The sequence below is a fragment of the Tachypleus tridentatus genome, chromosome 10 (genome assembly GCF_004210375.1).
Source record: "Tachypleus tridentatus isolate NWPU-2018 chromosome 10, ASM421037v1, whole genome shotgun sequence".
NCBI lineage: Eukaryota > Metazoa > Arthropoda > Merostomata > Xiphosura > Limulidae > Tachypleus > Tachypleus tridentatus.
Window position 1 is genome coordinate 84890663 of NC_134834.1, and position 72089 is coordinate 84962751.

General features: G+C 34.7%; 2 long non-coding RNA genes across 4 annotated transcripts; one reads left to right on the forward strand and one right to left on the reverse strand.

Moving 5' to 3' along the window:
• Positions 1–2480: 2480 nt before the first annotated feature.
• On the reverse strand, positions 2481–26739 carry LOC143229768 (uncharacterized). 3 transcript variants are annotated; one of them, XR_013016066.1, is made up of 4 exons: positions 26510–26739; positions 14765–14916; positions 13801–14035; positions 2481–3045 (listed from the first exon to the last, which is right to left on the reverse strand). It is a non-coding gene; the product is annotated as an uncharacterized LOC143229768 (long non-coding RNA). The 3 variants fall into 3 exon arrangements; XR_013016065.1 differs by lacking the exon at positions 2481–3045 and adding an exon at positions 6465–12142 and having other exon boundaries at positions 13801–13981; XR_013016064.1 differs by lacking the exon at positions 2481–3045 and adding an exon at positions 6465–12142.
• LOC143229769 (uncharacterized) lies at positions 12550–40250 on the forward strand. Its single transcript, XR_013016067.1, has 4 exons — positions 12550–12687; positions 18186–18327; positions 38649–38789; positions 39265–40250. It is a non-coding gene; the product is annotated as an uncharacterized LOC143229769 (long non-coding RNA).
• Positions 40251–72089: the final 31839 nt, after the last annotated feature.

Genomic DNA, 72089 nt, shown 5'->3' on the forward strand with positions numbered 1-72089 from the left:
ACAAGTTATTTGAAAAACTCAATAAGTTTTGTTGGACTGTTGACTGTGGTCAGCGGTTGGTTCAACAAATAAAAATTATTAAGTTCTATTGACATACCATATTCTTTAAGATCTATTTACTTTAAATATTGATGTTAGTGATTTTAAAGTGAGAGCAATGTTGTCCCAAGGAAAATAATTTGTGATTGTTTACTTGGCAAGGCAATGAATGCTGCAGAAAATACTACTCAAAAAGAGCTTCTAAGTGTTGTTCAAGCTCAAATCTTCGCATCATTATTAACAATAAAAGTTTGCACTGCAGTGAGATCGTGTAACATTTGAAGTATTTGGCAATATAGGGGCCAGATAGTAAAACAGCTCCAGAAGTTTTTGACTACAGCTTCAATAATGTATATAAACTGATATCTCAAAGAACATGCGCTATCGAATAATTTAAACACTGTGAAAGCAGAAGAACACACGGTAATAAAGATGACGAAAATAGTATAATCCCAGAAGCAACATCCACAAATAGTAACGGAAATTTGTTTTGGTTCAACACTCAGATGAAAGATGCTCAAACAAAAGATACGAGTTTGAAAGCAATTATTAAATGAATGATGAACACTGAAGAAATATTCTTATTGCAAATACTTGCTACACAGAACCATGAAGACAAAAAGTGTATTATACATAGCTGGATTCATTATGCTAACTAGAGAACTTGTTATGTCGAAAATTAAAAATATAAATGGGCCGAAACAACAACTACAGTTGATACTTTAAAGGCTCTTGATTCTAAAGCACTCCATCAGCTCCACAGTGAGACACTTAGGTGTTAAGAAGATGCTAGAGAGAGTAAGAGGATGCTTCTAAGGAGATGTTTGCCATAAACTTGTAAATAATAGATTTAAATAATATGCTATGTTGTTTTGGGAAAAAGTCCACAGAAGAAACAGAATAGTCTGCTACAGTAGTATTGAGATGGATCACCACTTTAGAGAGTTACTTTCAGTACCCTTGGTCTTCTGTGACATAGTTACATCATGTTTGTGGTGGACTATTTTGCCAACTGGCCTAAGCATCCCTGACTTCAGTGAAGTTCTATAGGCAAACCAAATTTTGAAATAAATTTTCTGTAGAAATCTCCTGTTAAAGGCTAGTACAACAGCCCCTCAGCCTTCTTTCAATACCACAGTAGAAAGCTATAACCATTCACTTTTGAATTAATTATAAGTTTATGTGGATGAACATCAGAAAACGTGGAATAAATATTCTTATTTGTTATTTATGTTCTATTGAATAGAAGCACAAGAAAATTCGAACAACACGTCATCATCATCACTCTTCTCTGTGAGAGAGCTTAAAGTGTAATTGAACTTTCTGTATTCGCAATCCAGAAGATAGTCACTCAGCAGAGTCTTACATAGAATATGTAGAGAAACTAAGGAATATATTTAATGTCATACATGTCTTTACTTAAGAAATATTCAAATCAGCTAGGTAGTGATAATGTGAATAATTACTCTGATGTTAATGTTGATAATACTAAACTTAACTGAGATGCCATGGTAAGATTGTAATTCCTGCCACAAGAGAGGACAAATTTTAAAGTTAATCAGTTGTTGAAAGTACATATCAGTACATATCATACTGCAAAGAACCATTGATTTGGCTCAGAGAATTTAAAAGTATAGGCAGCCAAAGCATTTGTTATTCACATTAACTTTTTTTGGAAGTACTTCTTCAAAGAAAAGTGAACTAGATAGCTTCAGAGAGCGATTTCCCAGTGGAAAGTAAACTATATGAAGATCCTAGGATTCTTGTCAACACCACTCTTGAGCATCATCAAAGACAAAACTGCTAGTGAATATGCTCAACCATCTACCTAGGGAGAAGTTTACAGTGACAGGTCATCAAGTGGCATTAAGAAACAGAAGGTCGTTTCATCTCTATGCCATAAACTTTGAAAAAATAAAACCACCACGCTGTATTTACGAATTGACAGTTCAGTGTTCTGTTGTACTTGTGTACTATGATTGTTCAAAAGTCTTCTCAATCCCCAAAGATGGCAGTGTTATAAACTATATTTTCCTTGCTAATTTGAGTTTCTTAGAGGAAGCTGCTGGTCGTGATAATGATGTACTTCTTAAAGGAATTTCCAAAATATCTAGAAACAATGATATTGATATAAATACATATGTGACATTTAGTTCAGTGCCAGTCAAAGCGAAGTGTTCATTTGAGTAAATAGCGAAAGAGTATTCAGTGAGAGTTAACACATTTGTTCTTTCATTCAGTTGTTTGTTAGATCTGGAAATAGGGCACTCGACTCGCAAACTGAGGGTTGAGGGTTCAAATCTCCGTCACTGAACATACACATTCTATACTGTTTCCGTCTGGACAGGCAATTCAGCTGTAAAAATACTTGGCTTGCAAAATTAATGGTTGACCCTAAAGTAATTGGGATTTAGGTCGTTAAAGAGAAGAAAATTCAATCTAATTATCAAGTTAAAGTGAAAACAATGGTTTTTACAAACACAACAACAACAAAAGTGTGAACTCCTATGTAGACAGGTGGACAATTACTTTTTTGAGTATATGACTAGGTATACAGCTTTTCTGTTCTCGATATAATCTTTGTAAAGCTTTTCAAAAGGAGGCTAGGTGGAAATCTTCCAGAAAATAAGGCTTCAAGCTTGAATGAGATAGCAGTTTCCTATCTCACTAAGAGGAAATTCCTTGTGACCACAGTCTCTCTCACAGCATTCGTCAACTGAAACATATCGATATTGAATATTCGGCAAGCTAAAAGACGTCAATGCAACTTTAGTGGCGGAGGGTTGATATTTGACATGAATGAGAGAAAAAGTCTGCAGTCTTTTGCCAGAAAATCATGCGATGCACTTTGGGGATGTGGATGTATTATAAGAGTGATACAGATGAGGACAACTCAAGAGTTAGCAACAGATGCTATTGATTAGCTAGTTGCCTTCCTTGGAGTCTATCAGTTCAAAATTCAGGATGGCTGTGCATAGATAGTCCTTGTAGAGTTCTGAGCGAAAACTAAAAAAATAATCAAACAGTTTATTGGTAGTAGAAATTGTATGTGCTTTCATATACTTTTTTGAGGAATCGATAATATGTTCAAGATTTCTTTTATTACTATTTTAATATTTTATTTAATACCAACCAACAAAACTGATATAGTAGAACACTATTTGTGACAATTAACTCTAAGAGCCCATGAGTGAAAGTAAAGGAGAATATTATAACAGGTAAACTACAATAAATCTTTCATGTCCAGTTAAGACAAAGTTTTCACCCAGTACCAGGGCTTTCAAAGCCAGTTGAGATACAACAAGCTAACAAGCAGTTTTGACACTATATGTATTATACATTAAGTTAATATTATGGTAAATACAAATAGTATAAGTTGTTAAAGAACATTAAAAGAGAAATTATTTTAACACCAAAGAAATATTGTTAAAATTTTTAAACACTTTGAAAAGCCTTGAATGAAAGATTTCTCGTCTAAGAAAACTGATACCACACCTCTATTCAGCTGATATCGTCATTCTAATTTGGCTGTTTTTTGTACATGTAAGTGTTTCGATTAGATTAAGAAAAGTTGTAATAACTGATAAGAGCTAAGAATCTCGTTTTGATCATGGAATTAGCAATGAATGTAAAGAAAATTGACGAGAACTAGTGATAAATCCCGAAAAAATCAAATAATGAACTGAACTCAGCCATGACTTAAAAAAATTTATGTTAATAATAACACTACGTAACATAAATTTTGTTCCTGGATAGTATGTTATATCTTAATTACTTATGTTGTAAAAGTACAGAAAATGGCCATTATTCCCTTCAAACTTTTCTTTTGCGACCTGGACAATGAAATTTAGAAATTAACCTATTTTCTATGTAATAACCGTCAAATTTGCACATTTTCATTTACATAAGGTTTGAATAAAACAACATGTGAATCAAGATTTACATGTATTTATACTACAGTTATACAAAAATGTTTAGAAGTGAGTAGTTTTTTCGAGATTTGCGACTGTGATGTAAATCACTTTTACGTATCAGTCCCCAAATATAGTCTCACATCATGTTTTGGTAACACGCTCCTTGGTAACGGTGTTCAAAGTCCAATATATCTGTGTGAAAGCGCTCGCCTTGCTCCTCTGAGTATGCTCCCATGTTCTCCTTGAATTTATCAAAATGAGCGTCAAGGATATGGACTTTTAGGAACATCCCGCAGCCCACTTTGCCGTATTTCTTCACCAGACCCTCAACCAGTTCCACACAATGATCGGCCTTGTGATTGCCCAACAAGCCCGAACCACAGCGATAAAGCTTTTTCCCTTTCTACTGAGCTTCTTGGGGAATTTTGTGCACTCCAGGATTTTGTTATTTGTGGTCCAACGAAGACACCAGCTTCGACCTTTGCCTCAGACAGCTTAGGGAACAAGTCTCAAAGGTACTTGAAGGTTGCAGACAATTTATCACAGCTCTTGATATAGTGTGTTTTGAAACATTATGTAGTGAGTTATGAAACATTATACCATGAGTTATGAAACATCTTTGATGAAGGACTAGAGCATTTCATTAAATGTGCAAACGTTCATAAAAATTTCAATATAACCAAGGAACTGATGGCTCTGAATACAGTCTCTATACTTATACATATTAGAGTTGTTAGGCAAATATCTAGCTGCCTAAGTAAACACATAGAACCAAACTGAAGTGGTGAGTGGAGAGCCCCTGTACATATATTACTATGGAAAGTCCTAGAAAATTCTCGTAAGTTCTACGACGTTCTAGAAAATTCTCTATCCGCTAATCAGCACTGAATCTACCTGGAATGTTCTGGAAAATGGGTAAATTTGAAAATTTCATTACCCAGGTCACAAAAGCAAAGTTTGAAGAGAAAAATAGGTCTTTTCCATTTACTTTAGGCATAAGCAATTAGGAAATAACACTTTCTACTCAGGAACAAGAAAAAGTAAAAATTTTGTCACATAGTGTTATTCAAAAAAATGCCTAGTCAGTGAAGTGGTGTATTTTAACTCGTTTTGAAGAATAATGCAGAGTATTGAGTAGATTATATTAAAAGTATTCTGAATATGCATTCAGCAAGTTACGTGACAACAACAACTGATATAAAATTGTGTTGGAACAAAACGTATTATATCAACATGTTTATATTGTTTGGCGTTACGTGATAGTCTAAGGCTATCGAAAAGGCCTGGCATGGTCAGTTAGGGCGCTTGACTTGTAATCTGAGGGCACTGGTTTTGAATCCCCATCACACCAAATATGCTTGCTCTTTCAGCCGTAGAGGCGTTATAATGTGACAGACAATTCCATTATTAGTTGATAAAAGAGTTGCCTAAAAGTTGGCAGTGGGTAATGATGATAGGTTGCCTTTCCCTCTAGTCTTTCACTGCTAAATTAGGGATGGCTAGCGCAAATAGTCCTCGTGTAGTTTTGCGCGAAGTTAAAAAACAAACAAACCATCGAAAATTGTTCGCTTTAGGATATTTGCCTAACAACTCTAATATGTATAAGTATAGAGACTGTATTCAGAGCCATCAGTTCCTTGGTTATATTGAAATTTTTATGAACGTTTGCACATTTAATGAAATGCTCTAGTCCTTCATCAAAGATGTTTCATAACTCATGGTATAATGTTTCATAACTCACTACATAATGTTTCAAAACACACTATACAATGTTTCAGAACTCACTACACAATGTTTTAGAATACACTATAAAATGTTTCAAAACACACTATACAATGTTTCAGAACTCATTACATAATGTTTCAAAACACACTATATAATGTTTCAGAACTCACTACACAATGTTTTAGAATACACTATAAAATGTTTCAAAACACACTATACAATGTTTCAGAACTCACTACACAATGTTTTAGAATACACTATAAAATGTTTCAAAACACACTATACAATGTTTCAGAACTCACTACACAATGTTTTAGAATACACTATAAAATGTTTCAAAACACACTATACAATGTTTCAGAACTCACTACACAATGTTTTAGAATACACTATAAAATGTTTCAGAACTCACTATACAATGTTTCAGAACACACTATACAATGTTTCAGAACACACTATATAACGTTTCAGAATTCACTATATAACGTTTCATTCACTACATAATGTTTCAAAACACACTATACAATGTTTCAGAACTCACTACACAATGTTTTAGAATACACTATAAAATGTTTCAAAACACACTATACAATGTTTCAGAACTCACTACACAATGTTTTAGAATACACTATAAAATGTTTCAGAACTCACTATACAATGTTTCAGAACACACTATACAATGTTTCAGAACACACTATATAACGTTTCAGAATTCACTATATAACGTTTCAGAATTCACTACATAATGTTTCAAAACACACTATACAATGTTTCAGAACTCACTACACAATGTTTTAGAATACACTATAAAATGTTTCAAAACACACTATACAATGTTTCAGAACTCACTACACAATGTTTTAGAATACACTATAAAATGTTTCAGAACTCACTATACAATGTTTCAGAACACACTATATAACGTTTCAGAATTCACTATATAACGTTTCAGAATTCACTATATAATGTTTCAGAACACACTATATAATAATTGTCTATCAAACTAAACTAGAAATTACAAAGATTTCACCTACTGTTCTTTAGTGTTCGAAGTTTACAAAATACACGTGTACAGCTAGTTGTTCCGTTTACGTAGGTATGTATATATATGTTCCACATTATAGTAAATCTTATGTGTACAGAAACAGATTGTACTAAGGAGGTCAGTCATATAAATAAGTGATGTTACGGGAAAAGAATCGAGCAACATAAAAGTGAAAAAAAAAGAGATAAATATGTAATATAAAAGTTGGTACGTTAAAGAAGAAGAAATAAAGGGGGAATAATTTTATCAAAATGTTATCGGTCTTTATTTTTAGCCATAAGCCTTCGAGTTTGGTACAACTGTAGCGTGAAAATTAAAAATGTGATATACACTCAATGGAACGATATATCATTGTAAGTTCCGTTTCAGTCTCTTTTATAACTCCATGAAGACTTATACTGCATACTAAATACCAACAGTAATTAATTTTTAAATTTAATTAAATATTTTTTGTAAGCAGACAGATGGTGACCTTGATTAGATAAAGATGATCATCCTAAAACAAGCCCATAACAACAATACCTAGACCTTGCTTCGTAACAAATAAAAAATAAATAACTTAGGATATCGTAGTTAAACGATATGAATTTTATTTTTAAAGATTAACGTTAGTAACTGTATTAAAGTTATAATTACTTTCTATTATTTTTGTGCTTATATAGATAAAACCCGATGTCAGCTAGTTTGCGACTGAAATATCTAAAGAAAAAAATGTTTGTAAAAATAGGGAAAGTAGCTAAGGTTTTGTTAATTTGTGATCACTCACAAAGTTACACACCAAGCTATATGTATTCTGCTCACCACGGGTATCGACATTTCGATTTGTAGTGTTGTAAGTCGGCAGACATGCTACTTGGGAGGATACACTATTATTACACACAATCACATAATTTTCCTATATTATAAATATATACATATATAACGTACTCCTTGTAATGTAAATGCTTTTCATTTTAACAGTTCTTAAGAAAGTAATTTAGAAAGAGTTATATCACTTACATTTCAGTACATTGTATGTGTAAAATTTTACCTACAAGTCACAGATGTTCATATCTCTGAAATAAGTAGAAAACACCATTCAAACTTGTAGACGTTATAACTGCAGGTTTAACATAAATATCATTTATGTGTTTGTTTGTTGAGCAGTAATAATAATAAATAAGGAAGAACCTTGAAACTTGTAAATAACGAAGACAGTACAATAATACATCACATTAATACATATCCTGTTCTAACACAGTCTGTGAATATGACGCATTCGAAATAGTTAAAGTCAAGCAGTAGTGAGCTCTTAAAGTTCAAATAAATATTTCAAAATTTTAGCACAATTCCAGACGTGAGTGTCGTTTTAACAATGGCGGGATGCTCAAAGAAGTTGGTTAATATCATTTAACTTTAGTTACCTGTTGTTCCAGGTCATTCCACCTTAGTGTTACACGCAATTTACCGCTTACAAGTGGACAATAAAATCTTTACAACTAATAGGGCAGGTGTTGACTGGAAGGTGTAACCTCTCTCGGTTATTTTATCACATTGATACTTGCAGAGGTTCTTCGGTAACCCGAAAGGAATTCTCAGACCTCTTATTTTGTTTAGTGTCTTTCAAATGTCAAGGGTTTGACAGCCATTTCAATTTCCCTCCTTGCCTTAAGCGCCAATTTTTTCAAACTCCGGACGTCATAAATCTGTCAGAGACTCTTAGTTATAAGTCAGATTTTCAGAGCAACTAGAAGTACAAACTCGATAACACACTGAAACAGATAGGGTAACATGAAAAGATTGGGCAGTAGGGTTGAATTTCTAGAAACTTCAGGCTAGTCTTTAGTTAAGATACTTTTTCTAAAAATATAATGAGAACCTGAACATCTCATACCTACTAACCGTTCTATAACCTAAACATGATTAGTTAAATTAAAGTTCGTATACAGTTTGGTCAGTAGCAAAATTAGGCTACTGCTTTTATTGAACATAATTTCAAATTCTTACATTTTTTACCTGAAATACTTTATACAATTAAATAGATAAACTTATGAGCAGTTAATAAAGCAAATACAAAATATTGAGGGGGTGAAAATGAAGTTTATTAATTAATATCTTTAGTTTTGAAGTAAAAAGTCTAGTACGTCAATTATTAAACAGTGGTTAATATGTTAATGTTCTTTGTTATAAACTAAACCTAACCATATTTTCGTTAAGAATTATAAAAAAGTTTTGAAACACAAATTAACACCAAATACATTAAGATCGTTATTTCTTAAAGTTTAAAGCGTTATCCTAAGTCTATAGTCTTCAGAAGAGAAATAAAACTTACAAGTGTTTAAAAGAAACCTGAATGCTTCAAAGTGTTATGTGACCAGTTCAGTAGCACATTAAATATTATGCTAAGAATGATTACTATAAAAGAAATTATGCACGAATTCATATTCACGAGGGCCCGGTATGGTCAGGTGGTTAAGGCACTCGACTCGTAATTCTAGAGTCGCGGGTTCGAATCTCCGTTACACCAAACATGCTCACCGTTTCAGCCGTGGAAGCATTATAATGTTACGGTCAATCCCATTATTCATTGGTAAAAGAGTAGCCCAAGAGTTGGCAGTGGGTGGTGATGACTGTCTTCCCTCTTGTCTTACACAACTAAATTAGGGACGGTTAGCGCAGATAGCCCTGTTGTAGCTTTTCTCGAAATTCAAAACAAACCAACGAGAAAAACAACCAACGATAATCAAAATAAGATAAGTTATAGGTTGTAGGATAAGCTATAATCCAGGAGTTAGGTAAGTATACCTAATTTATCAGACAGGAATATGTAAGGTTCTGTTGGTTAAACTGCTTTGTTATCAAAAAGAGTGTACACAAATTTCTGTTTTTGTTTAGCTGTGTAAAAATAACAGAAGTTTGAAATTAGAGCAAGTTAAACATTGATGTTTCAGTTTCAAAAAGAAGCTTTAAAAGACGGAAAACTTGCACTTTCTAAACCTCAGGTTAATATAACCCGGAGATTTAACTGAAGTTGTTAACCTAATGAAAAATTTTCGTTCATTATATCTATATTTCTGTGTTGTTGTTTGTAATTAAATAAAAAAGCAGTTTCCAGCAGTATAGCCCGAAGACAAAACACTGTGCCACTGGAGGGATTTTTGTGTTGAAATGTGTATATATATATATACACTAGAAGAAGAATCACACTCAGCTATAGAAAATAAATGCTAGCATCTATTAACTGCTTAGTACTGGTGTGATATGTTGCTTTGAGAAGTGCAAACTTTCTTGACGAAAAAATCTGCATTGTAATCACATCTGTAGCCTGTGATTAACTTGGCAAATAGTGCAGGTTACTTTCTATTGGTCTTGGAAAGAAACCTTATGCACAGGTGGATTAAAAGGTCAGTTCAGAAATCCCAAGTCTCAGATATAACTGTCCGAGAGTTTGAGCTACTGACCTGATAAAAGGTAGACACTCAGCAGAAACTACCCTCTTTGGATTAAGCCAAATGGCGGGATTGACTGCTACTTTTATAAAGCACCCACAGCTGCATATACGTAAATATTTAAACTGAATCTTAATTTTTTTAATCCGCAACCTGTAACATTAACCACTAGGCTACACCAAATCATAATTATCTTTGAACTGTAAATTTTAATACACCTCGAAATAATAATTATAAATATTTTGTATGAAATGTGCATGAGCGAGTGTGTGAGGTATACATATTGCATATGATATGTGTGGCGAACATGTGTGGTGCGACGGGAATTCGAACCCTACACACTCAGATTACGAGTCAAATGTCTTAAACCCACCTAGCCATGCCGGGCCATTTTAATAAGATCAGCGTGAGTTACAAAATTGGTTGTTTAAGTTATGAGTGTTTATTTTAACGATCAGATGAGACACAAATTTCCAAATCCGTGTTTACTGAAATGTAATTTATATTTGTTATTAAACTACATTGCACAGCAAAGTTTTTGCTTCTTGAACACTGTTGAATGTTTCTTATAGATTTTTAGCTGCTGATCACGAAAATCACATCCAAATTTGCCCATCACGTACCGTTTTATCAAAATCTTCAGTTTCACCAGGACATTGCAACAACGGAAAAACGATATCAGGGCAACTGGAATCCGTCAATGCTTGCTGACTACTGTTGGACACTGCAACGTGATGTACCGGACATTGAATATAAACGAAAATCAGGAGCAAAACACTTTTAATTATATTGAACTTAATAGAAATATAAACACAATTAAATAAGTTATTGCCGGTAAACAGTTAACTGTCTATTTCTCAGAGTTCCTACGTGATGAAACAAAACCAAAACTATATTTGTGCATACCCACCAGGTACCTGTCACAATCAGCAAAAACGTTTCAAGAAGCAAAACTTTTCAAAAAAATTGTTGTGCAGTGGAATCACTGATGTTAATAAAATAAATTAGAAATAACATAATTAAAAATGAAGTTAGGTGAATATGTTATAGCTGGAAAATTCAGAATAAACTAGCAGAATGTTTTATGCATCATGTAAAGAGGCTGAAGAGAATCAATATATGGACACAAATAAAACATACTCGTAACAACAATCTATGACGTTAGTTTACAAATTGTGAGATAAATGCGAAGTGTGCATGCTAGCTTGTTTTCTTCTTAGTGTATGAACACTAGTGTATTACAGTAATTTAAAAAGTGGTGTGTTAAACTCATATTGTATATTTAGTGCACCAAACAAATGAAAGATTTTAAGATTTTTCTAGTTAAGAAATTACTTTGGTGCAACTATCATTTCATGAAAAAATTCTCGTTTCTCAGTTATCTTTCATTTGGATACATAAGATCACGGGAATTATAATGGTTCACACAAGATGGAACATTATATTAACTTATTCAAAACGTAGTAACGATAGTGTTTCAACATCTATAATATTCTTCCTTATATTCACTAATTAAAAAAAAAAAATATATCATATTACTCACATAGAGGATACATAACTTAAAATTTAAAATATAATCGGTCTGTTGATTTTATAAAATGGAAAAAAACATGTAACAAATGCAACTTTAGAATTTCAATAATGGTAAATTCAGTAATGTTCCACAACTGTACTAACAGGCGAACAACATTCTAGTTCTATGTACGACACGTGAAACATATCGATTCCACATACACTTATTATACTAAGTCATCACTGTCTTTTAAATGCAAAAATAACTACCACCTGTATTATCAGGCCTATTCAGACACCATACGCTGATTGGATGCCTTAGGGGAATTGGAAGTGGTCGAGACGATAACAAAGTGACACCAGAGGACGCGTTGCAATGGCCATTAAATGACACCATAGAGCTTGTTGGTATGCTGAGCTAACCACCAGAGGGTGATGTAGATCAGCATGACATTAGCTTTATAGTAACAGTCAGAGTCCTGAAAATAATAATTTAATCTAATTTATATGATGTTGATTTAACAATTATCATAATTTTGATTTATAAGTAAAACATTAAATACGACATCAGAGAGACGCATAGTTTGTTTGTGGAATTTCGCACACAGCTACTCGAGGGCTATCTGTGCTAGCCGTCCCTAATTTAGCAGTGTAAGACTAGAGGGAAGGCAGCTAGTCATCACCACCCACCGCCAATTCTTGGGCTACTCTTTTACCAACGAAAAGTGGGATTGACCGTACACATCATAACGCCCCCACGGCTGGGAGGGCGAACATGTTTGGCGCGATTCGGGCGCGAACCCGCGACCTCTCAGATTACGAAGCGCACGCCTTAACGCGCTAGGCCATGCCAGGCCCCAGGGACGTATAGTTGTTATGCAATATCAGAGGAATAACTGTTACAGAACTTTGTGGAGTGACATCACAATGCTGCTGTTTTAGGGGTAGAGTTACTATTAAAAGTCGATACCAGAAGATCTGTTACTAAGGAGCATGTCTCTATTGATGGATTAACCTACTAAAGGTAGTGTTTATGTCGGCAGATGATCTTACTATGATTCCATACGGCTTTACATGGCATATTTTGTCTATGTTATTTGGATAAGTGGACGATCTTACTAATATGTTATAGACAGATGATCTTATTAGGCATATTGTATGTGTTTCTATAGGCGAATAGAGTTATTATGGTCTCTTATGGCTGCCTACAGGTTTCAACTTGTCTCAACTTTGTCACAATTTTTATTCATATATCTATTTGTATTACATCTGTTTTATCAAAGTCAGATGGTGCTACAAGGCGAGTTGAGTTACTAAGTTCCTATAGGCAGATGGATTTACTAAGGATAGGGTGAATGGTGTTTATATAAATGAATAGTTCAATCGAATGATAAGTTCATCATAGGGCGTCTGAAAGAGACGTAAGTCTATTATTTGTATTTTTTACTATCTTAACATAACGATAAAAGAGTTCTTGAGAAAATATTTTATTTTAAAATAGTTTTCATTTACAAAACTATTTGTTTTACAAAGGTGGATGTTGTTACTATATTTCTGTAGAATTGCATACAGATTTTAACTTTTCCCAACTTCTCTTTATAGCTTACATTTATATATTTAACTGTATTACATATGTTTCTGTAGCCATATAATGTTACTAACACATTTAACATACTACTGAAATGTTTTATCATGCTTCATAATTTATTTTATAAATACTGAATGAGACACCTGATTGTGTTTTTATGTTTTAGTATGTGTTTAACATGTATTTTAGTGTTTAACATGTATTAGTGGTTAACATGTATTTTAGTGTTTAACATGTATTAGTGTTTAACATGTATTGCAGTGTTGAACATGTATTACAGTTTCTGCTTCTATATTTAATTTTCATGACTTACTTTTTGCATTTTCTTAAATTTTATTAGCAAAATTCTATCCCTAAGCTATTTCTGTATTTAATATATAAGATATATAACTGCTCCAAAAGAATGCTTATTTATATCTATAAATATTATAAAATAATTTTCATTTTAAGCTTAATAAGTTGATTTGTTCTGCTGAAGTTTAAAGGATTTATATAAATAACTATGTTTTTTCATTACTATTGTAGAAGATTATAAATATATATATATACCTTTCTGAGGATATTTTCATTTCGACCATTAACTGAACTATAGCATATTCCATCCAATTTTATATGATATCATTAACATTGAACATAAATTGACAGAGAGGTCAACACAAAATTGCATGGACACTTCGTTCATATTGAATATTCAAGCTGATTTATCACAGCTGATGGCATGTTGATCTTTCTGTAAGAGAGGAAGCTCATAAAATTCAAAGTTCAATATGGCAGAAAATATTTTCTGAAAACAAAAGTTGAACAAGTCATTTATAATACACTGTATATGTTACTATTTATGATTACTCATTCATCAGAAGATGTAAAGCTCATACATATATTCCCATTATACCTAATATTGAATATAAATTGTTCAGTCTCTGCACAATCATATATTTTCTATATAACTTAAAAATCGGTATATTATAGCTTTACTGTTAACCATACTTGAACTTAACTCATGGTGACTAGCTTATTATTTTACTGAATTTAAAAGTCAATAAACATAATTTACTGGTTCTTTTACTTTACACACTAAGGCAAAATGCTAAATACGTATTCATGCTATTCTGTTTCTCAATATTTGATGGGGCGCTTACATTTAAATTACTGTGCAATTTTTACACACTTTCTGTTCTGGTATACTCCAAGAAAAGATTATTCACACTTCTAATAAATATGTTTAACTATCTAATACAAGTCTTTATATTTATAAATCATCATCAATGTATGTAAGCAAGATCATAAATTCTAAATAAGACTGGTGTCACACATACTCAAATATTTATTTATAAACCTAAGTAAATTCTCAGGCTTAATAACCACACTGGAACATTTATTTAAATAGCTCAAGATAAATTAATATACTAATTTAAGTATTTTGTTTTATAAAATCCTGATTTATAGCCCAATATAATAATACCCGAGGTACATAATTGTTCCAGCACGCTATTAGTCAATTATAATAACTTACCATAAACAAATCATAACTGATATTCCACAAAGTTTACAAAAGATACCGTGCAGTTTAAATCCACAAATAAATTTACGTTCTTCTGTCCTGCTGGAATTTCTTACATTAAACCCGTCCTCTACAGCTGACTTGTTTCACCATGGCCTAATATGCTGTCATCAGTATGTGTAAATAAAAAATAAAAGACTTATCAAGTACCACATGTAGTAAAACATTTATTCACCAAACTTCAAGTTAGAATAAGATAATTTCATCGAAAAGTTATCACAAATAAATTGATTACATTCTACTTTTGAAGCTTTTGAGAACAAATTCTGTGAGAGTTTTTGACAAAATATTTGAGTTTTCTTGCTTATAATAAAAGATATGGTATACAAGAATAGATGATTCATATTTTATATAACATCATTAGAGAATATATTTTAACATCCAAAATAAGTTGTATGTAAACCTTGCTTAATTAATTAATAATCTATTTTGTACGCCACTGAACTAATTCAGTAAAAATAAATTATTCTATTTTCAAAAAAAATTATATTGATACAGGAAACAAAATGTACATTCATAAAATTTTTAAGACTTGAAGGTGCATTGAAAAGTTAACTCCTGTTGTAAGTTATTATTTTATGTTTATGATATAGAACTCACATACTTGAAGTTTAAAACTACTATTACAATTTAAAACTATAACTTACCAGGGTCTATACAATTTGTTTGCTTGTTTTGAATTTCACACAAAGCTACTCGAGAGCTATCTGTGCTAGCCGTCCCTAATTTAGCAGTATAAGACTAGAGGGAAGGCAGCTAGGCATCACCACCCACCGCCAATCCTTGGGCTACTCTTTTATCAACGAATAGTGAAATTGACCGTCACATTATAACGCCCCCACGGCTAAAAGGGCAAGCATGTTTGGCACGACGGCGATGCGAACCCGCGACTCTCAGATTACGAGTCGAACGCCTTAACACGCTAGGCCATGCCAGGCCCCAGCATAGATTAAACAAAGAACATAGGCAGAAACATTTATTATGACTTTTTCTTTTATCTCTTATAACAATGATCTTTGCTAATTTTCCTATATATTTTATAACAAGTTCGTTGATGTTTAAGACGTAAAACCTAAAGCTCTATTACTGTTATACAGTAAGAATAATAATGGCATAATTATGTTAAGCACAGCGTTTGACCAGGAATCTCTGAGGTCAATATAATAATGTTTATGAATTTATAATACGGATTTTGTGTGAATTTATATGAATGCTCTTTATAAACAAATTTAATGTGATAATACTAGATAGGTCTTTGATTGTAGATCTTACCTGTGGTTGTGAGGTCACAGAAATTACAAGAATATTACTGTTTTGAAAATGCCCACTGTGGTATTCACAACACATTTTGCTCGCTCCAATGATAGAGTGATGTAACATCACAGTACTTGATAGATTCTCTGACTAGTTATCAATATTTAAGTTTGAGAAATATAACTTTTGTGTTATGTATCAGATGAAATATAATAGTTATTGTTTTCATTATATTCAAATATCACATGACAGTAGAACAGGCTTATTCTCAAGTTAAGGTTATTGACAGTTATACGATTAATGAAGTAATGTCAGTAACAGAGTAGAAAGTACAGAAGAATTGTACTTTCACTAACAGAAATATAAAAATTAATTTAATCTTTGTATTCCATTGTTTTATAATTCATACTTGTTTCACTTTGTCGTATTTTTAAACATAAAAATGGTGTCAAGATGGCAGCAGAATATTTCCATAAGATAAATTTGAAAAAGACACCTCAACTTGCAAAGTGAACAATGCTGATATTTCTTTATATGTTTAAACAAATGCATCTACAATTACACCTTAAAGTAAGGTATTGTATAGGCCGGCCCGGCATGGCCAAGCGTTTTAAGGCGTTCGACTCGTAATCCGAGGGTCGCGGGTTCGAATCCCGGTCGGACCGAACATGCTCGCCCTCCCAGCCGTGGGGGCGTTATAATGTTACGGTCAGTCCCATTATTCGTTGGTAAAAGAGTAGCCCAAGAGTTGGCGGTGTGAGATGATGACTAGCTGCCTTCCCTCTGGTCTTACACTGCTAAATTAGAGACGGCTAGCGCAGATAGCTCTCGAGTAGCTTTGCGCGAAATTAAAAAAACAAACAAAACAAACAGTCTATGCTGAACTTAAGACGACTATCTTCAGTTACGGAAATGTCCGAATGCGTAACAGCAAGACTAATCATATTTCTTTAATGACTCTTTACTATAGACTTTCAACAAGAAGAGACATAAAAGGATCCGAATTGCACACACTTTCCAACATGGCTGCTATCGACAAGGTCTTTCACCTCATATGAGAACTTACTGGGTTAGCTGAAAATGAAGTAACAAGTGTTAAATAACTTTCTTAATAAACAGGCCCGGCATGGCCAAGCGTGTTAAGGCGTGCGATTCGTAATCTGAGGGTCGCGGATTTGCATCCCCGTTGCGCCAAACATGCTTGCCCTCCCAGCCGCGAGGGCGTTATAAATCGACAGTCAATCCCACTATTCGTTTGTAAAAGAGTAGTCCAAGAGTTGGCGGTTGGTGATGCTGCTTTCCCTCTAGTCATACACTACTAAATTAGGGATGACTAGCACAGATAGCCCTCGAGTAGCTTTGTGCGAAATTAAAAAACAAACAAACTTCTTAATAAATGATGCAACATAGATGACTGCTATAATATTTTGACAAAGATTTTAATAAATTTCGAGCTGAACTTTGTTAGTTTTTGTAAATCTTATAACAATTTCATTGACGTTTAAGGTGTGAAAACTAAAGCCTTATTATTATGGAATAATACTGACTTAATCATGAGAAGCATGGTTTTAATCAGCAGTTTCTAGAGATTAATCTTTTCATGTCGGTGAACGTCTAATATGTTTCTTACAAGAAATATTATGAATAATCTTTATAAACTGATTTCATATAAAAGGATAGATATGTGCCATGAGATCACAAAACTTATAAATATATTATCCTATTGAAAGTGTCCATTTTGTTATTCACAGCACTTACTGTTCCAACAATAGAGTGAGGTAACATCGCAGAATCTGACACATTTTTCTAGAAATTCTCAATATCAGTATGGGAATAATATAATTTTTATTGTTACAATCAATGTTCTGTGTTGTTATATATCAGATGAGATATATTAGTTACTTATTTTATTATGTTCAAATATTGACTGACAACAGAACAGGTTGGTTCTCAATTTGAAGTCATTAACATCAGTAGGAGAGTCAAACAAATTAGAATGTAAACAAGTATTGTTCACTAACTGAAATGTACTAGACTTGCATGAAAGTTAATATAATCTTGGCAGTCCAGAGTTTTATAACTCGTACATATTTTTATTTGTGTTATTTTTAAATATCAGAGAGCATCAAATCGTCAGTGGAATTTTTACCTTGGATACATTTGAAGAATACAATGAAAAACTGCAAGATGTTCAATGCTGACATTTCTTTATATGTCTAAACAAATACAACCTGAAGAAGATGGACTTTGTATAGATCTTGGTAAGCTATATTTGTACACAATGATACTTTTAAACTAGAAATATCCATGTTTTAGATCGAACTCAGAAAATAGTAACTTCCTAATTTATCTCCAAATGTTACGAATGTAATGAATGTACATTCACATTTGTATATTGTGATGTAGACTAGAAGAATAAATCACTTCATTTTTACTGGCTACTAAGATTAATGATATACAAAATATGTTCTTCATTGTGAAACCTACGTACAACATATAAAAGTATATTCTGTAATGACAAACAGTAAACGTGATGTATTTATAAAATATAAACAAAATCGTTTGTTCTTGTAAACCACATATTTTTACTGTAAGAAACAGTAAAATTAGAATAAGAACTTTTACAGATTTCGTTCTTAAAAACTTCAAACATAGAAGACATGCACAATATTCGTAATATATTATAGACAAAGACGTCTTCTCTTTTTCTATTTTGAAGTATAGTTAATGATTTATGTTTCAGTATTTGTGGTACTTGACAAGTCGGTATTTACATATACTGATGATAGTATATTAGATTATGGTGAAACACGCCAGTTTTAAGTTGAAGGAGAGAGATAATCTGAGGGTCAACATCTAGTGATCAGCATGATGAGGACAGCCAGTTTAGTAAGAGATTCCAAGCGCACAATAAGTTTGTAGAGTTTCTTAAATGAAATTTTTGTTGATCATATTAGTTCGAATAACTTTGAGAATCTTCTTCATGTTTTGTTTAAGGTAATTTATTCTATTTGACTAATAACATGTTAGAATAGGTATATAGAGCATATATATATACATATATATTATTACATGGGGCTGTAGTTCATTATTGTTAATGAAGATGATTTTGTAAATAGTATATTAGTATATTTTTTAGTTTCGTTAATAAATGTTTTAGTATGCTTGTTAAGGGCGAGATTTTACTTATTAATGACAGTATTTTGGGCTATGACGAAGAATGAGTTTTACATGACAAACATAAATAGAGACTTGTATTAGTTGTTCAAACATACTCGTTAGAAACTTTATTCTCCTGAAAAAGGATAGTAAGTTATTCAAAACCACTTAAGTTTTATATAAGGTCATGTACACTAACTTCTTAATCAGAATTCGTTAGAAATTGATAGTTATTGCATTTAATTTATCATAAATGACTAAGCTAAACATACGTATAATTATCTAATCTTTCATCTTTAGTATGAATACTTATTTGTTATTGACGATTTGCATAGGATTTAATTGAAATGATAACACGTTACCAAAACATTGTTTCAAAACTATGTGAGAAAAATGTCTGTATTGAAAGAGTCGATAAGTGTGTTTTTCTGAGCCTAAAAACTGAAATTTTACGTGAATTTAACAGGCAGATGAAAGAATAATATCAATGGTGCTATTAAGTGATTATGTTTCACCATAATGCACATAAATGTGTCATATTTTTGTTTATTTATGTAAGGACATGGCTTTATTGCGACGTATCGTGATAAATTATGTGTTTGCTTTCACATAACGTTACACAAATGATAAATATAAATTCTAACTGATGTTTATGTTATATTAGTGTGTCTAAAAGCTTTGCTAATAAATGTTTCAGTATTCTTTACTGATCTGTTGTTTTACATTGTTGTTATTGTAATGATAAACAGTAAATATGATGGAATAATAAAACATGAAAGAGTAATCACTTAACTTATAATTAAATGTTTTTTTAAGATTATTATTGTCAACCCGTTTTCGGTTATAAACTGTGTACGTTTGTAAGAAATATATTTGCTGCTTTAGTGAACTATTAAGATTAAATATTACAGTGCAATAAAATCTCTGATTTATTAACAAATATTTATATTTGAAATTGACGTGACTTTTTGGCTCGTACATATCGTTACAAACTAAAAGTAATATATGTTACCCCAATGGTGCATATCTGCATGTTACAATTTTTTTCAAAATTCCAGTCCATTCAATGTTACTGATATTTTTTGTTTTGCCACTTTTAAGAGAAAAACTGGTTACTTAAGCCAATAATAACCTCTCCTGCCTTTCGTATTTCCTTAAATTGAAATTTATCAAGCCTGATAGCGGTTTTGAAATTGTAGTATTAGACAAATACGTCAAGTCGAATGTGTCAACAGTACAATCGAAAGAGTGACCTCTCTGTGTTGAATTGTTTTCTCGAAATGTTTATAATAATACATAACAAGCCGATACACATAAAGATTCAAACCATTAAGAAACGAGATTAATACAAAGATTTGTGAAAATATCTAGAGAAAGTTATCTGGTTAGAGAACGCTTCTGGTGCCTATTACGTAAGAGTTATGTTACTCTCAGACGACATCCACTCTCTTGACGACTCACAACTGACGCGCAATTCTTGGGCGCCGAACAATCGGGTTAACTACTTTCGTGACTTCCCAATGTTAATGTAATAAGCCAACTGTTTTAAAAGGAGTTAGTGGTAAAAATGTGCAACTATTACAGTATTTTTAACAGCTGAATTAACCATTAAATAGATGTATTCGTACTTAAGTCATGTAGTTTATAAAACATTGAAAAATGGTGTGTGTAAAACATCTTCAATGTCTAGAACAGTAATAAATGTGTACTGCTAGCTTACAATGTTAAAATCCGGTTTCAGTACTCATGGTGGGCGCAGCTGATAGCTAATTGTTTAGTTCCTTGCTTAACAACTAAACAAAGCCCACTGAAGACTCACGAGCCATTAGAGAGGCTGCGCCCTCTGATCGGCCAAGAGATCAATGAAAGTACTGATTTAGAAGGTTACAAGAGACGGTTAAAAGATCCGGATGGAAATGACATAGCTGTGAGGAACATAAAAGATATCACAAGGATGGATACGCATCTAAAATATTTCATTAATAACTAATACGTTATTGTGATATTTAGATTATATTGTTGAAAAAATAAAAGAATAAAGAAAAGAGGTAATAACAACTTCTAGCTTTTAGGTCAGTGGTTCTCAACCTTTTCTGACTTGTGACACACTACGACAATCTGAACATTTTCGCGACACACCTGGAAAGCCTTAACGATTTTTTTATGTACACGTTATACGGCAAGCGTTAAAAGCCTTAGAACAAAAATCACGGCCAAAGCAAGCGATAATAATGTCATTGTGCATCACGTTTAGATACACGTTTGGGCCCGGCATGGCCAAGTGTGTTAAGGCGTTCGACTCGTAATCCGAGGGTCGCGGGTTCGAATCCCCGTCGCACCAAACATGCTCGCCCTTTCAGCAGTGGGGCGCTATAATGTGACAGTCAATCCCACTATTCGTTGGTAAAAGAGCAGCCCAAGAGTTGGCGGTGGGTGGTGATGACTAGCTGCTTTCCTTCTAGCCTTATACTGCTAAATTATAGATAGCTAGCACAGATAGCCCTCGTGTAGCTTTGTGCGAAATTCAAATTCAAAACACGATACAAGTAACACAGAAGAGTTAACTGTGCCTGCTTCCGAGAGCAAATCAAATTAAAGCGAGTCTCTAACGTAAACAAACAAGCTCGCATTTTATCATCGACTTCGTGAAACCACGAAGATGCAAATGAAAGCAGAACTTCAACTGCTTTTGAACTGATTGCAGGATATGAATTTTTAATGGAGATCCAAAACTCTTCCAAGTTCTTTTCGGGAAACAATGACTGATAAAATTTGTCATTTTGTAAATCAATGAGCTGTTCTTCCTCCTCAATTGTAAGGTTTGTTGTCTTGTTGATTCCGAATGGATAGGTCACCCAGTTCGTCGACAGAAAGTGATGGGAAGTAATGTTTTAGTGCGGACTATAGGTCGTTTAATGTGTTCAAAATTTGAGGGACAATTTTCTTCTATGACAGACATTGGTTAACAGAAGGAAAACAATCAAGGACCCCTTTCGAGATCTTATTCTTCCACAGTGTCACCTTTTCATCGAAGGCCTTCAGTTTGGACGTTGCAGTAATAATGTTTTCGGATGGTCCTTGGAGACATAAGTTCAGAGAACTTAATTTGTCAAACAAGTCAGAGAGAAATTGAACCTTCAGCCACCAGATCTCATCATGAAAAGAAAATTCAAAACCTGCTTCCTCAACCTCCAAGAAAGAAATTACTTCAGTTTTTAGTTGGACAAGACGCTTTAACACCTTTCCTTTCGAAATCCATCGAACTTCAGTGTGATACAGTAGCTCTTTGTAGTCTGAATCCATCGCCTCACAGAGAAGAGAGAAAAGTTGAGATTAAAGTGGCCGAGACTCGATGAAATTCACCACTTGAATAACTTGATTCATAACAGACTGCAAATCTTTCGGCAAAGATTTGGAGGCGAGCGCCTCTTTGTGAATCATGCAGTGAACAATCCTGATGCTTGGATTTTGCTGGCGCACCAGAGTGACGAATCCCTTCTTTTTCCTTGTATTGAAGAACAGCCATCGGTACAAACGCTGACACAGTTATTTCAATGTAATTTGAAGAGCAAAATGTTTTCATTCACCAACTCGCAAATGTCTTGGCCTTTTGCTGTACTTTTTAAATCTTTGCAAAATAAGTATTCGTTTACGATTTTTCCATCTTTTATGAATCGAACAAAAGCCAGAACTTGAGCTTTTCCACTAACGTCAGTAGATTCATCAATTTGAAGAGAAAATTCATCTTCAGGTGCTTCAAAGTGTTCGTAAACTTGATCCTTCAAATCCGACGACAAGTCTACAATTCTGCACGAAATTGTGTCATTGGACAGTGGAACTTGCTTAGCCTTTTTGGAGGTATCCGTTCCAAGCATAGTTTCAACGATGATTGCTAACGCTGGCGCAATGACTGATTCGGCCTCCGTATGCGCTTTCTTGCGTTTTGCCAACAATTGAGCAACCTTATAATTTGCAATCAATCCTTTTTCCAGCAGCTTCATGTAGTTCACAAGTTTCCTTGATTATTCATGTTGTTGAGCCGCGAGATTCTCGAAATATTCCTGTGGTTTACCCTTCACAGCTGATTGTTTTGTTTCCAAGTGTATCTTCAGTTTGCTAGGAACAAGCGCCTCGTTTGATAAAGTTGCATTGCAGAGTAGGCAGAATGGTAATTGAGAATGTTCCGATTCCAAAGCGATAAAACCGTATTCGATGTATTCGTTTTTCTACTTTCGTTTGATTCCTTGCTTTTGATTCAACACATTCTCCTTTGCAGTACCAGACTTACTTAAATATTTTTCCATGAATAAATGATAAACCCAATTCATACACGATAAGCACGAAGTTCTGCAGTTGATATAAAATTCCTACCTACATCGTAGTAGCTGTAGCTTACCGCAGAATGAGAACGTGTTCCAGAAAGCAGTTTGATTGTTTGATGCATCATTTATGACGTACGAAGCGCTTGTTGCGCCATAATTAAACTAACAGTCAAACCGTTGCAGTCGAGAATGAAATTTAAGTATGAACTTCTCTGTGATCGAGTTCAATGAAAACCATCGAATGTTTTGGAAGGTTTCAGATTGTCTCTATAGTAGCTTTTATTGAGTGATGTGTTTAACTTGCATGTAAAATCCCAAGAAAGTTGAATGTGTTTCAAAAACACCGTTGCACACCTCACAATCTCTCGCGGCACACAGGTTGAGAATCACTGTTTTATGTAATATTATAGAGAAAAATCAAATTTTAAAATGTTCTTAGATATACTTAATATCATATGAAGTTTTTCTTATGAGATAAATTACATAAAATCGAAACCTGGTATCTTATACTTTATCATGGTAATTATATTTCAAGCTACGTGTGTGGATATGAATTAGTTCATAACATTATTTAAGATTCTTCTTCAAGAGATACGTTTAATAAAATTCAAAATAATTTCATAGAGCTAAAAAATGTACTTTGGTTTGTTTGTTTAGAATTTCGCGCAAAGCTACTCAAGGGCTATCTGCGCTAGCCGTCCCTAATTTTGCAATGTAAGACTAGAAGGAAGGCAGCTAGTCATCATCACCCACCGCCAACTCTTGGGCTACTCTTTCACCAACAAATAGTGGGATTGACCATCACTTTATAACGCCTCCACAGCTGTAAAGGCAAGCATGTTTGGTGCGTTGGGGATTCGAATCCGCGATCTTCGGATTACGAGTCGAATGCCTTAACATACTTGGCCATGCTGGGTTCATTTGCATACGATGCTTATACGTGAGTATCTCTCTCTCTGTATGTATATTTATTTGTGTGTGTGTGTCTTAGAGGAAACAGAAAATCGTGTATATTTTTGTATGATATTTAATTTCCCTCAAATTTGTTATACCATAAAATTTCGGATTATAATCACATTTTTGAAACTGACATGAAATGGTCATAAACAGTTTTGCTCATTAGGAGGTATTGTAATGGGGATTCGAACCTGGGATCCTAGGATTACGAGTCGAGTACCTTATCCAACTGGCCTTGATTTTAAGTCCCGACATATAGATGGTAACACTTAAAAATATAAGATGAAACATATTTTCAAAATATAATGACGCGTTTATAACCTTGTTTTAGATTCTTTAGAATATTTATGATCCATTCTTCCCTTGAACCACACCCAGTATCAATAATTCTTTACACAAGGGAAGCTTACCTCAAAGACTTGACAGCTTTATGTCATTTTAACACAATGTTATACATCTGCCCCCCCTATCCCCCACACAATCTCACTTTGAGAAATTGTAATTTGTTAATTTATTGCTTTCAAAGGAAGCTAACTGACCTTTGAACAAAAGTTGCAGAGAAAAACGTTAAAAGTATAGGGACAATAAAGAGGAAAATCAAATCTAAAATTTTCATATAAGGTTTTTCAAACAATAACTTTATATTTTCAATTGTAATGTAACTAAGGTTTTATTTCATATACATTTATTTAGTAATATTATATTTTAATTGCAGCAGTGATACACAATAATACTACCAATGAAATCATTGCTATGGTTAGTGGACTCTTCGATCTAGCAATATGATCAGTGTTAAGATTTAGTATAGTATACTATCTAGCAGTATTGTTATTGCGTGTGTGTGTTTTTTTTGTATAGCAAAGCCACAAAGGGTTATCTGCTCAGCCCACCAAAGGGAATCGAATCCCTGATTGTAGCGTTGTAAATCCGCAGACATACAGCGCTAGTACATGCTCCACCTTCCAGCCGTAGGAGCGTTATAATGTGTTCGTCAATCTCACTATTCGTTGGTAAAAAGAGTAACCCAAGAGTTGGAGGTGGGTGATGATGACTAGTTGCCTTCCCTCTAGTCTTACACTACTAAAGTAGGGACGGCTAGCGCAGATAGCCCTCGTGTAGCTTTTCGTGAAATTCAAAAACAAACGCTAACTTTTGAAAAAAATATACACCACTTGGGGTAACGTAGGTAAGTAGTAGGTAAGTTGACCAAGACTTACATTATAATAACATAAAAAACACAAAAAACTTGAAACGAAAGTGTGAGATTTCTAAATTATGTAGAAGAGTGTTAATAAGTTTGTAATTCCTTTTAGATTGAAATACATTATCACTTTCATACACATAATACTTGGTTATTGTACAATTTATAATTTAAAGTGAAACAGAATAATAAATGATGCTTAACATATACATGAGATTTTAGTTAACGTGACTCGTACTCGAGAATATAAAATAATTTTATGTATAACTTATAACATTGAAAATATTTTTATCAATACTATTATACGTCACAACCTAAATCTTTGTATGAAATGTTAAGGTTGTGCTCGTCAATTGTCAATTAAAGACTATTAGTTATCCTTCTTTATAGTATAAATATATATACCGTGTTGTTGTTGAGTTTAACCCGAAGATGACCTAGGAAGGTCGAAACGTTGTTCTCTACTTACCAATAACAGTGTTAATACCCATACCAGCCGTTCTGAGATACATTTTTAATTCAAGTGGATTTATCGTCATCAAAAAATAATATATAAATATATATTCAGAATAAGTTAAATATTTCAAGTAGATTTCTCGTCATCAAAAAATAATATACAAATATATATTCAGAATAAGTTAAACATAATGTACAACAAATGAAATCACAGGCATATCATAAACACCTGTTCTTCTTGTCAAAAGTCCACTTAGGCCTATTCAGTTACTTTAGGATTTCATTCCAGAGGTCGAACTACCGTTTCCTGTTTCTACCACACGAAAATTTTATGTATAATTTACTTACAAATGTGACACGTAGTCGTATACTGATGTTCTAGTAATCGTTTGATCTTCTTTGTTCAAAATATCCTCTGTTCTTTTTGACAAATTTCATTTAGGCTGATTCAGTTACTTTAGAACCACGCTTTGATGGAATAAATAATTATTCCTTTTCTATTTTATACTGTTATTTTTACTGTAACATATTGAACGTTAGGCCTGTTACTTTTACGCCAGATAATTTCACGACTCTCTTCTTTTCAGCAAGTGTATTTGTCTGCTGTTCCTTTGTACTATTTATATGCTTACTACAAAATCGTCTGCTCACTATATTCTTGGCACCAGTGAGTTAGAAACACAAGTTTCAATAATCGTCCGTTTTTAACTCTCTTATAATGAAAGAACGAAACAATGATGAAATATTCATTCACAAAATAAACTAATAAATAATATCTACATTAAACAGTCTTCATATGATGACACTTATAATAAAATAAAATAAAATATATCGAAATAAAATATGAATGATGAATTGTAGATGTTTGTTGTGATTTTGTTTAAATTAACTCGTAGATAAAAATCTACGTTAATGATAAAATTTGTTTGAAATAAATTTCGGTTATACTGAAGAACGGAAATAAGTGCAGTCTTCACTCTTCCGTAACTAGCAATGGATATATCTTTATTCATTTATATTCCGCTAAAATTTTCGCCCAGATGTATTTCCTGCGGTTATATTTCGTTCGTGTAAACAGGAAATTCTTCCATATTGTGGTATAATTTTACCTTATTATTATTATACACTTCCTTGATTGGAGATGGTGGAGTGATGACGCTGCACCATAGCATTGACCGCAAAAAAAAAAAGCCGGAAAGCAAAGTAAAATTAACATTACAAAGTAGAGAGAGCGGTATTCGATTTTTTTTTATAAAGTATACGATAACTAATGTTCTCAGATAGTGCTATGGACAAGTTTCTTTACATGTAAAGTATATTGTTCATCTTATAATCAGTGTACAACTATTTTGCAACGTAGCCCTAATAATTTAACAACCTAAAATAAATTCAAGGGACTAAAGTAAGAAGGCCATTTTTGAATTTTACTGATTTCTAACTCTTAGAGACGAACCTAAAGTACTGTTATGGACGAGTTATCTTTCAAACATAATGTATGGCTTGCATTTAAATATCATTATGCATTTCTCCGGTAGGCGATAGTTTTTGCAACGTAGTTTGTTTGGATTGTTTGTTTGTTTTTTGGAATTTCGCACAAAGCTACTCGAGGGCTATCTGTGCTAGCCGTCCCTAATTTAGCAGTGTAAGACTAGAGGGAAGGCAGCTAGTCATCACCACCCATCGCCAACTCTTGGGCTACTCTTTTACCAACGAATAGTGGGATTGATCGTAACATTATAACGCCCCCACGGCTGGGAGGGCGAGCATATTTGGCGCGGCTCGGGCGCGAACCCGCGACCCTCAGATTACGAAGCGCACGCCTTAACGCGCTAGGCCATGTCAGGCCCCAGTTTGTTTTGAATTTCACATAAAGCTACTCGAGGGCTATCTGTGCTAGCCGTCCCAAATTTAGAAGTGTAAGACTAGAGGGAAGGTAACTAGTCATCACCACCCACCGCCAACTCTTGAGCTACCCTTTTATTAACGAATAGTAGGATTGACAGTAAAATTATAACGCCCCCCCACGGCTGAAAGGGTGAGCATGTTTGGTATGACGAGGATTCAAACTTGCAACCATCGAATTACGAGTCAAGTGCCTTAACCACCTGGCCATGCCGGGCCTTGCAACACAGACTCGACGATGTTGTATTAAGACGAGGCTTGAAATAAAATCAATAATCATTTTTAATTTTATTCAATTTATCTTACAAAAACAGGACAAACTTTTCGGTTTGTATTAAATGTGCGTTAAAATATTTTGAAAATTGTTATTTTATATATTATTTAGAATCTTCTCTGTGTTTGCTCGTTTTTTAATACGCTGACCATTAAGCCACGTCCAGTCTGTTGGAAAAAAGTGTTTAGTTACGTTGTACAGTCACTGGACACATGTCCTTCAGTTACCTGACCATAGCTAGTTAGTAGCCTTTGGGTACCTCTACTTCACAGGTTTAACCAAAATGTGACTCAAATTTACACCTGCTTAACCCAAGCTCACCTGAGTAAATTTCAAATACATGAGTTAATTTGATCAACTTAATTTCCAAATACTTAAGTCATCCTTATTAGTTTTAATTAAAATTACCTGAGCCAAGCTGACCAATTTAATTTACAAACAACAGAGTCAATCAATACAATGCTCGTGCAGATTTGACTGCATTCCAAATATATCGACCTACAGAAAACCGGTCTAATAAATAATAATTTATAAATCATGTTAACTTTCTAATTTTTTTTAAAAAGATGTATCAATGTTGTTGACTGTTTTTTAATCCTTAACGACTATTGCAACATAGGTTATATACTACGTCAACAGCGATAACCTATCAAACCAGCAAAATCCAAAATGACTGAGTTGCGTCATTACTTCGTGTTTTTTCCTTTTTTAAAAAAAACTAAATTACAAGTTTTAAATTACTTGTACAAAGGCAAAAAAAATAAATTATTCCTTAACCTTGCTACTTTGTCAGACTAATGTTCAGGTTTGAGGTCAACCTCGAAAAGAAAGGGGCGTAAAATAAATAAAAAACATCAATTTTCGCAAAGTTAACAAAGTGGACTCAAACATCCAACCGACCTTTTATTTTCTAACCTTGAAAACGGTTTCATATGTTGAATATTATAAAACATTGCAACGTGGCAGAATCATTTATATATATATGCACATATATAAAACAGATACACTCGGGAAACGCCACAGAATTTATTTAAGGATAACACGGAATATTAAAGTTAATAAAAAAAACATTAAATTGGCCTAAACTATTTATGAAATTAGGACACCCGTATAGGAAATAATAAGAAAAAGCACCAATACATATTTGCAAACGTTTGTTTGTATTTTGAATTTCGCGCAAAGCTACTCGAGGGCTATCTGCGCTAGCCGTCCCTACTTTAGTAGTGTAAGACTAGAGGGAAGGCAACTAGTCATCACCACCCACCTCCAGCTCTTGGGTTACTCTTTTTACCAACGAATAGTGAGATTGACCAAAATATTATAACGCTCCCACGGCTGGCAGGTGGAGCATATATGGTGCGTTGGGGATTCGAATCCGTGATCTTCGGATTACGAGTCGAACGTTTTAACACACTTGGCCATGCTGGGCCCATTTGCATACGATGCACATAAGTGCGTATCTCTCTCTCTGTATGTATATATATTTGTGTGTGTGTTTCTTAAAGGAAACAGAAAATCGTGTATATTTTTGTATGATATTTAATTTCCCTCAAATTTGTTACATCATAAAATTTCGGATTATAATATCATTTTTTGAAACTGTCATGAAATGATCATAAACGGTTTTGCTCACTAGGGGTGCCTAAGGGCAAATTATATTAATACCGAACTATAAAAGAGGGAGAAATCTTAAATCATTTGCATCTTATATACCAAGTTTATTCACTTTCTCCACAACGATTTCCAATGCTGTATGTGTCTATATATTATTACCAAAATATTAATCGCGTCTTTAAGTTTGATAATTTTAAAAAATAATTTTTAAATTATTTATATATTATATATAAATTATATATTATTATATAATATATATATATATATGCACACTTCATATATATTCCAAGATATACACATAAACGCTACATTGAATATTTAAACTATTCCGTTAATAAATTATCCACTGACACTTTTTATTGGTCTTAAGCCTTCAACTGATTCTTGTCCTTGAATCTAAACATATACAAAAACCATTTCTTTTTCCGCCCATTACATGCGGTAATTTTAAAAGGCCTTGATCTAGTTAATGATAAAATTAGATATATTAAATCGTTATATTATTCTGAAAACCTTGAATAAAGTTTCTCACCATTAATTTAAATGTACAAAGCTTCTCTCACTTCATACTCAGAGATCGGTGTCATGTAGAAACAATTACCCTAATTTTTTCCATTCATGTTTTGGTTTTGATTTATATAGACAGGTATTAATTAAATGTTTCAAACTGATAGGATAAGTGTGTACAGTTTTTATTGTTACAGACGTGCTGTTGATACTAAAAACACCTTTAGGGCTAATATTAAGTAATTTCCGAATAGAGAAAATTCATGATTTTGTTTTTCAGGAAATGAAACTTTGGGTAAAATTCACAACACCTGATGCGTGTATGAACTGAGTTCTAGATTACATAACGATGAAGCCTAAATTACAACTACTGTCAAGAAAAATTCCAGCCATGTGACAAGATTCACTGTCACTTTTATAACGCATGAACAGCGTCACGTTCGAATACTGAATTTTCTTAATCGCGGCTCAAAATTTAAACATTTTGCCATATTTATTCTGGATGATTAGGAAGTGCAGCATAACAGCTTGCCGAACAACATACATATAATGATGTATAGAAACTTGTAGCAATGCTATTGAAGTAGAGTTAGACTTTGGCTGCACAGTTCACTGTTTTGGTTGAGATAAACATGTATATATCTTCATCACAACCTCTGTATCTTGTACTACTTAATGACTTTGCCATTTCATAAAACCTCAAACCCTTATAAAGCCATTTATATCACAATATTTCTGACAAATACAATATCTATAGGCAATCATATCTTTTCAATTAGGACACTGTCGTAATATCGATTTGCGGTAAAATTGTGTTAAATGTTCAATATTGACATCTGCGACATCTATAGTGCTAGTTTAGGTTCATGTGATATTCAGTTTATTCCTAAATGTTTTAAATGGACAGTTATGCTAATCGCTTTCTATCTTTGCATGGGAACTGCAAACAAATGATTTGATACAGGTTCTAGGAATTCCAAAATGATTTATCACAAACCAAACGTGTTATTGTTTTTAGAGTCGTAATGAGAATAGTGTTCGAGCTTACCTTTCCTTGTTACTAGTTTTTACTGATATCTTCAAATTAAGTGACTTTACAGGCTTAGATTTGGTTGTTTATAACTTTGCAGTTAACCACAGGATCTCTCTTTTACGTTTCTGTGTTCGCTTTCGCTATACACAATTACTCTTTGCTTTGGATACAATAGAGACTAAGTGTTATTGTACTACTTATATTAACGTGTTAAGCTAGTGATATCCTTACGATTGCTTAATGATAATCCTAGTCCATATTTCGTTGTCTTTCAGTTTTGCACGAAACTGGTTTCTTTATTTATCCTCACAATCCCTGTAGTAAATATTATATTAATTAGCGAGACCAATAGATTGACCTCAATTCAGAAAAACCGTAGACTAACGATTTTTCTAGGCTAAACCATTGGTGAACTAATGGCTACCTAGTTTACGTAGGTCTCTTAGCAACAGTTTACAATCGATAATTGTTTTAATATACCAATACCTATTGTACAGATTTACCGTTATTTATATTTTTAAATAGCTACGCTTGTTTCAGTACAATTTTATTTGCATGTGACCTATATTCTTGATTGTGTATAGCGCAAGTTCCTCCTGTTCTCGGAATTTATATACGATTCTTGAGAGTAAGAATCAACAATACATGTTTTACGAAAACACTAGTGTGCTCAAACATTGTTGAAACTTCGGGAAACTTGTGTAGTTCATACAAAAGCAGTTAGCCGAGAAACAGAAGAAGAGTACTGTTGGTCAGCTAGAGCCACTGTGCTATAGGCCTCAAAAGTGATATTTGTGATTAACGCCTATTAATAGATAAACTACAGAATTGGACCAGGAACGTTTACAGATTTCGAACACTACAAACCGTTTAACGTTAGTGAATTAATTTCGAACGTTAGTATTTTTATGAAGACATTAGATATTGTCGTCGACGTAGGCTTACAGATGCTTCAAGCTAGCTAGCCGTCAAAACAAGTGTTTAGGCATATCAACAAAGAATTAATTTGCTCTCTGTGAACGTTGATAAAAGATACAGTTCTAGACTAAACAGAATACTCAGTATAGTTTGTAAAACTGTTAAATATAAACCATAATTTGTAATAACTGTTATTATACTTTGTACTGCTTTGTTTGGTTGTATGTTAAAATATATATATGTTTCAAAAAAGAAAATTGTGTGTATCAGTCTTGTTGGTAAATAACATAAATTTCATATAGATTAACATTCAATTAACATCTAAGTTAAAATTAAAATTTCCGGTTATTTGAAAGAATAATATGCTAACATACGTAATATAATAAATCGGAGACTATCAAGTGACAACATATATTTGATCGTTGCACATTTCTTTTGCCATTAATTTCTATTTAGTGATGGCAATATTTTATACATGTTATTTGCTTGTTATTTTGCGGAGTGGAAAGTTGTGACGCTGACTGGTTTTAAAATATTATGTTATATTTTCATTCAAAGCTCACTTATTATCAGACAATTTAGTATAAAGTTAAGCATTACGTTATTAAAATATTGCTGTGTTATCAACCATATTGGGATTTTTCTTCAAACCAATGGTTTCTTTTGAATAAGATCTACAGCTAATACTGTATAGTGAAGGCCCGGCATGGACAGGTGGGTTAAGGCGTTTGACTCGTAATCTGAGGGTCGCGGGTTCGAATTGCTGTCGCTCCAAAACATGCTCACCCTTTCAGCCGTGAGGGCATTATAATGTGATGGTCAATCCCACTATTCGTTGGTAAAAAAGTAGCCCAAGAGTTGGCGGTGGGTGGTGATGACTAGCTGTCTTCCCTTTTAGTCTTACACTGCTAAATTAGGGATGGCTAGCGCAGATAGCCCTCGTGTAGCTTTGCACGAAATTCATAAAACAAAAAAAAAACTTCATGGTAAAAAATCATAATGACATGTGACAATACAAAGCCTTACTCATTATTTTATGTTTATCACACAGCCCTATTTCTTGGGTAGAGCAGACTGTAAAATCAAAAGATTTTGGTTCCATGTTTGTTGCTGCACAGACAGATTTCCTACTTTGGAGCCAGATGTGTGGTATAATAGTAACAGTCAAGTCAGACAATAGTAGTTCAAAGGAAGGCGGTGGGTGCTGTTAACTAGTTGTCTTCTATCTAGTTTATAATTCATAGATTAAGGACGGATATGCACAGATAGCCCTTTGTGTAACTTAGCGTAAAATTTTGAAAAAAAAATCTTTAAAGAAAACTTGTGGACGTTAGTAACTCCTCGAAGTTTTTTTTGTAAGAACCTGGTTCTCATTCAGAGTACCAGTTTATTAAAAGGAAGATTTATTGCCTAACATTATTTTGGGAAAGGTATACAGTTTAAAATAATTGTTTATTATCGTCCGTATACATCAGTAATGAAACCACAGCCTGTGTTTGACTTTCAAACACTCAAAAGCTAAAGTAAGCTGGTAACTCACTGCGCCCTTACAGTTTCCTTTACTTTACTTTGTTTATACAACTTGTCGATCTTGGGAGAATACAGCTTTTATTATTGTTTATTATTTCAGGCCTTTTAAATAGCTTTCGTGTGGTAAACATCTTTACCATTTCATTCGTTCAGGAATCTTTATAACCTACTAAGTTTAGACGATGATACATGAAAGATAATTTTTTTTTTCAAAATGATAGATAAACCACTTTATTGCTACATTCCTTGCTAAATCTAATACACATGAAAATTGAGCGAATATTTCAATATACTTCCCTTCCGCCATTATAATGAGTACACTGGTTACTGCTCTTTAAATTCTTGACCAAACTGTTTTTTTTTTTAAAGATTTCTGCACGATCAGATTGTTGAAATTGGTGTTGGTAAATCGTCGTCTTCGTAGACTAGAAGGATTATGGAACTATAGGGAGGAGGGGTGGATTTGAGCATGACAGCCTTACGAAAACCTTTTGCAATGGAAACTACACTGCATATCAAGGTGCATGTTCGTCAGATAGGGCACAACTGGTCTGAAGCTATAACAATGTCGTGTTTGTTTGTTTTTGAATTTCGCGCAAAGCTACACGAGGGCTGTTTGATTACTGTGATGTTATGGATGAGAATTATTCGCTCTCACGTTTCATTTATTTATAACTAAACGTGATGTTGTGTTCTTGTAGGCCATCCTAGTTTATCGTAATTTTAGTTAATTTTGGTTTTTAAACAAAGAAAAATAAAGACAATTGTTCAATAAATGAGAGAATCAGTTTTAAGCACAAATAAAATATATTTTGAAATATAAAGATCTGCATTGAGCTGTTTAACAATAAAAAAAATATACTGACTGGAAGATAGGAGTGTAAACATATACTAAGAATACATGTAAGAGAAAGAAGCAATGACTTATCATGACAGTTAATCCAAAGTAATTATTCTTCTCTGAGAATGGTTCAAGTGCTTGTAACTGAATACTGAAAGTGTTTTTGTATAGAAAAGCCACATTGGGATATCTGCTGAGTCTACCGAGGGGAATTGAACCTCTAATTTTAGTATTGTAAATTTGTAGACTTAACGCTGTCCCAGTGAGGTATAATATTCAAAGGAACAAAGACAACTGGTAGTAGGAAAATTCTCTTGTGCTTGGTTCATGTGCTGTGACAGTTAAATATTCTTCATTTTATTATTTGTCTTGCTGAGCTACCGGGAGCAATAGTAAAGACGGTATAATATAGCTAAGCTTTTCAAAACTCTCTATGATTTTAAAATCACAAGTTCCTAATTCAGCCAACGTAACGGATTTCTAACAGTATTATTTGAAACTTCTACAAGTTTTGTGCTTATACCTTTAGAAACATTGCTTAAACCATGCTTCTGACGGTTTCACCTGGGGTTAGTCATGGGGTTCCCAAGAGAAACTTAAATACCACATTTAATATGTAGACGTTAGTTTTGTATTTTGTCTTTTAGCGTAAAGACTCGTCGACTTTTTGGTTGGAGGACTTACACAAAATTAAAGATTCCTGCTCATACGTGATTAGATACTACTTTAGAACTTTTTTTCTTCTTTTAGGTTTAGGCTTTCATATTTAATATAATGTAATCTATAAAATAAGTCTAGAGGAATAAATTGGAATTATAACGGCTGAAAAAGTGACTCTTATGTTGCTTGAAAGCGACGACTTGTTAAATTTGTTGTAATATCTCCATTACTAAATCTATTCGACGTAGTATTAAATATTTTTTGTCGCTTGTTTGTTTTAAATTTCGCGCAAAACTACACGAGGGCTATCTGCGCTAACCATCCCTAATTTTGCAGTGTAAAACTAGAGGGAAGGCAGCTAGTCATTACCTCCCACCGCCAACTCTTGGGCTACTCTTTTACCAACGAGTAGTGGGATTGACTGTAACATTATAACGCCCCCACGGCTGGGAGGGCGAGCATATTTGGTGTGATGGGAATTCGATCCCACGCTCCTCAGATCACCAGTCGAATGCCTTAACCACCAGGCCATGCCGGCCTGAGTAGGACTGGCGAGAAATATGTTCAATGAGAATTAGATAGTCGTATTTATCGGTTTTCTTCTTTTACACAAAGATTAAGCTAAACGAAACTTCAATATAGTATCTACAGAGAAGTAACCTTGACCTAGAAAAGTTGTTTAAGTGCGAAAGTCACGAGGTCATTGATTCGATGTTTTTCGAAGTTTATAGCAAACTATTTTGTTAGTTCTTTAGTCAATCAAATTATTTACAAACCAGAGCAAAACTGTTGTAGTTCACAGATTTTGCAGTTATATGTAACGGTATTTAAGCAACTTCAATCTTTCAAATGTATCAGTTTTCCTGTTATTTGGACTATTGTCTCACGGTACCATTATTACTGATTTTTGTATTCATAAATTTAAGCTGATTTTGTGTTAAGAACTGATTTAACTAAACAACGACAAAGTAGTTCTGTTTCATTATGAACAACGACAAAGTAGTTCTGTTTCATTATGAACAACGACAAAATAGTTCTGTTTCAATATGAACAACGACAAAATAGTTCTGTTTCAGTATGAACAAGGAAAAAGTAGTTCTGTTTCATTATGAGCAAAGACAAAGTAGTTCTGTATCATTATGAACAACGACAATGTAGTTCTGTTTCATTATGAACAACGACAAAGTAGTTCTGTTTCATTATGAACAACGACAAAGTAGTTCTGTTTCATTATGACTTTACAGGAAACACTGAATGTTTCAATGTTTATTTTAATTTGTATATCACACAGTTGGCGTACTGAAATGTTTACGTGTAATTAAATTATATATAAATTTAAACACACCTGTACTTAGTTAGTGTCATGTTTGGCATGGATATTAAAAGGTATAAAAGAAAGAAAAACAACCTTTATAACAATGTTATTGTATTAAAATAGATGTCGCCACTTTGACTCATATATAGTTTATTATTTTTCTAAATAATAAACATTTTAACAGTGAGTGTATGCAGTTTAATCTCTTTTTAAAATTGATTGCTGGTGTAGACAAATAGAAATGTGTATCTTTCAGTAACTACCAACTAGTCTGATAGCGAAACGTTTCAGTATTACACGTAATCATTCTATATTTACCAAACAAGTATGCACGTCTCTATAAATTGATAACATAATGGAGGCAACATTTGAAGGGCTCCAAGTGCGCGTGCGTTATGTGTAAGAAAATATCGGTTTGCACCAAATGCATCTAAAGTGTTTTAAAATAAGAACATGTTTCTTTCATCGATGTTAGTGGAAGAACACGTTCTGGGAATAATAAACGATGTTTTCAAAGTAACTTCGTACGATTTATGATAACAAGTCAAGATATCTTGTCGGCCTTCACCTTGTTTAACATTTAACTACATGTGAAGAGCGTATTCCTTGAATGAAGAAGGTGTAGCGCCTATGGAGAGCGTATTCACTGAATAAAGAGGTTACAGCATCTACGTGAAGAACGTAGTCGCTAAATAAAGAGGTTGCAACATCTACGTGAAGAGCGTATTCCATGAATAAAGAGGCTGTAGCATCTACTTGTAAAATACAATAATGCAGCGTTGAAATGTTTTGGTTTAATCTGTTCATTGTGTTTGCTCTGGTATTTCTTTATCTCTCTCTCTCTATATATATATATATATATATATTTAAACCTTTTGTAGAAGTACATCTGACTTAGGATGCGTCAATATTACGAGTAGTTAGAAAATAGATACTCACTACATAGCGCTAATATGTTCAATTAAGTGACAACTAGAGTGGTCTCGTCGAGAATGTGGTTTGGGTTTAACAAAGGTTACTATAAAACTGTTACAGATATGAACAAGGTTTGAGGAAGGCTACTATGAGACTACTCCAGTCTAGAACGAAGTTAAAGAACAGTTACTACAAGATTATTGTACTTGACAGATAGGTTTGACAACATATTAACAACAACAACAAAAAAATCCAATTGAATTGTTCTTGGAAAATATTCATACAACAAATGTAAACACATAGATAACTGTGAAATGTACGTTTAATATGTAAACAAAAGTTTCTTATAGAATAAATAACCTTCTTTATAAGATAAATAAACTCCGTTATCGCATAAACGAATTTCCTTGGTGTGAGAAATAACAGATGATAGAAATTCTATAATTCCACACGAGGGGGCGCTTCTGAGTTTGAACTATAAATATTATTGACCTGATTACCTTGTTTATATTCAAGAACAGTTTCCGTTTTTCTCTTTTTTTTGCATTCAAAGACACAAGTACGTATTATTTTGAACGAAAATAATTCTAGTAAAAGAGTTATAATTATGAATTTTAATTAGTTATAAATTCGCACCATAATATTATAAACTCTAGAGTAGCCCAAGAGTTGGCGGTGGGTGGTGATGACTAGCTCGCTTCCCTCTAGTCTTACACTGCTAAATTAGGGACGGCTAGCGCAGTTAGCCCTCGAGTACCTTTGTGCGAAATTCAAAAACAAAATAAAACAAATAGGTTGAATGAGAACCTATTTGTAACCTATTCTTCAATAAAACTTTGTGATTTTGTAACCTATTCTTTAAAAAAAAACTTTCTGATTTTGTAATATATTCTTTAATAAAACTTTCTGATTTTGTAATATATTCTTTTAAAACATTTTGTGATTTTGTAACCTATTTTTTTAATTTTAACTGGATAGTTTAGTGTTGTCTTCTGAGATCAACTTGAAGATATGTGCAATCAGAAGCTTTCGTTATCGGTTATGATTTCTCAGAAATCTCTGGTATTTAGTTTAAGAAGAGGTACCATAATAATGGAGAAAAAAAACAAAAACAGTAAAGTGAGTATTTACATTTTACTAAATTAATTAAAAAGTGTTAGTTGTTCATAAATTGAAAAAGGAAAAGCTTATTTACAATCCTTATAAGTATAAAATAATTTGAAATTTTCTTACATTAGTCAATTCGAAATTTTGTAATGCAGCAAACGCTCTTCTCAAAATATTTGTTTCATTTCAACCGCCAGAGTTTTCGTTTCAATTCTCTGCAAAAAAAATGAGGTTTATTTTGAGAAGTAGATTCTGTGCTTCTTGTCCTTTTTTACTTGTTTCTTGTAAAAAAAATGAATTAGAACACTAAAAACGGTATCTACTAAACAGATTGTAATAAACATGTACTTAACAACAATTGTATTGCAATTCATTCAGTAAGAAAATCACATCTTGTATTCATTCATTGTTTTCTTTTATTTATTTCATAATTCTATTTTACTTTCACTCACTGGATACAATTTTTCTTGTTTTATAATTTATTTAGCTTCTCTTGATTTTGATGCAACGCTATTCAAAATGAGTAGCCACTTTCCTTGCTGATCCTTAGTTTCTTAAATGATCGTCAGACGGCAACACAGTGTTGGTAAGCTTTATCACCTGAAGAACAAACACCTTACTGGGCCAAACTGCCATGCCAGAGACCCTGTTAATAATTTTGAACAACAGACTACAGAAAATTTATCCAATTTAGTTGGTGGCACACGCTGTCTAAAACTGCTAACACGACAGTGAACTAGTAGTAAGGTGATGATAGACTTTATCTCATATAATTTAATGTCATCATATTTTCTTGCTTCTAAATATCCTCGGAACAAATTTTAAAGAAACCGAATTGATGTTCTAATCCACTGTCGAACGTTTATAAGTAAAAGCCATGGAACATTCATTAGACAGATAAGAATGAAATATGTTTTTATATTTATATTTCTAAAGTATAGAATGCAGTAGAAGCTAAAAGGGTATTTCCACCCCATTATCCTGGGGATTAACCACCTGGCCATGCCTAACCTGTATGATCTGAAATATAACAGACGCACATAAATTTTGGACAAAGTAGTTTGATATGTTAAAATATATATATATATAAAACAACCTGAAAATAAAAATAAATCAGCACTCCAAATTTAACTTCAGTGTAAATCCATATATTACAGTATTCATCATCACATTGCCATTCGTGGTGTTTTACTATCCATCGCCCTCCGCTAGTACAGCGATAAGTCTACGGATTTACAACGCTAAAATCAGTGGTTTGATTCTCCTCGGTGGGCCCAGCAGATAGCCCGATGTGGATTTGCTATAAGAAAATACATACACACACGTAATTATTATTTATCACCTTATAATATTTTCAAAGAAAAGTGTAGGTGACAGTTTCAGATTACCAAGAATTACAGCTGTAATTTTCCAATAAATTATTAAGTGTAAGTAAAGTAGTTACTTGGCGATTTCTTCCGCAGTTAAAATTGGTTAATTATTCATATAATAAAATTTTATTATCAATAAGTGTTGTATTGTAGGTGAGACTCGTTTAGTTGAAGAATTTTGTGGTAATTAGGCCTACGTATTTCTAACATATGTTTAAGAACATCTTACTCTGAAATCTTATCTGACGACTTTGCTTTAAAAGGTTACCAAGCGCTCTTGATTTTCCATATTTATTTCACATGCTGTTTAACATTTCTCAACTTCCTCGTCACGCAGTGAAAGACGATCCCCCAATGCAATGCGTGTGAAAGAAATGCGACATTGAAGTCCTGATTTGAAGTACAAGGTCAGATAGCAGTCTTTATTTATCAACGTTGAAGAGTCAATGTGTTGTTTTTATTCTTTCTTGGTGTGAGAACGTTTGCGTAACACTAGATAAACAAATCTTATACTGTTATAACTAAATAAAAAGTTTTATATCTTGTGTTATAAATTTCAGTATGATATATTTTCAGTAATTCAAGAACACGTGCCATATATATTTTCCATAAGGCAAAACATGCACGAATGTTTACTGGTAATTAAGTACGGATGATGTGATAAATGATATACCATTTATGTGCTGCCATCTGTTGATGTCTCTGGAGTTCCAAGACGCGGCTAACAATAAAAGAAGAGAAAAGATTAAAGAGAGATGATTACATTTTGTGTAAAAAAATAATAATTTAAACACAAATTAATATTTCTTTATTCGGTGTAACCTAAAAGTACATATACGTTCACAAGTAGACATATTATCGGAATCAACAATAACAAGTATAATAAGATTTGTAAGATATGTAATGTACACGTTATTTTTTGGTGTTACTCACCCACGTGCTATGCAAAAGTAAAAAATATTGTGATTTAGAAACGCGACTTCACCAGACATTTTCTTTCAAAATAATAATAAATGTTAACCCTATTCCGAATAATTCATACATTAATTCCTTCAACGCGAAAACGCAACATTTTCTAAACTTGTAGTTTTTGTTGTTTTCATAAATAACTTATTTCCCAAACTGACCACCTCAGTTCACTGAAGCGTGTCTTCTTTCAAACTTCACTTCTGTCGCCAGGTTAATGAAACATTTTTCACACGTAACTCCAGGATTTAGGTTCTTTCGCGAGGAATAGAATCTTGATGGAAATATGTAGTCTATGATGTTAAATGACCATAGCCGTAGTAACAGGTTTCTTTGTTTACTATAAACTATAATATTTTGGTCAACCTAATCAGTTATTAAAACATATTACACACGCTCTAGTTGTTCACAGTTAAACATATGATGGTTGTTAAATATAGATATTAATTAAATTGTGGTAACGTAACAATATTACTACAGCCCAAACAGCAGTATTCTTAACAGAGGCCCCCCCCCCAGTGGCTCAGCGAGAAATATTAAAAGGACGAATATATTATATTTATCACATAGTTTCAATATTCCATTGCCGTTTTAACGAATGTTACAGAATAATTCAAATTTTATACATTTGATATAGTTCTAATTACTTTGGAGTTTAAGCAGTTAATTTCAAATAGTTTTAAATATGCTTACTAGATAGCGCTGTACTCGAGAATTTTTTTTTTATACTTGCATACATTGTTTCTTTTCGAGAATACGAACAATATACTTAAAGGGTTAAACTGCAGCGTCGCAGTTTTGGTCTTTATAATTATTTTCTTTTATCTTAAGTTTAGCTGCATCTGGTTACAAATAAGATTTAGTTGTTATAGCATATTAGAAGGACATTTTGATAATATGGAAAACTGTAAAACTTTTGTGTATGCATAAATATGAACCAGTTTTATTGAACTTAGTTGAGTACCCTAAGAGGCCCGGCATGGCCAGGTGGGTTAAGGCGTGCGACTCGTAATCTGAGGGTGACGGGTTCGCATTCCAGTCGCGCCAAACATGCTCGCCTTTTCAGCCGTGTGGGCGTTATAATGTGACGGTCAATCCCACTATTCGTTGGTAAAAGAGTAGCCCAAGAGTTGGCGGTGGGTGGTGATGACTAGCTGCCTTCCTCTAGTCTTACACTGCTAAATTAGGAACGGCTAGCGCAGATAGCCCTCGAGTAGCTTTGCACGAAATTCAAAAACAAACATAAACAGTAACATAATCATAAAAGCAAAATTATATTTTGTTAAACACTCGTACTTATCGTAAAAGTGTTAAAATGATGCAACAAAACTATTGGTTCAGCAGAATTTGTGCATGAAAACTGCAAGTTTAATAAATAGCAGTGTTTAATATTAGGATGTCTAAAAACATGCCTCAGGAATACTGTAGCTAACTTCAGAATGAAACGAGTGTGTGTGTGTGTGTGAGTTTTCTTTCATCAAAGCCACATCAGGTCATCTGTTGAGTTCACCAAAGGGAATCTAACCCCTGATTTTAGCGTTGTAAATCCCTAGACTTACCGCTGTACTAGCGGGGGGTGGGCAGAATGAAACGTCATATCCGGTTGGGATAGTCTGTTATATTAAGAAGCCTTAAAAACACGTCTCAGGAATATTGTAGCTAACTTAATAATGGAACCATAGTCTGATCCTATTGTAATATTCTTGTGATATTAGAAAGTCTAAAAATATGCCTCAGGAATATTGTAGTTAACTTAAGAACGGAACGACAATCTGATCCAGTTGTGATATTGTTGTTATATTAGGAAGTCTAAAAATATGCCTCAGAAACGGCCATGGCCAGATGATCAAGGCACTCAATTCGTAGTCCGAGGAGCGCGGGTTTGAATCCCTTTTACACCAAACATGATCAACCTTTCAGCCGTGGGGGCGTTATAATGTTACGGTCAATCCCACTATTTGTTGGTAAAAGAGTAGCCCAAGAGTTGGCGGCGGGTGGTGGTGACTAGCTGTCTTACCTTCTAGTATCACACTGCAAAATTAGGGACGGCTAGCCCAGATAACCCTTGAGTAGCTTTGAGCCAAATTCAAAACAAACCAAAGCTTCAGGAATATTGCAGCTAACTTGAGAATGGGACGATTATCTGATCCAATTACAGTAGTTTTGTAATATTAGGAGGAATAAAATTATGCCTCGGAAATATTGTAGCTAACTTAACAATGCGACGATAATCTGATCCAGTTTGGCCGAGCGTGATATTGTGGTTTTCGATCCAGACTGTGAATCCGAGTGAAGATGTTGTGCACCTTGCTACCTAGAGCTACGGGGTATTACAACAATTGTTTATTTATTGGTTTCAGTAGTTGACTAGCTGCCTTTCACCTTATTTATCAGTTCTTAACTAGGGACGAATATGTGGAACAAATATTAAACCTAACCATTCATTAATAATGGGAGAAAATGTTTTACCTAAGTATCCACCTCTGTACTTACAAACTGCTGTCACCAGTTGTGATCAAACAATAAGACAGCAAGAGCTTTGTTTAACACTGAGAATATCCAAACGATACTACTGTCAGAAAGTTACTTTCTTGATAGTAATAAAGTAATGTACGCCAGTCGTCAATAAAAAGCTTTTGCTTACACTTCTCAATAGTATAAACGTATACTGTGTTGTTTTTAGGCTTACGATTCTTCCTCAGTAGGTGTCTGTGACTTGTTGATGATAATTTCAAAGAAAAACATACAACACGCTCTTCACTTGATTTTAAAATAATGTGTATATATATATATATATATATTCGAACTAGTAAAACTTATGCGCAACAAATTCTCTATATTATGAAGGTCATAGGCATTTCAAAAACACTATATATAGTGTTCTCTTCTTCTTGTCAAAAGTCTACTTAGGCCTATTAAACTGCTTTAGAATTTCATTAACACCGGTATTCCATGACACTTACACTGTCATTTTGTTACCACAGTCTTATACTGCTCTTCCACTAATCATCTGGTTCTGTTACATCAGATATCGTCAGCTCTTATTTCGCTAAGAATAAATTATGTTTCTTGTCTCTTTTAAAACTGTGAGTTTTTCTATAATATATTAAACGTTAGTTTGTTCTGAATATCACACGAAGCTACGAGAGTGCTATTTGCGCTAGCTGTCTCTACTTTACCAGTGTGAGACTAGCGAGAAAGCAGCTGGTCATTAACATGACTTTGCTCTTTTCTGCTATTGTCTGTCTCTGTGTGTGTTTTATAGCAAAGCCACATCGGGCTATCCGCTGTGTCCACCAAGAGGAATCGAACCCCTGATTTTAGCGATGTAAATCTGTAAACTCACCGCTGTCCCAGCGGGGAACCTATTTTCTGTGACTACCTTGTAATACTAATTCCACACTATTTATATGCTCAATACTTTATCATTTGTTCGCTATATTTCGACATCAATGAACAACAAACACAACTTCTAGTAATTGTCTGCTTTTGACTCTCTTATAATAAAACACTGAACAATCATAAAATATTTATTTACAAAATAAACTAATAAGTAATACCTACATTAAACACTTTTTACCATGTCATAAACCCCTTTGCAAGAGAAATATTTACTATGTTTGTTTCACTCTACATAAAGAAGTTTTCTCATATAGTATTTTCCAACGTTTGTTGTTTCTTTGTGTGTCTCTTCTAGTGTAGATTATCCGGTAGGGCTTCCCCTTGTCTTCATCTTGTGTTGCCTGAGGTACGTATTTGTATTTCCTGATCTATCTGCATACCAAAACAGTGGATTTTGTTTCTCACACTTCTTATCAGTTTGTTTGACACTTATGTTGATGCATCTGTATATCTCACTTCTAATCAATGTTTTTAGGCTTAGTAGTTACTGTCTTCAGATTTTGCTTGTCATGCCCATTTGCACATCAATAGCTACACCCACAAGGTATTTTTCCCTCTCAAAGTACTTCACCAAACAGACATGGTAGTCCTTAGTTATCCGATTCTTTTTCAATTTATAGTACGTTCTGTTGACCACTTCTTGTACTATGTAAGGTCTTTCCACTGCCAAATGAGTTTATTGTTGTCTGTAAGTCGCAAAATCAAAACCTTCTGCCCAACCTTGAAATGCTGACTCTTGATCTTTTTATTATAGAAATGTTTCTGACTGTCTTGACGTTTGGCTTCCCGAGTAAAACTGTTTTGATAGATCTGATTCAGTACTGTATATTTGTTTCTCTTTGTCTTACTTGGATTTTTCTCAAGCACTGTCTCGAAATTTCTGCAGTGATGTATCTTCCTACGCATTTCTTCAGCTCTCGTGAAAGTACATTTAAACTGTCACTCTTTGAGACTTTAAGAGATTTGCTATACTGCCTGTTCCTTCTTCTTTGAGCTCTTTTAATAACTGCAGTTACTTCAGCACTCTTCGTTTTGTCTCGTTTCTCTAACTTCTTATTACCTGATATGTTTCCTGCCATCAAGTCGCATAGTGGGTCCTTGACATATATGGCCACAAGGTTTCCTAATAATATGGAATATCCACTTTATTTTTGGAAAACTTTCTCATTGTCTCATAAGCTAGCACACATGCAGGCGTACGTTACTTTTCATCTGATCATTAGATGCTAGACTGGTTCTCGCTGATGCACTATTACACCCACTGTCTCATAGAATCTGAGGATTCTTGTTCTCAACAAATTCTTCACATATTGGCATATTGGCACATACACCCATCACTAATGGCATTATTGATTCATTTGCTAACTTGAATTGACCATTAGCTATGCACTGATCAATCATGCTTTCTTTATATATTGAATCTGATGACCTGCTTTGATTCTCTTTCTTCTGGTAGCAACATCCACAGTGCTAGTCAATATTTTGTTGTATCTTGCCATCGCTGTTTTTGTAAATGGTTCCAGCTGCTTTACGTTGAAATTTCTGCTGTTGTTTGCTGGTAATGGATTTGCATTTCTTTGCAATGTATCCCATTTTATAACAAACATAGCATCTTTTCTCCCTTCTGTCTATTAACCTCCTGTTCTGTTGCCTTTAATAGACTTCTGCTTCTGGTCAGCCATCACTTGATTCAAATTTAACTGGATATTTTTGTACTTGTTACTTATATTACCACAGTGAGCTTCCATATACGTTTCTGCCAGCTTCATCATCTCGTCTACGTCTTTCGATGCTCTCTCCTTTAAGAACAGTGACACGTTGATTGAACACGTGATAATGAACTGTTCTGATACTAATAGATCTGCCAATCCCTCAAAACAGTTTTTATACATGGCCATGTTAATCCATCTGGTGAAATATCACATAAGACTTGCCATAATCTGAAATACAGATTCTCCAGTAATAGGTTTGACTCATCTGAACTTCCAACGGAAACCTTTTTCAGTAAGCTTATATCGTTTCAGTAAAGCACTTTTAATTTTTCGTAATCCATGGCCTCTTCTGATGTCATGCCTGCATACACTTGTAAGCATTTGCCTATGTCCGAGTTCTAATTTTGGATGAATCTTTCATATCTCTCCAGAAAAGCATCTTTATATTCATCAAATTTGGGCTCCATTGTCATTCTTGGGTTCTTCCTAGTTTGTGGTTGAGTGATCTTTGCAGTCTCAGTTTATGATCTTATTTTGTTTTTAGTCTCTCTTCTCTCACTCTCTATTTCCAGTCCTTTCTTTCTCTCATTTCATTTTTCTTTTCTTTTTCCATTCCTTCTCTTTCATTTTCTTATTTTCTTCTTTCACTCTACGCCCTGTTATCATCAGTTCTTCTTGTTGTTTAACAGGCACTGGTAGTTTATTGTCTTTTAACCAAAGAAATCTTCTTTTAATCCATTTATTAAAATCATCTGGCATGAATATGTAGGTCAGTTGTATTTCCTACAATATCTGTGATAATACTCCTACAATTGTGCTTGTATAAGCTGTCGTACACGTTTTCTGCTATCGTCATTTATCACTTCATAATCCTAGCTGTGGCTCGACAATTGCCAGGAGCTTAGTTCTGGGTAGTAGTAAAGTAAGTATTTATATATATTTGTATGTGTGTGTGTGTTGTGTTCCTTAATTGTCAATCAAAGGCTTTTACTTGTACTTTTCTGTAATATAAATATATACTATGCTGTTAGGCTTAGGATTCTTCTACAAGTAGGTGTTTGTGACTTGTTGGCAATAACTGAAAGATAAACGTACAACGCCTATCCACTTTTTAAAAATAATATATTTATTCGAACTAGTTAAACGTATGTATAACAATTAAATTGCTTTACGATTTCAGTTGACAAGCAGAATCAACTTTCTCTATTCCTATAGAACTAGTATTCTGTGTGTAATTCACTTACACTGTCATTTAGTTGCCACAGTCCTAGTAATCTTCTGGTCTTCGTGCTTCATGTTGGTTCAATTGCTTTACGACTAGATTTGAATGAACAAATTATATTTCTTGTCTCTTTTAAAACTGTGAGTTTTTCTCTAACCTGTCAAACGTTAGACTTATGTTAATCATTAGGCCTGTAACTTCTACGGTAGTTAACATCACACCAATCATTTCCTTGGCATTCATTTTATTCCTGTCTGCTATTGTCTGTGTCATTCTCTATCTTCTTATCTCACAAAATTTATGTGTTTATTGGTTAATTGTCCGTTTGCTATATTCTTGATGTCAATGAATTAGAAACACAACTTTCAATAACAGTCTGTTTTTTAACTTTGTTATAAATAAAATAAAACAACAACAATTAAACAATCACAAGATATTCATTCACAAAATAAACTAATAAGTTTGTTTGTTTGTTTGGGAATTTCGCACAAAGCTACTCGAGGGCTATCTGTGCTAGCCGTCCCTAATTTAGCAGTGTAAGACTAGAGGGAAGGCAGCTAGTCATCACCACCCACCGCCAACTCTTGGGCTACTCTTTACCAACGAATAGTGGGATTGACCGTCAGATTATACACCCCCACGGCTGGGAGGGCGAGCATGTTTAGCGCGACGCGGGCGCGAACCCGCGACCCTCGGATTACGAGTCGCACGCTTTAACACGCTTTGCCATGCCGGACCCTTTACACTAATGACAAAAGTTTCATGTGACTTGATTGGATACACGTAAGTACTGATCACGTTCACGTGCTTGGAAGATAATTTATCAACGTCGCTTCCACCCCTACTTCAAGAGTGATTTTCTATTTCAAGTTTTTGTAAGTTAAGTCCTAGATTTGGTGCTGATTTTTTCCTTAATTAAGTTGAGGACTATGACATCATCCGCAGCAACGTTACGACTTTTTTCACTACTTCGTTTCTCATACGTGTACCTAACATTCCAACATTAGTTCCATACATTTCCCAGTATTTGGTATGATAGTCACTCTGATAGAACACTGTCTCCAGAATTAGTAAGTGTGTATAAAATTGTAACCAATTCACAGAACTTGATGGAAACATGTTTTATTTGTATATGATAAACACCTCTGTAAAACGTTTATGGTATATCCAAACTTATTACAGATGTGCAATGATTAAACCATGGAATATTTCTTGTTTTTACGTCGTTAAACAACATTATAATATCAGTTGTTTATTGCATATATTAATAACTAAACAATTCTATTTCTGTTAAATATGCCCTTCAGACAACATTAAGGGGCCCGGCATGGCCAGGTGGGTTAAGGCGTTCGACTTGTAATCTGAGTGTCGCGGGTTCAGATCCCTGTCGCACCAAACATGCCCGCCCTTTTAGCCGTGAGGGCATTAAAAAGTGACGGTCAATCCCACTATTCGTTGGTAAAAGAGTAGCTCAAGAGATGGCGGTGGGTGGTGATGACTAGCTGCCTTCCCTCTAGTCTTACACTGCTAAATTAGGGACGGCTAGCGCAGATAGCCCACGAGTAGCTTTGCGCGAATTTAAAAAACAAACAAACAAACAACATTAAGATACTTTGTAACAGTGAAAAAAAAAGAAAAACCCTCAAAAAATGTGCTTTTCCACACCCTAAAAATAATTATGACACAGTTTATGATGAAATAAAATATATCAAATTACAACATTGATGACAATATCAACGTTATATTGAGGACAATAAGAGAAGTGTGTGTTGGTTTGAATGTCATGCGACACTACACGAGGTTATTTACACTAGTCGTCCAAATATAACAATGATAGACCAGAGGGAAGGCAGATAGTCAACCCAGTCACCACCAGCTTTCATCGAAGAATAATGGGATTGAAAGTCACTTTACAACGCCCTCACGAGAAAAAGGATGAGCATGTTTGGTGAAGGGAAGTAGAAACAGCAACCCTCAGATTGCGAGTCGAGCGCATTAACCATCAGACCATAAATAAGAGAAGAAACAAAATATTTTTATCTTTTTCCGCTTCTTCCCTTACAGTTTAATTTAGGGAAGAGTGTGATATTTGTTGGTAATTTCTGTGCATGTTTACAGTCAATATAAATATTTAAGACAGCTTGACTCAGATTTTGTTTAGATTCACTCCTTTGTTTTAGATCCATTGCAGAGAACGTCACTAGTTATCTTCAAGTCTGAGCTAGAAAAAAATAAAGAACATATTAACAAAACATCACAGTGAAAGTGTAGATTAAATTCATTTGATAAAATTTATAATCTCAGCAGAGTATATAACATTAAAAACAAAACAAAAACATAATGGTAGTGATATATGCTGTTTTTTCGCTACTTATATATTTTTCATAAACCAGGGATCACTCAGATAAGTATTTGATTTTTCAACTGAAGTGGATGTAAGTGAAATATTTAGAGAAACTGCGCGTGGAAGCACATAATGATATGCTGTGCTGGTTACACCCCAAATATATTGTTGTGTACACGAAAATTTGTTTGTTTTTGAATTTCGCGCAAAGCTACTCGAGAGTTATCTGCGCTAGCCGTTCCTAATTTAGCAGTGCAAGATTAGAGGGAAGGCACCTAGTCATCACCATACGCCGCCAACTCTTGGGGTACTCTTTTACCAACGAATAGTGGGGTTGACTGTCACATTATAACGCCCCCACGTCTGAAAGGGCGAGGATGTTTGGTGCGACGGGGAATCTAGCCCACGACCCTCAGATTACGAGTCGAACGCCTTAACCCACCTGGCCATGTCGGGCCTAAAAATATATTTTATTGGATTTGCTTCTAAAAAAAGAAGTGTAAGTAAATACCCATCTTCCCTGACGGGGATACTCACCAGTATACTACAGAAGACAGTACACGATGGCGGGGATACTCACTACTATACTACAGAAGACAGTACACGATGACGGGGATACCCACCACTATACTACAGAAGACAGTACACGATGACGGGGATACCCACCACTATACTACAGAAGACAGTACACGATGACGGGGATACTCACCACTATACTACAGAAGACAGTACACGATGGCGGGGATACTCACCACTATACTACAGAAGACAGTACACGATGACGGGGATACCCACCACTATACTACAGAAGACAGTACACGATGACGGGGATACCCACCACTATACTACAGAAGACAGTACACGATGGCGGGGATACTCACCACTATACTACAGAAGACAGTACACGATGACGGGGATACCCACCACTATACTACAGAAGACAGTACACGATGACGGGGATACCCACCACTATACTACAGAAGACAGTACACGATGACGGGGATACTCACCACTATACTACAGAAGACAGTACACGATGACGGGGATACTCACCACTATACTACAGAAGACAGTACACGATGACGGGGATACCCACCACTATACTACAGAAGACAGTACACGATGACGGGGATACCCACCACTATACTACAGAAGACAGTACACGATGACGGGGATACTCGCCACTATACTACAGAAGACAGTACACGATGACGGGGATACTCGCCACTATACTACAGAAGACAGTACACGATGACGGGGATACCCACCACTATACTACAGAAGACAGTACACGATGACGGGGATACTCACCACTATACTACAGAAGACAGTACACGATGACGGGGATACCCGCCACTATACTACAGAAGACAGTACACGATGACGGGGATACTCGCCACTATACTACAGAAGACAGTACACGATGACGGGGATACTCACCACTATACTACAGAAGACAGTACACGATGACGGGGATACTCACCACTATACTACAGAAGACAGTACACGATGACGGGGATACTCACCACTATACTACAGAAGACAGTACACGATGACGGGGATACTCACCACTATACTACAGAAGACAGTACACGATGACGGGGATACTCACCACTATACTACAGAAGACAGTACACGATGACGGGGATACTCACCACTATACTACAGAAGACAGTACACGATGACGGGGATACTCACCACTATACTACAGAAGACAGTACACGATGACGGGGATACTCACCACTATACTACAGAAGACAGTACACGATGACGGGGATACTCACCACTATACTACAGAAGACAGTACACGATGACGGGGATACTCACCACTATACTACAGAAGACAGTACACGATGACGGGGATACTCACCACTATACTACAGAAGACAGTACACGATGACGGGGATACTCACCACTATACTACAGAAGACAGTACACGATGACGGGGATACTCACCACTATACTACAGAAGACAGTACACGATGACGGGGATACTCACCACTATACTACAGAAGACAGTACACGATGACGGGGATACTCACCACTATACTACAGAAGACAGTACACGATGACGGGGATACCCACCACTATACTACAGAAGACAGTACACGATGACGGGGATACCCACCACTATACTACAGAAGACAGTACACGATGACGGGGATACTCACCACTATACTACAGAAGACAGTACACGATGACGGGGATACTCACCACTATACTACAGAAGACAGTACACGATGACGGGGATACTCACCACTATACTACAGAAGACAGTACACGATGACGGGGATACTCACCACTATACTACAGAAGACAGTACACGATGACGGGGATACTCACCACTATACTACAGAAGACAGTACACGATGACGGGGATACCCACCACTATACTACAGAAGACAGTACACGATGACGGGGATACCCACCACTATACTACAGAAGACAGTACACGATGACGGGGATACTCACCACTATACTACAGAAGACAGTACACGATGACGGGGATACTCACCACTATACTACAGAAGACAGTACACGATGACGGGGATACTCACCACTATACTACAGAAGACAGTACACGATGACGGGGATACCCACCACTATACTACAGAAGACAGTACACGATGACGGGGATACTCACCACTATACTACAGAAGACAGTACACGATGACGGGGATACTCACCACTATACTACAGAAGACAGTACACGATGACGGGGATACTCACCACTATACTACAGAAGACAGTACACGATGACGGGGATACCCACCACTATACTACAGAAGACAGTACACGATGACGGGGATACCCACCACTATACTACAGAAGACAGTACACGATGACGGGGATACTCACCACTATACTACAGAAGACAGTACACGATGACGGGGATACCCACCACTATACTACAGAAGACAGTACACGATGACGGGGATACTCACCACTATACTACAGAAGACAGTACACGATGACGGGGATACCCACCACTATACTACAGAAGACAGTACACGATGACGGGGATACCCACCACTATACTACAGAAGACAGTACACGATGACGGGGATACCCACCACTATACTACAGAAGACAGTACACGATGACGGGGATACTCACCACTATACTACAGAAGACAGTACACGAAAGATATTCTATGATGTAAAAAACAAAAAAATATAAAGCAACCAATTTTAATCTAATTATTGTATCGTTGTATTAACATTATTATTTTATAAACCACGAATAACATAAATGTATGCCTTATATGTGTGACAGTGTTGTTGTTTTTTTAATGTTTTTATCGTGAGCTTTAAAAGCAACATTTGAATAATCTACAATTGCCGGGTAATATTGTGTTGTTATTGAGTATGTCCAAAAATGTCTTCATGAACCACAGTATAAAAAAACACTGAAATTAATAATTTTGTTAGATAAAGAAAGCAATTGTAACTTTAATTTGAATATTTAAGGGAATTGTTTTACAGTAACTTTTGCTTCTTCTGGAATCAAGCTTTCTGTTATCTAACTGAAAATACTAGTAACAGTGTTCCTTTCCTTACATATACAAAGCCTGTTCTCGGGCCTAATCTCCTCTTGACTAGCAGAACTAATGGCTGGGTGCCAGTATTGCTTCTGGTAATCCTGTTCGACACTTATCATACGTCACCTTAGCTAAAAGGCAGACTTTCCAGTTAGATTTACTGTTGAAGCTGGCCATCACGGTAATATTGCTTTAAATCTAAACGTGTAGTGTCCAAAATCTCACTCAAATCTACACAACGACTATATGAATATAGCCATCCCTGATTATGAGTTGATAGTTAGCTTATTAACAGGACCCATCATCATTTCTTAGATCGTTTTTCTAGGGTGAAATCATGGCTCTGAAATTCAGTGCATCTCTATGCAGTAACAGGTTGCGAACCATTGATCCTCGGATTCACGCTCTGGGCTTGTAAACTAGAAGGAAAAGTTCGTAAACGCTGCTTCTAAGTTTAAGACAAAAACTGCATTGGCACTGGAACGGTAACTTGATGGTCCTTACCGGACAGCGCAGAATACGTTTCACTGTTAGTGTAGTGTTACACTTTAGTTTAATAAATATTTATTTCTTTTCAGATCCATAAATATCTGTAGTGAAGATGACTGTTTTTATGAAAATCTTACTTGCACAACTTCACCTTTCTGCAGTTCATATTTTGTTAATACACAGTTCTGTGTATCAAACATGTTATGTACTATTTAACTCGTTGAACTAGTACACAGTGAAATAAGTTGAGAACAACTGTGTTAGGGCTGTAGCTTTATTGGAGCAAATGAATCCACTTTACCTTCAATTCCTGAATTATCAAGATAGTGGAATTAACTTTGGAATCAGTCAATATGCTGAAACATTTCATAATTATAACGATATGAGTTACCTTTCTAATATTCTGTTGCTTGAATTTGTTCATCTTGAGATACGGTGCGTTCGCATGAACTTCGTTATTTTGTTTTTTCTAACTTAGTACATGTTGTACACTATAGGGTTTTCTGCAACAAAAATGCCACGTTAGTACGTGTACCACGTGAAAAGAACCTCGTTTTTACTCGCTACGTCTATCTGTAAGTTACAAAATTTTTGCCTAGTATTAGTAGGCGTTGTCAAAAGTTATGTTTCCTTTTAGTGGACTCTGAGCTGTAGACTGCAAAATGTTTTCCAATAAATAGTTCAAAACAATGTAAAGCTCTTACCTTAACACGGAGAGGCAATCTACTGACTGCGAACAAGTAAACTCACCCTCAGGTTTCAAGAGATTGGTAGAGGGTATAAATATACCCTTTTTTATGATTAATGCATGTTATATACGTCCGTATCAAGTGATTTATACAGCAGTTACTCCTCTGGGTAATGACTACCTCAAGTATTCTCTCTGTCAATTTTTCACAGTTAGTTTTCAAATAGTTCTTTTTTGTTGAATAAAACTTGATAATATCCAGCTCAACTTTCATTATAAACTGTCATTTTATAAGATAGTAATCTGTGTAGAATAAAACTGTTTGTAGAGCTCTTTTTGAACTGAAGCAAAAAGAATATGGGCGGTAATAAGGGTTACAAGTAACCAGTTAACCTAACTGCACTGACAGGAAAAGACCTTATCGAAGCTGGTGCACTGATAGATAAACAGACAGAACAGATTATTGTGAGTAATATTTCTGTGTTGAAAGCTGTTTGTTTCGAACACAGTTAGAGGTGTGGTTTATTATAAGTCAAAACGTCTGTCAAGGAACACAAAACTGGGAGCTAGTTTATTATTCAGTGATGAAGCATGAACTCTGGGACCTGTTATTAACTCACCCACTGCCGAAGGTGTGGGAGAGGTGCTGCTAATTTACTCTAATGACTGACAAAAGAGGCCAGCAGAATCTTGTGGGGAGGGGTTATAGGCGGAGGTGCTAAACTCTTACTGAACACCACTGAGAAACTCCTGTCAAATATTGAGAATTTGTAAAAAAAATATATGTTGAAGCGCTTCCACTGTGAATATTAAATATGCATTTTTCTCTGTACTAATTGCAAGCTGGTTTTAATTGATACCAGTGATTTACAACTAAGATCACTAGAGGGAGTGAAAGCGTCATACTTCTGCGTTTAAATCGTTTCTCCCTCTTCTTGATAGAATATGTCCGGCATGGCCAAGTGGTTAAGGCACTCGACTCGTAATCTGAGGGTCGCGAATTTTAACCCCCATCACACCAAACATGCTCGCCCTTTTAGCCGTGGGGGCGTTATAATGTGACGCTCAATCCCACTATTCGTTGGTAAAAGAGTAGCTCAAGAGCTGATGGTGGGTGGTGATAACTAGCTGCTTTCCCTTTAATCTTATACTGCTAAATTACGGACGGCTAGCGCAGACAGCCCTCGTGTAGCTTTGCACGAAATTTAAAACAAACAAACAAACAAACAAACAAACCCTCTTGATAGAATATATTTAAACATTTTGTACAAAAGTGAGCTCCTCATCAATGAAGAAGAAAAAAATTATTAGGAATGTTTAGGCATTTCACATGAATTATAAATATTTCAGTTATTCTTTTATACAATTTTGATTTTATTGAATGGAAAAATCTAGTAACCAATCAGAATGTGACGAAATGAATCTGCTATTTTAGTTATTGGTTACTTCTAAATATAACTTAATAAACTGTAAAAAGTAAAATACACACACTAGTGCAGGATATTGCCCTCGACCAAAAGTAAAGTAGTTTTTCTGGGTGGCAAACAAGAAATTACGATAATTGTTTCTTGGATGTGTTGCATACAACACATGAAATGTATGGGATCTGTTGCGATCCACACAGATTAGAAGTTATGAGATGTCAAAAATACACGGGAATTCGGAGTGTTCGTACCACCTTACCAACAGTGGCTACACGCACATATTGGTTACTCAAATTATGTGAGCTTTCTTGTTCAGTTTGAGGTTGGAAACCACGTTATTTATTTTATGATCTGGTGAAAGGCTACTGTTATTATCAATATTCTTCTAGTTAACAACAAACATATTTTTGAGTGTCCTCAAAGCACCATTGGGCTTGACAGATGTGTTTACCTCAACAATGACTGTCAAAAAAGTCCACAGTTGTCGTATCCTTAGAGGTTGCACAGATTGCAACTTGAATATCTAGGGACTTGCACATGCAGACAGTCTATGGAATAACAGTAATTGCCAGTGAAATGATGAATACTAAAAAAGTTCCTGTTCTGGTCAGAGTGGATTGCAGCTATCTGCTGAAGATCAGTTGGGCTTATGATCTGACAAACAGAAGTAACGACGGGCTAAAATAAAAGGGCTTACACGCAGTGGATCTGTCAGTAACACAACAAGAAATACTCACGCAGTGGATCTGTCAGTAACACAACGAGAAATACTCACGCAGTGGATCTGTCAGTAACACAACAAGAAATACTCACGCAGTAGATCTGTCAGTAACACAACAAAAAATACTCACGCAGTGGATCTGTCAGTAACACAAGAAATACTCACGCAGTGGATCTGCCAGTAACACAACAAGAAATACTCACGCAGTGGATCTGTCAGTAACACAACAAGAAATACTCACGCAGTGGATCTGTCAGTAACACAACAAGAAATACTCACGCAGTGGATCTGTCAGTAACACAACAAGAAATGCTCACGCAGTGGATCTGTCAGTAACACAACAAGAAATACTCACGCAGTGGATCTGTCAGTAACACAACAAGAAATATTTACGCAGTGGATCTGTCAGTAACACAACAAGAAATACTCATGCAATGGATCTGTCAGTAACACAACAAGAAATACTCATGCAATGGATCTGTCAGTACTCACTCATGCAGTGGATCTGCCAGTAACACAACAAGAAATACTCACGCAGTGGATCTGTCAGTAACACAACAAGAAATACTCATGCAGTGGATCTGTCAGTAACACAACAAGAAACACTGTCACGAACTATAGGGTTTCTGCTGATGATGTGGCCAGTTATAGTTTGGCCAAAGCGTGTCCCATTTAAAAACTGTATGTAGTAATCGCCATATCTCAACGTTAGCTAAATTTTACATAGCGTCCCCACGTCTGAAAGGGAGGATGAATGGTAGGACGGAGATTCGAACCTGTGACCCTTAGATTATAAGTCGAGCAATCTTACCATCTGGCCATCTCGAGATGTGAGCATTTTAAACTTTTTGATAAATAAATACACAAATCCAGGTAATATTCTTTTGAACTTTCAGAGATTTTGTTTTTGGTGCGAAAGGACATAAATATAGAAGTTTCTATATAAAATGTCCTGTACATAAAGATAAAAATTCTTAATATATGAGTTAAACGCTCCAGCTTTTGGGTGCATAATGATATAAATCTCTTGTTTCTCTTTAACTGTTCGAAGCATTGTGGAACGTAAAGAGACAAATTTAAAATTTTCAATTTGAATTTTTCACGTTTTTTTTTTTGGTACACGAAGACATAAATAAAAAAAAATCTTTAGACCTTCCAAGCATCTTGGTATATAAAATCACATATTTAGAAATTTCTATTACTGTCTGTGTGTTTTCTTATTGCAAAGCCACATCGGACTATCTGCTGAGTCCACCGAGGAGAATCGAACCCATGATTTTAGCGTTGTAAATCCGCAGACTTACCGCTGTTTTACATTTCTATTAGAAAGTTCTCGGCCTGGCATGGCCGAGCGCGATAAGGCATGCGCTCGTAATCTGAGGGTCGCGGGTTCGCGTCCGAGTCGCGCTAAACATGCTCGCCCTCCCAGCCGTGTGGCGTTATAATGTGACGGTCAATCCCACATTTCGTTGATAAAAGAGTAGCCAAGAGTTGGCGGTGGGTGGTGATGACTAGCTGACTTCCCTCTAGTCTTACACTACTAAATTAGGGACGGCTAGCACAGATAGCCCTCGAGTAGCTTTGTGCGAATTTCAAAACCAAAAACAAACAAGAAAGTTCTCGAATTTTCGGTTTACAAAACAACAGATTCAAACATTTTTTCTTTGGACATTGCTGGCGTTTTTTGTATGTAATTACATAAAAATATTCTCTTTTAATGTTCCACTTTTAAAGATGGCTCAGCACCAAGTTTGAAATCTTATAACACTAAAACTTAGGTTTCGATATTCGTAATTGGTACAGTGTAGGTATCCCATTGTATAGGTAGCTTTGTTTGTTTGTTTTTGAATTTTGTGCAAAGTTACACGAGGGCTATCTGCGCTAACCGTCTAGAATTTTGCAGCGTAAGACTAGATGGAAAGCAGCTAGTCATCACCTTCCACTCTTGGACTACTCTTTCACCAACGAATAGTGGGATTGACCGTCACATTATAACACCCCACGGCTAAAAGGGAGAATATGTTTGGTGTGACAGGGACTCGAAACCTCCACCCACAGATTACGAGTCGAGTGCCTTAACCACTTAGCCAAGGTGGGCCCTACATCAAACGTTCCGGAACTTACATGAATTTGTCTTTTTTTTTTTAACATAAAGATACAAATATAGTAGTTTCTAACTAAAATTTACGTGTGTTTTTCATACGTAAATATAATTCCTCGAGAATTTTGTTCGATGATAATGATCAATCGATTGTATCTCCACTCTTTTATTTAAAATAACATGAGCTTGTTTCATTTCAGTTTAAACACGTTGTCAAAGACTGGTTTATTTTGTTTTGTTACACAAATACATGTACACACAAATATATAGGTGTTGAGATATATTTACATTGTAACTTGTTTGTTTGTTATTGTGCACAAAGCTGCACATAGGGCAATCTGTAATCTGTCCACCATGGGTATCGAAACCCGCCTTCTAGCAGACATTCCACAATGCCACTGGGAGGAATTTGTATTGAAAAATCGATTACGTGAACACCAGAAAGTCGTATGTTGCAACCAAAACATATTTAGAACTAAAGGAACCCCTTAAAAATTATCTCTTTTCATAGTTAGTCTGTTTGTTTTTTATAGGCTTAATAGTTAGGGCACTCGACTCGTAATCATGGCATTACGTGTTCGAATCTCGTCTTCGAATATGCTAGCCCTTTCAGCTGTTGGGGCATTATAATTTGAAGTTGAATCCATATTTCGTTGTTAAAGCGTAGTTCAATAGTGTGTGCTGTCGACTTGCTGTCTTCCTTCTAGTCTTTCACTTCAAATTTAGAGTCGGCTAGCTTATAAAACATTTGAATAACTTTGCACGAAATTCAACAAACAAATCATTTTTGCTGTTTTGGACAGAAGCAGTACAGAAAATGTATTTTACGGATTACCATTACAACACAGAAACCCTCAAAACCAAAACTACAATATAAGACTAATAACTAAAATAGTTATTGAACATCTAACACAAATACTCCCACTGATCATCCAATAACTCTTACTTTCACAAACAACATAACACACAAATGCACAGCAAGTATAAGTTAAGGAAGTTACATCACCTGATATCATAAAATGGACGGAGCCCCAAGTTACAATAGAAATTGACAGTCATCCAAACCAGCTTACTTAAAACCAAGCTTAAAACATTTAAGAACAATATTTCAAAGGAAGAGCCCTGTTAAACCGTCTCAGGTCGTCAGGGACCTAAATCCAGATGGTTGATTGATTTGGAGTAGATCTGATTTAACTATCTTTTGAAATAAAACTAGTTAACTGTTTCGGAGCATTATGTACAGGATCAAAGTTTGATAATTTTTTCCCAGGTTAATCGATAACACAAAAAATAAGGATATTGTTATCTGGTGTTAATGAAAAACTTTCTAGCTCTCCAATTGTGACTTACAAAGAGAAGGCACTAACTCCGATTTCATTGAATGTGCTGTCTCTAGTATCAAACTATGATTATATAGAGCTTAAAGGACACTTTGAAACAAGTTATAAAATAAATCATAATTAGGCCTAGTCCCTTTCGGGTAGTTCCAAAACATGTATGTGAAAAGAAGATTGCTCTAAATCATTGCACAAAACTATAAATACGTTTGTTAATAGAAAATGGCCTTAAAGTTGAACTTCCAGCAAAATATTTTACATATAGTGAAACAAAATGTTGAAACTTATATTTTCTATCCACGAGCATCTCTATTTAAGAGGATCTCAAGGACATTCAGTAATTATATAGATAGTTGAGCGAATTACGAGTCAACGAATGTAATCTGTACAGTTTATGTGCTTGTTGTTGAGAGAAAACGCAATTTATCCTTGTACACGAAAGACATCAATCAGAAATGATAACCTCTTGGTGACACAGACAACAATAATTAATTCAGATTTTTAACTTAGGAATGTCTCCTACTTCTATGATGGAATTACTTTAAGGTTGTATATATGTTTGGATGATTCAGAAATGTTTTTAGTAAGTGTCATTATATTTAGACAATGAGAATGATTATAATTTTGTCGCGAGTGAGAAGAGCACTTCAAATGAATTTTTAATCAACGCCTAACATGCTTACCATTCCAACCGCGGGGGCCTTTTAATGTTATGGTCAATCCCACAATTCACTAATAAGAGAGTAGCCCAAGAGTTGGTGGTGGTGCTGATAACTAGATACCTTTGTTTTTCACTACTAAATTAGGAAAAACTAGCTCGTAAAGCCTTCCTGTAGCTCTACACGAAATTTAAAACAAGCCAAACCAACTTAATCAACAATACTCAAATTGAAATAAAACAGCTATAATAATCGAATACTGAACTTGGTGTTACTTTTAAACACTTACTTGAATAAATTTTGACCCGGCATGGCCAGGTGGCGTGCGACTCGTAATCTGAGGGTCGCGGGTTCGCATCCCCGTCGCACCAAACATGCTCGCCTTTTCAGCCGTGAGGGCGTTGTAATGTGACGGTCAATCCCACTATGCGTTGGTAAAAGAGTAACCCAAGAGTTGGCAGTTGGTGGTGATGACTAGCTGCTTTCTAGCTGTAGTCTTATAATGCTAAATTAGGGACGGCTAGTGCAGATAGCCCTCGAGTAGCTTTGCGCGAAATTCAAAAACAAACAAATAAATTTTATTTTATTTGAGAAAATTTTTAAGAAAATGTCAGAATTATTATGCAATAGAGCAAAGTGAATTATTCCAGGTTTGTCCCATTTAATAAAACTGTAAGGTGCCCACTTCCTGCTGTAAACTGATAGTTAAAATACAATTATATAAAGAGGATCTGTGAATATTCGGGATAAGAGAATATTTAAATAACTTTCAAAATGAAATACTTGTTTGTTTGTTTTTTTTAATTTCGCACAAAGCTACTCAAGGGCTATCTGCGCTAGCCGTCCCTAATTTAGTAGTGTATGACTAGAGGAAAGGCAGCTAGTTATCACCACCCACCGCCAACTCTTGGGCTACTCTTTTACCAACGAAGAGTGGAATTGACCGTCACATTATAACTCCCCCAGGGCTGAAAAGGCGAGCATGTTTGTGTGACGGGGATGTGAACCCGCGACCCTCAAATTACGAGTCACACACCTTAACCCAACTGGCCATGCCGGGCCCGAAAGGAAATATATTCCAAAATATCTTTATAATTTTACCTTTTAAGAATGAAAACGATAAACATCTTTGGTCTGACGAATTCTTGACTTAACTCTTTGATGTCGAACTGGTGTTAAAGTTACGGACTTATGACGGTAAAATTCGGAGTTGGATTCCTTTCGGTAGCTAGAACAAACGACATCAGTCAACTTTGTAAAATGTACTGGTCTCAGAAAATTAAACTAACCAAATGAATGATTATTTTAAAATTGTACTTTTAATTTCAGGATAAAATTTATCTTCAATGCTCAAGAGCAAAAATAACCGACTCCTTTGAGAAAAGATTATAAAATGTCAACATTGTGAGGAGATTACAGGGGCGCTGCAATCATGAGATTCAATTATGAATTAAAATTCTCATTGAAGACACGTGCTCAACTATTCCATAAATAAAGAAAAATGGAACATTTTCATATCATAAGATTAATAAACTTTTTAAATATATGTTATACATATATACACATTTTTTAATGTATCTTGTAACTGGAAAATACATACTTTAAAACCTATTCAATTAACGCTTTAACTGCCGACTGTAAACAATCGGAAAAAACATTGGATAATTTTTACATGTTTAAATTAATTTAAACTGAAGCATTGTAAAATTTTGGACGTGTCACTCAAGGTAAACAAGAAAGAAAGAGATGTACTATCGTAGGCTTCTGTTTATTGATATATAACGTAATAAGTTCTGATAATCCTTGACCTTTTGTTATACAATATATTTTTATGCGCCACACATAATACTAGTATAATTATTGGAAAATTATTCTAATTATATACTAATTACACTAGTATAATTATTGAAAAAGTTTTGTTTGTTTGTTTTTTTGAATTTCGCACAAAGCTACTCGAGGGCTATCTGTGCTAGCCGTCCCCGAATTAGCAGTGTAAGACTAGAGGGAAGCTAGTCATCACAATTCACCGCTAACTCTCGGACTACTCTTTTACCAACAAATAGTGGGATTGTCCGTCACGTTATAATGCCCCCACGGTTGAAAGGGCGAGCATGTTTGGTGCGACGGGGATTCGAACCCGTGACCCTCAGATTAAGATTCGAGCTCCCTAACCACCTGGCCATGCCGGGCCTTTATTGAAGAAGTAATTAAGTATAAAGTGTGTGCCTGTACTTGTTCATTGTTCACACAACAATACCGTGATAATTTGGAATTTCGCGAAAAAATCCACGAGAGCTACATTCACCAGTCCTCCCTAGTTTAGCAGTAAAAAACTAGAGAGAAGGCAGCTAGTGGGATTGACCGCACATTATAACGCACTCGCAGCTGAAGGGCGATCATGTTTGGTGTGGCAGGGATTTAAACCTTCGACACTCAGACTGTGAGTTGTACCCCCTGACCACCTGGATATTCTGCGACCGGTATTGTTGGCACACAAAAATATAATTAATAAATATATTTAAAAAAATTAAATGGAAAAAAAATTGCCAGAAGTTGGAATGCTTTTCACGCACTTCTAAAGTTTACGAGGATAATGTAAAGTGACTTATGGTATGAAATAATCTTATCTCTTCGCCTTTTCATCCGTGAAAGCATTATTATTTGACAGTCCATTCACCCCACTATTCTGAAGAGTAACTCAAGAGTTGACAGTGGGTGGAGTTGAGTAACTACTTCTTCTCCAGTTTATTACTTCAACATTAGGTACGGTTAACGTAGATAACCATCGGATAGCTCTGCAGGAAATTAAAAACAGCAAACAAATGAGCTGTATCTCAGGAAAGCTGGTATGGTTATTTTTCACTTTTACCAAGATAAAGCAGAGAAAAACGTTTCCACTTTCTTAGGTCATCTTAAGGTTAACACTGTTATTTGCTTTATATTGGTAAAAGTGTTAATACCCATACCAGCCGTTCTGAGATACATATTTATTTCAAGTGGGTATCTCGTCATCAAGAAACAAATGAGATAATCTTACCTTCGTGTATTTCTGTTTACGCTAATGTAAACATTAAAGTATGATTTTAAAGTTTTAAAGTATGATTATTTAAATAAAATTGTTATTTTTAACGCCCTAAAGGGTGTCTATATATAATACAATGTTTTATTAAGTTTGAGAACTACTGACCAACTGAATATGTAACGCTGGAACTGTCACTATTTTTGTAACAATCCATCAACTGACATTATTTCAAAATATTCGTTTACCTGTTAGCCATTTGTTTAATTTAAAATAAAGTAAGTAAAGCCCAGTACTTAACCATAGATATTTTGATACGAAACTGTGAACAAAGTTTGTTAACTTAACGAAAGATTGGTTGTTTTGCACCAAAATCATATTCAGTTTGTTCACTGCATGGAGTCGAATCTCTGATTTTAGGGCTGTATAACAATAAAATTTGGGTAGTCCTCCCAGAGGGCATTAATGAAATAAAAAAGTAGCAAATACTATTTTATAAGGAATATATTCAACTTTGAAGTAATATTAAAACACGCTCTCCACAATCTATTAGGACACTATGAAAAACCGACAACACCTTACACACACATACACTGATCCAAAGAAGAAAAGCGGAAGACTTTCGAAACGTCGTCCTCTACACTTGTGTCTCCGCAACAGGCAGTTGCCGTCCATTCTACAAAGTTTCATTAATGATAAAACAGTTGTCCTCAGACATTTGTTTGGGCCTTTGAGAAAGAAATCGAGCAAAAGAACAAAATGCCTATTTTCTTGTTTTTAAGTGAAATATGAAGCGAGAATTATTTTTTAGCAACAAAACTTTAGAACATCTCGTATTTGTTTGCTTTTAAAACTTTATTAGGTTCACATCAAAAGTATATCTGTAGACAATGGTGTTCTCAACGTTATTTTTGTATATGGAAAAAACAAGAAACGGTTTACTTGTCTGTGGTATCAAATAATAATTCCCTTTAGTTGATTTTAAGTTGACAATTCATGATGAATTCTGTAATTTTCTGTCAGTAAGAAAAATAAAAAATATGAAAAGCTGTGGTGAGTTAAGTAGCATTTTTCAGACTAATTACAAACACATTTAACTAAATAAAATAACTCCAAACGTGGCACATTCATCTGTGAAGTTAAAACATTTCTGACCAATATTTGAACGCCCCTGATGGATAAATGGTAAGCCCGAGGGTTTGTAGTATTAAAAATAGGGATTTTGTACCCGCAGTTATAAGGCTCTTTGTGTAACTTTACGCCTAGTAATGACAACATTGTAATGTTCTAAAACACGCAGAATCAACAAAGACATTCTAGCACATTTTCTGATGCTTTTCTTACTGTAAAAGACAATGTCACATAAAAGATTTTAATTACGACATATTGTTGGAATATCTAATTATTTCGTTGCCTTTGTTCCTGTTCTACCCAAATACACTGCGATTGAAGGACTTTATGCCCAAAATTATTAAATTTTCCATTCATAGAGAATGATTCTTTTCTGAAAGGCCCAGCATGACCAGATGGTTAAGTCACTCGACTCGTAATCCGAGGGTCGTGGGTTCGAATTCCCGTCACACGAAACATGCTCGCCCCTTCAGATATGGGGACGTTATAAATTTACGGTCAATCACAGTATTCTTTGGTAAAAGAGAATCCCATATTTGGCGATGGGTGGTGATGACTAGCTGCCGTCCCTCTAGTCTTACACTGGTAAATTAGGGACGGCTAGCACATATAGCCCTCGTGTAGCTTTGCGCGAAATTCAAAAAGAAGCAAATTCTTCTGAAAACTAGAGCTAAAACATATACATTTTGCCGTCTACAAAAAAGTGGAAGTTACTTACTTATTCCAATTTTTTCGGTCGTGTATATTTGATATTTTTGCGTTATTTTAATGTTATACAAAACGTGTATGTTGGTTTCCCACGTGTACCTCAGGGAATGCAGTAATTACCACCAGTGACCTTTTCACAGGTGATTATTTTTGTACAGATCGATACATATTTTTAAGTGTCTTAACTGTGTCTTCAAAATGCATAGAAAAGCAAACTTTACGGTAGGCAAGTTTTTATTTTAATAATTGCACGTTTTGATCCGAAGAATCGAGTAACCATCGTGTAAGAGTTAAGTTTTTATCGCATTTTTATTCTAAATTAGTTACAGTTTGCTTCTCTCCGCTTATCATTTAGTTGAGAAATAACGGTTGAATTCGTACAAATCATTGACATGTTAAAAATGTTTAAAACAAGTACTTCATATAAATAGTTCTGTCATGATTTTTTGTATGTTTTTTTTTTGTACGAACATCAATATTGTTGGTGAAACCTCGTAAATTCTTGAACATGCTTAGCAAAAAATATTATATATCTAAAAATGAAAACAGTATTAAATTAATTGTAATTAAAAATCTTTGTGTGAGGTTTTGGTTTTTGTGGTAATAGAGTTTCTTAGCTTTAAAACGTTATTTCAAAATGTCTTTCAAAGTAACATCAGAAGAAAAATGATACACCATCACTGTGGAACCATAAAATTAATAAATTTACAAAAAGACGATAAATAAATTACAAATATGAAAAAATATCTAAAAGACCAATTAACGCTCTAAATAAAGATATAACAAATATGAACGATACGATTGGTTTTTAGATTTTATTTAACTAGTAAATCGATCAAGAGATGGAGCCACAGAGAGATATAATTGCTCTTTGGGTTGGTTAAGGTAGTATTTACATAAAAAGTATTTTTTTAACAATAAGTGACGGTGTGCAGAAACAGGATTATGTACTGGCCAATCACGTTCATCTCCATATCATAATTACATGCAATAAAGTGTTCCATGAAATCGTAGTAATTTTACAAAGTCATAAATTATGCGAAAACAGACACATTTTTGCTTAAACTTTGGAGAATTACACGTTCTATAAGACCAAATTTCCATATTGTTCCCCTCATTCAGCTTCCACATATTTATAAAAACTGAATTTTCACTCACAAAAGGATGAGATGTGTGATACTGAAAGTGTTTTGGAGAAATAAAACACCAGTAAAAAACAAAATAACCAGCTGCACAAAATATACGCCATTTGCATTCTTTACGAAATTTACCAAAGAGCACAACATTTAAAAAATACGAACGTCTATTATCTGTAACATGAGAAATTTAATAATAAAAATTCATACAAGAAAACAATCAATCAAAGGGAAAAACTGAGCGTCCAGTTTATGGCGTTAATTGTACTCCATTAAATAACTTCAGAGTTAAAAGTTTGATTTGATCCGAAACAAGTATTATTGCTTGACGTTTTTGTCTTTTTTTAAACCAACTTATGTGTTATTATCAAATTCCATCAGCGTACATAATTTTCTCATCTTACGTTCATATGTCTTAATAATCAACCAATGTAATTAACAGTCAGACATACTGTATTGTCCATATTTTTCTTCCTGGGTCAATTTCTGAAGGAGTTGAAATTATCAACATATGTCATGTTATTTCAATAGAAGTAGGATAGTTATTATGAGCAATGTACAGATGTGTAGGAGACAAATTAAAAGTGGGGGAGGTCCCAAGGTTTATATGACCGAACGAAGCAAGGGAATGTATGCCACAGGCGCACCTATTATGGCCGGGATCCAGAATTTTCCTTAAGACCCTGGAAGTTTTGGGTTTTTTTATTAACTCCTTGGCATACCCCCCTCCTTTACCTGAAAATGATTTCCTAATTCTGATGCATTTCTTTACTGTAACAAAATGAAAAGTGGGGGCTTGGCCTCCACATCCCACGTCACTGATGTGGTATTCAAAAGTAAGCTCAAGAGTCCCATAAGTTGAAAACCTCATTATTTTTTACTTACAGCATTTTTCAGAAATATAAAATACAAAACTAGCACCATAAGCATGAACATGAATTATAAAGTCTTACACTGAATTTCTTGTGTTTTTTAAACAAGTTTATTCAACTTTTAAACAACGGACATTCGTCTAACGTTATTTTAAAGATCTGATTTAATATAATTTAAAAGTAACAGGAAAATATTGTGTACTTATTCGCTCTCAAGGATGGCGTTGTTTGGTATAAGGCACAAAAATACACAAAGGACTATCAGTGCTCTGGTCACAATGAATATCGAAACCCGGTTTTTAGCATTGTAAGTCCACAGGTATTTCGCTGTGCCTCTGGCGAGTGGCACTGTAAAGAGTATAGTCACTGAACAAGTAGTGTGTAATTATTAGATTAAGAAAAAGCCCCGGCATGGCCAGGTGGGTTAAGGCGTTCGACTCGTAATCTGAGGGTCGCGGGCTCAAATCTCCGTCACACCAAACATGCTCGCCCTTTTAGCCGTGGGGACATTATAATGTGACGGTCACTCCCACTATTCGTTGGTAAAAGAGTAGCTCAAGAGTTGGCGGTGGGTGGTGATGATTAGCTGCCTTCCCTCTAGTCTTATACTGCTAAATTAGGGAGACTATTACAGGTAGCTCTTATGTAGCTTTGCGCGAAATTCAAAACAAACAATCAATTATTAGATAAAGGGCGTAAATTTAAAAAAAAAACACACAAAGAAATGAAGAAATCAAAACTCGAACATTCATTGTCGATGTTGAAGAATTCGTTATTAAAGTGCATCTGTCAGACCTTCTCAGGACTTGTAATCTTTGTTGAAATAGTAATATAACATGCATTCCCTTTATTGACATAAATGATTAGATCCATAGTTCAGTTTAGGCACTTGACAACTGGTCAAAGATGGAAATTTCAACAAAAAGTAAAAATGTGTTTGCACTAATAAAATACCGTTAGTTTTTATTTGTATATACATAAAATAATATACACGTACTTAAAAGAAGATAATAATTATAAAATAAAAATGGCGTTTTTTAAATTTCATTCATTTGTTTTTGTACTTTTCATTTTCTGTCTACTTCACATTGGTGGTAGAATGTTATATTGAAAGCGTTTTCTTCAATGTAAGTGTTATCACTGTTTGTGCCTACGTTTTATGCAAATTTCCAGCTAGGTTGAAGAAAAAATTGATAAGCCTGTCGATTTTACAGTTTTAACCAGACAACGAGTCTCCTTGAAACGCCTACATTGTCTAAAGTCGCAGCTACAGCTTAAAAGTATTGCATAAACATTGTGGTAAGCCTACGAAATATCTTAAACACAAGTAATTGTAGATATTCCATGACACCACAAACATCAGTTTTATTCAAACACAAAATATAAATAGCTATTTAAATTCAGTAGTGTGAAAGGGGTAGAGAGAGGAGGTTGTGAATGAATGGTTTAATACAACCAACCCCCCCAGTAAATATTGTTGTTTTGGCTCACATTAAAAATTCTCGCATGACAGGGTCAGGACATAAGTGTATTTTTCTACCTGTTCGCCCACTACTATACAGGTAAAAAAGTGAACTGTAGTTTACTTAAAGAATATTAACAAGTTTACTTCCACAAGCTATTAGGTAGGCGTCAAGATTGGGTAAAAAAAATAGATTTAAACGTGTGTAGTAATTTGAACTTTTGTCACTAAGTGTACAGGTAATAATGGTAACAACTGTTTAAAAGTGGATGGCTTTAAGACAAACATCCAAGAAAACAGAAAATAACAAAAACATTTAGTAGTTCTCTGATGGGATGTCATTTATATAAACAAGAGGGAACATTCAATAGCCGCAGAAGTTCAATTCCTTTTAGGCATTATTTGAGCAAATTAATCTAGGAGATATTTTTCTTCTTTTTATTAGCTATATTTTTGTGCGGGCCCGGCATGGCCAGGTGGTTAGGGCGCTCGACTCGTAATCTGAGGGTTGCGGGCCAAAAATGGTTATTCTTTCAACCGTGGTGGCGTTATAATGTGACGGCTAATTCCACTATTCGTTGGTAAAAGAGTAGCCCAAGAGTTGACAATGGGTAGTGATGACTAGTTGCTTTCCGTCTAGTTTCACACTCCTAAATTAGGGATGGCTAGCACAGATAGCCCTCGTGTAGCTTTGCACAAAAATTCGAAATAAACAAAACAATAATATCAAGCATGGGGCGAGCGTATACACAATTCGATTTTGTTACTCATCAGAACCTCTAACATCATACCCATCATATGAACTTATTTTAGTAGGTAGGATTAGATTAAATTGACCTATTAGACTTTCGGGCGTGATAAGATACATCAACTGAAAGGTTTGACCTCCAAAGTGGAAACTTATATTTCTCAAATCGGTCACGAAACAACGGAGTTATGACTAAAGTTTTGTACTCGAAAAACAAACAAACTCAAAACCGTTCTATGAGCCATTATGCCGCGACTAAAAACGGAGATTGATATTCATAAAGAAATTCAAACTTCACTGCAGTATCGAAAATAAAATTAGTTTCTTTCAGCGAATACTTTAATTTTAACCGATACGATACTCTATTAAACATTACGGTTTTAATCATGAATAATTAATCATCTTGTTTACTTTACACATTAGACAAATTGATTAAGTAATTTTAAGTTGCTCACTCATACTAATAATTACGGACGTACCATATATTTTTGAAGTAGGTCACTTTTTATACTCTTAGGCCTTGCATAGCCAAGTGGTTAAGGCACTCGATTCTTACTCTGAGGGTCGTGGGTTCAAATCCCCGTCATACCAAACATGTTCCCCCTTTCAACCATGGGGGCGTTATAATTTGACGGTCAATCCCACCATCCGTTGATAAAAGAGTAGCCCAAGAGTTGGTAGTGGGTGGTGATGACTGGTTACCATACCTATAATATTTCATTGCTAAATTAGAGACGGCTAGCGCAGATAGCTCTCGTGTAGCTTTGCGCGAAATTCAAAACAAATCAAATCTTTACTCTTAAAATAAAAATCGGCAGTGATATATTTTTTGGTTTAGATAGCGGGAAATGTCATGTTATCACTTAGTGGTCTTAACATGCGTCGCTTGTCCTTTTCTTGTAAACTTTCTTGAGAATTTTAGTAATCACCTAAAAAAGACACACACACAGTGTAATATATCCTATAATAGTATGATCTGTTATTTTATTTGTCACTTTTGTACATCATCTCCAGTTTCTAAACTTCTGTAAATTATAAACTGACACCTTATTTCTATTATCCAGATCTTTTTGTATATCATCTCCAGTTTCTAAAATTCTGTAAATTATAAACTGACACCTTATTTCTATTATCCAGATATTTTTGTATATCATCTCCAGTTTCTAAAATTCTGTAAATTATAAACTGACACCTAATTTCTTTTATCCATATCTTTTTGTTATTCATTCGTATCTTTTGTTGAAGATTATTGTTTATTTTTAAGAGTTAAGTGGAACTAAAAAGTCGCTAGGCAATTTATAGGAACTGTAACGCCAACAAGTGTAACTCCAGTGAGTTTGTGCGACTGTAGTCGGTTTAAGGTGAGGTCTTGAAAGTACAGTGATAGGTCTTTAGGAAGGTTTATATAGGCGTGTAGTAATGAACTGACCTCAGTGTGCTTTCCAGCGTCGAACGTGTGTACGTAGTAATGATGAACTAATATGAAAGAAGTAGTGTTAAAAACAGTACAGGGAGATGAACAAAGATGAATGTAGTAGTGTTAAAAACAGTACAGGGAGATGAACAAAGATGAAAGTAGTAGTGTTAAAAACAGTACAGGGAGATGAACAAAGATGAAAGTAGTAGTGTTAAAAACAGTACAGGGAGATGAACAAAGATGAAAGTAGTAGTCTTAAAAACAGTACAGGGAGATGAACAAAGATGAAAGTAGTAGAATTAAAAACAGTACAGGGAGATGAACAAAGATGAAAGTAGTAGTCTTAAAAACAGTACAGGGAGATGAACAAAGATGAAAGTAGTAGTCTTAAAAACAGTACAGGGAGATGGACAAAGATGAAAGTAGTAGTCTTAAAAACAGTACAGGGAGATGAACAAAGATGAAAGTAGTAGTCTTAAAAACAGTACAGGGAGATGAACAAAGATGAAAGAAGTAGTCTTAAAAACAGTACAGGGAGATGAACAAAGATGAAAGTAGTAGTCTTAAAAACAGTGCAGGGAGATGAAGAAAGATGAAAGTAGTAGTGTTAAAACAGCACAGGAGATGAACAAAGATGAATGTAGTAGTCTTAAAACACAGTACAGGAGATGAACAAAGATGAAAGTAGTAGTGTTAAAAACAGTACAGGAGATGAACAAAGATGAAAGTAGTAGTCTTAAAAACAGTACAGGGAGATGAACAAAGATGAAAGTAGTAGTCTTAAAAACAGTACAGGGAGATGAACAAAGATGAAAGTAGTAGAATTAAAAACAGTACAGGGAG